The following is a 72,089-nucleotide window of genomic DNA, read 5'->3' on the forward strand; positions in this document are numbered from 1 at the left end:
TGTTCTAATTTCATAGTTAGGGTTTAGATGAAACCACTAATCTATTGCTCAGTTTAATTCAAGTTTTGATATTGTTCTTGTTGTGTTATATTGTTTTGGATAAATATAATCTTAATGCTTCAACATTTTTCTCTCACAGTGTATGCCACGTATCCATTGTAGTTAGAATACCACTGTATTGATTATGCTGCAACTCATGCTTAACAGATTATTGTTCGATCCCTTGACTAGTTGTGCCTTAATCTGACAGTTAGTGCTTCGGAGGGACACCTTAGTTGCGATTAGAATATCCATATCAAGTTTGTTTAATTATCTAAGTGATTAATCTGCGGTTAGTTGTTTTGTGAGAGGGCAGCTAATACTAGGATTAGGAATCATCTTAGTGACACTTAACCATCCTCCTAAAACCACCCTAGATAGGCGGAAGACCACAGGTGTCCATTACAAGGGACAAGAATAGTGTTGAGACTAATTTGACTTAGTGTGGTTAAGAGGTGGATTCAACTGCCCTAGTATCTTTGTTATCTGCTTGTTTAGACTCCTCATTATTCGCATCTTTATTTTATTGTTGTAATCTCTACCAACATCTAGTCGTATCAGCAACAAAACCTCCTTTTTGTTACTTCTTGTTTAGAATCAGTTTAGTAAGACCATCGCTTCAGCTTACACCCATAAAGTCTCTGTGGGATCGACCTGTATTTTCTATGTCACAATAGACGTTGTGACTTGCAGTCATTGTAGGTATTGTTTCTAAGCCTACCAAGCTTTTGGCGCCGCTGCCGGGGAATCAGTAGCGGTGTAATTGATTCTTTGATTCCGTTTTACTGATTTTCCGTTTATTTGTTATATATATGTGTTAATTTATTGTGTTAAATTAGTGTTAGTTGTGGTTTTAATTTTTGCAGCACCTGCATTTTCACATGTATCCTGCATCATTTTAAAACTTTTTTATTTATTTGTTTTCTGTAGCTTTTTGGTTAGTGTGAGTCTTAAATTTCATTAGTATTTGTGTCAGTATAGTTAAGTAACTTTGGTCCTGTTCATATAGTCTAATATTTTGTCTTAACTTAAGTTAATCTAGTGTCATCTGTAGGTTTTAATCATTTCTTTTCTTTCTGTACATAATTAGATTACGCCATGTAGATCCTTGACCTTGCTTTACATTTTTTTATAGCCTTTGTCTGTTTAGGAATTTGTTCTCTTTGTAGTTTTTGTTTTCTGTGTAGCTAGTACTTTTGAATAACTAGTATAGTTTGTGTTAGTATAGATTTCAATTTCCTGTAGGGTTTTGATTTTTTTTTTTTTGCATTTCATTTAGGAATTTTGTCAGTAGATTTTATATTTTGGTTTAAGTAAACTTTGTCATGCCTATCTTATTCTTGGTTAATCTTAGTTTTAGTCCTTCACAATCTGTAGCTCTCATTTGTACTATCATTTTTTTTCCCTTCATTAATTACGTTTGTCCTTGTTTTTTCCACTAAAGCTTTGTATGTAATTATAATAGGATAGGTTAGCTATAGCTCATTATTTAAGTACAAAGTGCATAATAGTTAAGAGTCTGTGTAGATGTTAGTGAACTAGTTGTTGGTCATAAAATGTCATGGTAGTTTTTGTCCAGTAGCTAATGGTATTGCATGGTTTCTATACAGATTGCATAATTCATGGTCCCAGTTAGTTGTAATTCCTAGTTTCTGTTCATACTCGTGTGATTTATTTTCCCCGTCTTTGGCTTCCTCAATGTTAGTTCAAAAAGTATTGTATATTACTGCATATCGTTTCATTTTCTGTAGTTATCAGTAGTATTGATTGGTTCATTTATTTTATTTTATTTTGTATATACACTCTTGACCATTATCAGGTGCTCATAAAGTTGCGGCAAAAAAAGAGAGACGAGTTGTTGTTGTGCCTACTTCGGCACTGTACCGGCATAAATAAAGAAACTATTACATAAGCTATAAAGAAAATAGCAATAGTCTGCTTGTGGGCTTGGTGTAGCCTTCTCCCGGATGCGCACCGGAGGTAAGTTTCTTAACACTATAACAGCGTGACGTCTAGGACCGCCTGTAATTGCTTAGCCTGAATGTTTTGGTATTGGGTTAACAACCGAGATTCATATTTTGTTGAAAAATACGAGTTGGCCTCTCGTTAGTTAACATATTTCTATTGTTATGGTCCCATAGAAATCCAGTTTAGGATTGAAAGACGTCACAGCTCCCTGCTACTGTCACAACAACAATAATTTTTTTTTTCTTGTTAGTTTTTGTAGTCATAATCTTGTATTGTGTGTTCAGCTGTCGTGTTTAGTCTTAGTCGTTTATATATTATTCTTGTTTGCATCATTTTGTTTAGGATTTGGTAGAAGCATTTAGAATATATTTATTTTATTTTGCTTTATCTAAAATTAAAAAAAAAAAGAGAGAAGGATCATGTGAGGATTTTGGTATGCGACTGAGAACTTGCTTACGAGCATGCTTCACATTATGACCCCCCATCAATCATGAAGTTAATAATTATAGGGATTATTACAGACCTTTTCAAGGTCCTGAGCTTAAATATACATACCCCAGTAATTATTCACACATGTACCATTCTCCGCAGGGTGAAAATGAACATTTTTGTAATGTCCCACCCACACATTCGTCACTTTTGGATCAGTTAGAGGCTTGAATCACTATTTTAGAAATGCATGTATATGATTCATCTAGGAAAGTTGAACTTTCCATTTGCGTCTTCTGTGGCTGCACAAATCATTTAACTTAACATTGCCCTGAAATGCATGCTTATGGCAATCTAGAGAAGGCCATGAAAATCCAAAATATGAAATGCCCACAGATTATGATCCTAGCAGTCATAGGGACCATAATCAAACTTTCGAAGGTTGTGATCAGTATTTTATAGATCCTAATGACCATGCACACATGTAACATTCACCACAGTGGGAAGTTGAACAATTTTGTACTTCACAACCTCTTATAGGCAATCTGTGGAGGAAAATCTCATACTCATCGAACAAAATAATGCTAGGTTTGAATTGAATTCATTGCATGATAAACCATATACCAATGCTTCTGAATTTCCTTTTTGTAGTGACCCTCATGCTCAACCATGTATTGAATATCCATATGCTATGAGGATACCTACTGTTGAAGACCCTCCTTCCATTGAACAACTTAATACATTTTTAAAAATGAATCTGCTTCATTTACAAAATGAGGAGACGGAGGAATTTCAGGATGAAATGAGTGTTAGCCCTAAAATAAAATTTGAAAATAATGTTTATATTCCTACTCAGGCTACTGATATTGAACATGAACCTAATCTAAAAGTAAATGAGTGGACTACAGACACTATGATTGTGAATAGGGAATTACATTTATGTTATGATGATGATGAAGATGATGTTATGTTAGAAAAACATGTTTATACTGAAAATATTGTGGAACCTTTGGGTTCAGAGACATTAGGCTTCTCTGCCTCAACCTTCATGAATGATGTTTCTTCTAATATTACATATGCATGTACATGTGATGTTGATATTGATATGGAGCCTATGCAATTATTCTCTGAAGATGAGCATGATTTAAGAAAGGTTGAATTGCCTGTTGACACTAATAATCTTATGCATGAAAATAACTGTAACGTGTCTGATTCCTTGCCTAAGTCGCAATATGATTCTTCTTATGATACTGATTTGGGTACTTTAGATACTGATGATAATGAATTGGGGTTTGCTGAATTTCTCAATGACTATGAGCATGATAGAGCACTACTTGTTTCTGACTTGGGGAAAACTAGACCGCATAGTGATATTTTTGAGCCTAGAAATTAATGTAACTTAAATGCATCTGATTCCCTGACTAGAACACAATATGTCGCTCCCTCTAATTCTCTTATGCATGACACAAAGGTTTTGTATGACGATCATGATTCTGATTTAGGTCTTGTTGAATTGTTCTATGAATGTGAGTATGGTATACCTATTTCTGACTTAGAGAGAGTGTGTGATGGTATTAATAATCTTATACATGAAAACAACTTAAATGTGCCTACTTTCCTGCCTAAGTCACAAACTGATGCTCCTCCACCCAGCCTAGATTATGCCTGTAAAGAGACTGTAAAACCAACTTTTCCGAGAGTACCTAATCTAGGATTGGAACTGCGTACTTCTCAAGTCCTCTTTGACTATTTTTCGGCTTAATATGATACCTGTGAGGAGCCACAGTTGGAATGTGTATATCTGCCTGTTCCTAACAAAACTCATTTTGAATTAGACCTTGTGCATGATGAACCTCCAAAATTACGAGATTTTGTGTCCAAAAGTATATTTGTTGAAAAATCCAGGTTTGGGGGTAGATCATTTTGCTTTGCAGTCTCATTTACATTTCTGTCCTATTATAATTGTGTGAGGCTGTTAAAATTTCTGCACTCCGTCTTTTGGGTTGATCCTCAACTCTTTCGATTGTTGGTATATGGTGAATCATCATTGTATAATCCAGCATGTTCTAGATCTTGTTGTATATATATGTGTTAATCCAATGTGACATCAACTGAGTTACCGTTGGGTTCTAGCCGTGAATAATGAAGCCTTTATCTTGCTTTCGCCGACATCTGGTAATCTTTTCCCTTTTCCTAGTCAACATGATTCTCATGGTATGCTCCTGTTTAAATTCTTATTATCTTTTGAAACATTGAGGACAATGTTATATTTTGGTTTGGGGGAGTATTTTGCATATATTTTGCAGATAGAGTTTTTAGTCTTTTGCACTTATTAAAAAAAAAATTAAAAAGAAAAAAATTCTGTAAAAATTTGCATAAAACCTCCAACTTTTAGAGATTTTAGAGTCACTAGCATGCTTCTAGCTATCATTATAACAAAACAAAGCTAGGCTAAGTTAGCATGTGTTAGTGGTGGTCCATATTTATCCATACAAAGATAAATCAAGGGCTGTGGTTCTCCTGACCACCCCCTACAACTCGCACGCGTGGTTTTAATTCCAATATTATGAATGAAAAATGAATACTCAAGTCAAGATATGGTTTTTTAAAAATTATAACGGGGAGGTTCGAACTCATGACTTATTGTGTCATAAGAGTGGCCTCTAACCAGTGTTCCACATTGGTTGGAATTAATAGAAAAGATAAATCAACGGTGGTAGTTTGTTCAACTTAAATATCATAATTGCTTTATTAATTAGTGTTTCACTAATTGCACATAATAAATAATCTATTCATTATAAAGTGTTTTATTAATTAATGTTTCACTAATTGCTCATAATAAATGACTAATCATTTTTTAATTATAAATGTTTTATTAATTAATGATAATATTTATTTCTATTAATTAATAAGTAATTTTGATAAATAATATCAATAGACATTTTTGGCGACAATGAGTATTAGAAGAGGTGGAGGCCTAAATATTAGCGGTGGTTAAGGGCGGCGCCATGCACAATTATATTTATTTTGTTTTTTATCATAAAATGGGATACAAAGTCCATTTTTTACATGTATCCAACTTGCCAAGAGTTTTTTCTCCCTCTTTCCTCAAAATCCTGGCTCCGCCCCTGGTTTGTGGTGTAAGAAGTAGTGACGGTGAGTGCTGGTGAGTAGTGATGGACAATATTAATTTTATGACAACATTGATAACATCGTAGGTTGGAAGATGTGGTTGGTTGTTTTTAACACTTTTGATAAAGGAAGGTACCATATATTTCAGGGAAGATATCATACAAGATAATATTTTCATGATCGTAGTTGGATCACCCAAATGGTACCCATGTTATCTTGGTACTATATCGTATAAATCATGATTTTTTAATGTTAAAATAAAATTGATTGCAATACAAAAAAGAATATATACACGGAAAAAAAAGAAACTAATCAATTGACGACATTTTATTCAATTTAAGCCTCATACATGGCATTTGTGATTGAAAAGTAAAATTGCGTCCAACAACCTACATGAGGTGGGCGACAGTGATGGTGGAAGTGGTGGAGTCAAAAATTGACATTGAGGAGGCCTATTTTTTTTTTTTAAAAAAAAAGAAACATGTAAACTTTGGTGGACTAGACCATAACTATATATAGACAAAGTACTATTTATAAAATAAACTAAAAAATTTATGTAGTTATTAAAAATTTAAGGGGTTAGAGCCAGGTTAGTCAACCCTTGGCTCTGCCACTAGGTGGTGGTGGATAAAAAAAATGGATTCATATGGTTTTATGGTGGTGGCGGATATTCGTGAACAAAAACATATTTTGCTAATTTTGTAACGCCACAAAATATGTAACGTTATATTATAAAGTATAAAACGTGGTTGATCATTGTAATGTCAAAATAAACTCGATAAAACGCATCTCCATTTTAAAAAATTGGTGCAATCAATTACCATGTTATGTAATAACTAAACGAACGACACGAATCAAGATCAGAACATATGAAATTATTTATTATCGATTTGTCTATGTAAAGAGTGGTCAAGATTTGTCCTTGGTGAAGATAAATTTATCACTGGGGTTTGTTTAACTTAACCATTTTTAAATATTTTATTAATTAGTGTATCATCGATTGTTCATAATAATTAATTAAATTTCTATTATAAATGTCCTTTTAATAATCTAACATAAATACATAAATTTTATTAATAAATAATTGTACTAAAAGCTATATTAATTATAATGGTGGTAGTGCAAGTAGGGTTAGTATAAACGGTGGCGGGTGTTCGTGAATGGTGGAGGCAGTAACATTACTATTGGTGGAAGAAATAGTGGCGGTGGATGGTTTTTATGGTGGTGGGTGTAGGTAATAGTAGTGGATAATAATAGTTTTTACTTTTTAGTGAATTTTATTGACCGAGTAAAAAACAAATCTTCACAAAACATGCAACATTGTATTGTGAAAGATGTAATTGGTTGTTTTAGCACCATTGATAAGGACAAAAATCAAATATTTCGAGGATGATACCGGAACGTAATATGATCATGACTGTTGGATCACCGAAACGGTATCTGTATTATATAAAGGCAATTGGTGTACCCGCGTAAGAGAAAATTATCGCTCTCTCAAGTACTATTACATTTTTTTCCCTGAAAGACCATCAATGTCGAGTTGTTTCACGACAACTACTTACAAAGACAATAACTTTCACTCAATTCCCGATATAAAACATTATTGACCGGGAAAATGTATTTGCATTCTAAAACATTTGTTTGAAAATTATGTTTGTTCATCAAAATCATCATAAAAAAATCTAAATCATAAATCTAAATTTCGCCTCCGATGTTTATAGAATATTTTTTATATTTTACATTCTCAAATCATGCGATGTCTTGATTACAAATCAACAATATCAAATTACGGATCAATATGTATAGGTTTCATTCACTGGGTTAGAAGGTAGAGTAGATATAGATGGGTATATCTCACAAAGCAGAACATGACTGAGAATACTTCAATAATTTGATCAAGAAATAAGGTCGAAAATTTAAGATTAACTTTCTATAGGACTAATTAGATCGGCTTCGATAGGAGCCGACTAAAATATGGATCAATAATAATTTCCACGTAAGACAATTTCAAAACATAGTTTGGCTAACTCTGCCTATGTAAAGAGTGGTCAAGATTTGTCCTTCCTCAATTGCTATGTTATGTGAGAAGAAGGTGGTATCTAAGATTGAGGTACAATTCAAATCTATTAGATTCATACCATTTACAACTGGACACCTTGAAAAAAATTGACGTGTTGTTATTATTATTACGGGTAAGGGATACATTGACCACACTTGCGCAAACAGCTCACTTCGAAAATGGTTGGTGTTGCATGTACTGTCTAGAATGCAACGATGAATTTGAGGAAACAAGGCACCAGAAGCAGTGTCCGGAGTATGTTGGATATAGTAACTTAGACCCGATGTAATACTTATGTTTTTTTTTTTAGTTTTTCCACAATCTATTTATTTAATAAAAATGAACATTGCAAATACATAACATCAACAAAAATTAGACAGATTGCATTTGATAATAATGGCTACCGATGGTCCGTAAACGGCAAAAAAAGGAATTGTTGTAGAAGAATTTTTGGGATATACGACGGATTACTTGATACGAATGAAAGAGGTATAACTATTTCGATTCTGAAATCACATAAAGTTCACAGTAGAAGATGATATCAAGTTTAAAGTTAGTAACAAACATAATATGACTAACTAAAATGTTAAAAACAAACATGATATATAAACTTAGAAAGCCGTGGGACTTAACGAGGCCAATTTTGAAAACTACAATCTTAGAAAGCAACGATCCACAATACCATATTTTTTTTATATAAATATTCAACGTACAAGATGTCAACTTTTGATAAAGGATCTATTGACAACCTATAAATTTGAAATAGGATCAGGGAGTACAATATGTGTACAAGGTTCTTTATGAGGTAATGTGTCGCCAGATTGTATTCCAAGTGAAGGTAGGAACATATGGAAGTGACAAAATGTCCAAGACTTTTGAAGTTACCAAAGCCTTCGTTAAGACGAACTGCCGGGGACAATAATTTGTTAAAGATTTAATGGTAGAGGTTTGCATATATACAATCCCTTCGAGAAGGTAATTGGTACACATTTTAAACATTGTCATCTAATGGGTGTTGAAAAATTACAGGAAAATCATGTCACATTGGAGAGTTTGTATAATCCGTTCGACGCAAAAAAAATATTATTCTCTGCCTATTTGGAGGATCGACAACATGACCATGATATATGAGTCAGCTGGAGCGAAATAGGAGCATGGGAAGACTTTTATGGATGATATTGATTAGTTGATTTCACTGAGATGAGCGCTGCTGACGACATATTTCCAAAAAAAAATTTAAACTTCCATGTTCATGTAGAGCATTATCTCATTATAAGCAATGAACCTAAATAAAAAAGTGTATGGAAGTATTTCTTTCGTTTGTGCAAATCTCCGGAGGTAAAATATTAAAGGAAAAAAACAAGAAAAAAAGAGAGGAAAGTCCGGACTATTTTTATGACAAACCCATATTAAATCATAAGGAGTTGATAAGTATTCGGGACACAAATTATACGATATATTAAAAATGAACCAACATCATGGCCCGTGACGTTACGGCACGGCTTAAGGGCTAGTGTTTACATAAAGAGTCTGACCTAAATAACTGAACTTGGAAGTATTGGCGAACACAATCGGGTTTCTTAGTTGTTAGAGCGTTAAAGTTGGATTTAACCATGCCGGGCGAATTAGGTGTAGCAAAGATATTTGGTATTAGAGTTGTGATCACCCTTAGTGGAGACTACCTATTTTTACATCAAGCGAGACACCAATCTTCATTTTTGTTACTATCTAAAAAGTCCTTTTAGAGTGTGTATCACCGTACGACAATTCTGGGTAGGAATGGTGAGCTACCCAACTTCGCACCACTTTCAGCACTATTTTTGATCTCTTGAGTGCTAATTTTGTCAATCATGAGGGTGACGTCTAAAGATCAAAAATCCTTCTTGTAGTTTGATTTGCGGTTAGCACCTCTCTCTCTCTCGACAACATCAACAGATCCATAGAAACACATCATCATCAACAAGCAGAACAACGCCAAATTCGATGAAGAAAGGTTGAAATAGTTCGAGGTTTACATGCAACAATACAAGAAAAAGTAAATTCGTATTCAAAAAGAAGATATAGTACAAAGAGAAGAATTCTACACACAATTATTTGAAAACGTATTTTGCAAGAGCAAAGAAAACAGAAAAGATGAGAAATAGCGAAGTTCATGAAATCAAGACAATACAGGTTGTGAAGAATTAAGTGATAAAGTTCTTCATCCATGGCTTTAGTAGTTTCATTATTATTTTGTTATTTTCAGTTTGTGTTATTAAAAAAAATGATTACAATTTGTTTTTAGTTTTGTTTAATAAACACCATGGTAAAGAATAAATTAAGAGAAAATTTCAAGCAACAAGAAATTGAAGAGAAAAATTAGAAATTGTCAAAGTTCTACGAAGTTCAGAAGTTCATCATCAATAGTTGAAGACTGAAGATTGAAGACGTTTCTATGGATGTTATGAGAGTGGTGTTGATTGCCGATCGGATGAGAAGGTAAGTGAGTACTCCCATCCTTGCTAATGATTGACTTCTTTTCTTAGAGATCATCAGACAAAGATTCTTATTCCCACAATTTTGTGGAGACTCCAGAAATTATTTCGGAAGGTTCTCCTTCCCACCATTCAACGTGTGCGGGATTTCTCTCTTTATTCTTTCCCGCGCACATGAGAGACTAAAAAAGTGGTCTTTTTGAGTGCAATTTTCATAAAACCCTATTGGTGAGGCAGAATTCGAGGCTTAAGATCACTCTCAAACCCGAATTCTTTCATATGGTATGGTTATTTCTCGTTCAACTCTTAAGGATGAGAATACGTTCTTTTGGTATTTCTAACTTCTTATTACTAGCGTGCATAAACTCTATGTCCTCATAGCTTCTTGGATGCTTAGGACTTTGATACGCTCTGAAGTTGGAGAAGGTTTTGTGGGTACACCTCTGGTAAACCCTCACGAGACTACAACTCGTCCACTAGGGACACCCAGGGGTTTAAAGGCTTAGTGCATACGCTAAATGCATTCGAGAGACCAGCGACAATGGTATAATTAGGATTTCCTAATTTCTGTTTCACTTGAGGACAAGTAAAATTCAGGTTTGGGTGTATTTGATGAGTGCCAAATATTGCATATTTTTATACCTTTTTATTGGCAATTAACTCATCTTTTGCGCTTTAAAATCATATATTATCCCAAATTCTGTATTTTCATTGTTTTCAAGAATAAATACTTGTACCAATTAATTTTGTGTTTTTAGTTACTAAATAAAGCTTGGATGAATGGAGAACCCAAAATAGCGAAGAATTGGTGAAAGTAGAAGAGAAACAACAAAGCTCTCGCTAGAAGGCAGTGAAGATGTCGTTTGCACTTCTTCCGCAAGTGAAGAATGTTATTTGCAAGACTCAAGACTAGGTATGGTCTTGAGATATTAAATTTGAAGAAGCATCGGGCCTGAGGAAGTGAAAGAACCCTAACCCATATCCAAACTCGTTACATCAATGTTTGATGCACCTGCCCAACACCCTAACACCTACCATTTCTTCCCTTAGTCGAACAGAAGCCAAACACCACCTTCACTTCACTTTCTTCTTCCCGACAGAACCAACACCTTCACTTCACGTCTCTCCATCAATCAACTCCATCATCGACCACCTCTGAGCTCGGCCACCCTGTGTAATCAATCAAGCTTCTAATCTCTTTCTATCTCCATCTTAGCTTCTCTCTTATCAAAAACAGTAACCCTAGAAGCTAGGATTGAGAGAGATAAAGTTAGGTTTATCTTCAATAGCTAAAGCAAACATCAAATCAAGAGTTGCAGGTCTGAATTGCATAAGGGGTTTGTCAGAAAACGTGTTTTGAGTAAGTGGGTATTCTCTAATTATCAAATTCTAGTGATTGAGGTAAAATTTGTGTATAAATAGGGAGGAGATTGTAGAGACAAATTCATGCCCGAATTAGACGGTGCACCAAGCAGCAATTTATGTGGATTTTATCTTCATGATGTTTTAATTTCATAGTTAGGGTTTAGACGAAACCATTAATCCATTGCTCAGTTTAATTTAAGTTTTGATATGCTTCTTGTTGTGCTATATTGTTTTGGATAAATATAATCTTAGTGCTTAAACATTTTGCACTCACAGTGTATGCCATGTATCCATTGTAGTTAGAATACCACTGTGTTGATTATGCTGCAACTCATGCTTAACAGATTATTGTTCGATCCCTTGACTAGTTGTAACTTAATCCGACAGTTAGTGCTTCGGAGGGACACCTTAGTTGCGATTAGAATATCCATATCATGTTTGTTTAATTATCTAAGTGATTAATCTGCGGTTAGTTGTATTGTGAGAGGGAAGCTAATACTAGGATTAGGAATCATCTTAGTGACATTAAACCATCCTCCTAAAACCACCCTTGATAGGAGGAAGACCACCGGTGTCCATTACAAGGGACGAGAATAGTATTAAGACTGAATTGACTTAGTGTGGGTTAAGAGGTGGATTCAAATGCCCTAGCATCTTTGTTATCTGCTTGTTTAGAGTCCTCATTGTTTGCATCTTTATTTTACTGTTGTAATCTCTACCAACAACTAGCCATATCGGCAACAAAACCCCCTTTTTGTTACTTCTTGTTTAGAATCAGTTTAGTAAGACCATCGCTTCAGCTTACACCCACCAAGTCTCTGTGGGATCGACCTGTATTTTCTATGTCTACAATAGACGTTGTGCACTTGCAGTCATTGTAGGTATTGTTTTTAAGCATACCAATTACAAAATAAATAAACTTTGTAGCTTCTCATCCAAATGCTTGATCTCCTTGGTTCTTCAATATTACTCGAAATCTTCGTCACTTCCAAGTACTCCAATGATTCCAAATGTGTTCAATTCCGCATCATCGTTGTTGAAGATCCGTAGCAATAACAATGAGAAAACAGTTGCTCTCAATCATTGTTATACAATGTCATAGTATTATTACACAGCATCAAAGTTCAATTGTATCACAACTTTGACAACAATACTATGGTGATATGTATCACTCCCCCTTAGTCAATACTTAATCTCACATGAAAACCACTCCCGCTTACATAATAATCCGTAAACCATATGTATTTGTAGTGTGAACTACACATTAATTCACCCCTTTTTTGTCAATATAAATTGGCAAAGGTACGAAAACTAGTGGGATCCTCATGAAATTTTCATAGATATACTTCATGACCGAAAGAGAACAACATATCAACTTGTTTAGATGCAATCACATAACCGAAAATAAATGCATTCATCAAGGAGTTTATAAAGATACAAGATAATCCCTACAATACTCCACAGCTGCACTCCCCACAAAGATTTGGCAATTAAGCACAAGTTCAATTAAGAACTCTCCCCCGTAAAATGTCATTCTCGAAAGAACAATAAGAGCGACCTTACTTTTACAAGAAAATAAGGATTTCTTTGGACATTAACAAATCACATGAAACATGAATTTGTATCCAAAAATCACAATTGAATTAACCACAAGGAAAATGGTCAATTCAATTTGTCATGCTCAACATAAGAGAACTTACGGAACAACACAGTACATACACAAAGATGTGGATCAGGGAAAGACCAATACTACAGAATAATCAAAGATTCATTCTATTTTTTATCACTATTTGCACAATGACATATAATAGACTTAATCTTTGAAAACAAAATTTCATCCTTTCTTCCATCAATATTTGCAGAATGACATAAAAGGCTTAACTTTTGTTGTCAAAAGTTCATTCTATCTTTTATCAATACTTTCATACCGACATATAATAGAGTTAACTTTTGAACAAATATGGGACAATCAAGGTTCACGGACGTAAACAACATATCCCATAATACTTTGCAATATATAAAACCATAAAGATTAATACTGCAAAAATCATCTTCCAAATAAACTTTAGAATTTAAACAAATAAATCTAAAACATTGCAAGATGAAAACGTTGGAAATAGCTATGTGTACTCACAATAATGGCTATTCCAAACCCTAGTTATCCTTCTTAAAAACACAAGAATAAATTTTCATAAGAAGTTTTCTAGACAAAAATCAAGAGAACATAAACAAATCTAAAAAACAAAGCACTTGAACACACGTTTAAAATCAGAGATCATGTTCAAAATCTTCACGGGTTTCAAGACCTTCAAGCTTGTGACCGACAACATTGACAACTTCTTCGGAGAAGATATCCTCTTTGAGAAGATCCTTGACATGTGATTTCACGAGAACAAGGTCAGAATTAAACTTTTTCAACTCAGTTCTTAACATATCAAGATCCTTCATAGAGTTTCCAAGCTTCAGTTTTGCTCTCTCGAGATCATTCAGAAAACCATGAACCACTTGAGCAGAAACCATCTCGGTATTTTCTCGATCTTGATGAGAATATGCATAAAATCATGATGCACCCGGATGAAGATTGTCAGCTTTAACAATGGTTCCTTTCTTCTTTACTTCGAATTCAAAGTAAATAGCTTTATCAACAAAACTTTCCGGCAAATCCCAAGAACAAGGAGGAGAAGCCATCCTCTAATAAAAAAAAAAAAAACTAAAGTATGCGCGCTTAGGAAACCGGTTTTGGTATTTTAAATAATTTCCCAGGAAGACAAATTTTAGGGTTTCCAGAGTTAGCTCGTGACATGTAACACGGGTACCCGCACGAACACAAACTTGACCCATAGTCGGAAAATATTCAAATAGCGAAAAAACAAGAAACATGACACTATTTATACACCAATGTTTTTGCTACGTGAATAATTTCACACTTTCAGCTCAATAAATTTTACATTCTCATCAGAGAGAAATTTAGAGCATAAGAGCAGCATTTTGACTCAAAAAAAAAATTAAATCGAAAATACAATTTGACATAATACAAATACTTATGCAAACATGTTTGTGAATGATAGTTCGGCTAGAAACGATAAGAAAATAACAAGAGAATCAGAAAACACTTTGCCATCAAGTATACCTGATTATATCTCACCCAACCAGGAATTTTTGTGAGTGAGATTTCAACCTTGTGATTAATTAGCACAAGTATGAGCCTTGAGCTCATCAAATGAAAGTTTTTTTTGGTTAAACCTCTTTCTCCCGATCTTTGGAGGAAAACCGTGATGATGTGAGAAGTTATCATAAAATTTACTGTCATCAAAATACGATGCATAGTATTTGTTCTTACCTGAAGAAATTCGTCTAGAGGGAATTGACAACATGTTAATAATCTCTTTATAACCTTCAATTATCATTTTTAGGTTGTCATCCACATCTCTATTTTTGCTTCCTTCTTCTGGTACCTTTTTCACATCATGCACAACATTATCTCCCTTTTTAATAAAAGAATATCCTTGAGTTCTTCTTGGACGAAATGGTTTAGGAAGATTGTTTCACAATTGAACGTTTGAGGAATATATCAAACTGACTTTCCTAGTAGGATACACAGGGAGAGTATTAAAACCAATTGGTCTAGACATACGGGTTTCAGTTACACCTTTGAGAATTAAATCTAAGGTGTGTTGAAGACGAATTATAGAATTGTCATTCAACCTAGATTTCCTCTTTTGTTCACCATGTCCTTTTGAATCACAAAATAGACACACTTTTTGATCACCTGAGTGATTAGACTGAACAGTCTTAACACCATCATTGGGAGATGTCTTCATTCCATGCGATGTGGATATTCCTTGATTAAAGGATCACACAAGAACATCATTTTCAACAGGAAGGGATATCGATTTTTCCTCTGGACTTGAAATTTTTCCAGTTAAATCAGAAGCAGTTGGCATAGTGGACTCCTTGGAACATCATTGAATGGAGAGTTTACTCAAAGGAAATTCAAATTCCAAAGCATCCTCCTTGAGATTTTCCTCAAGCAGAGTCCATGAAGAACAGACTGAGGAATTTTCCTCTCGAAGGACTTTTAGAAGAAAGTCACGCTCATTTACCATACCAACTAGAGCATTGACTTTGTGTTTCAACCGGTTGACATCATCAGCCTGAATTCTAGTAAGTTTTAGAATCACTGCACTCTCTCTGACCGCTTCCCTTTCAACTTCAGAGTCAAACTCATCAGTAAGGTAATCCGGGTAACACTTCTCAATGCAAGTCTGTTTTATTGGAACACAGGGTTCATCTATATTTGATATTGACGAATCTTTCTCTTTAATAGATTTCATAGAAACAAAACTTTTATATCTGGTGATGCGTTTTTCAGAGATGGCCTTCTGTCCATATTAAGATCGCTACAAACACAAACTTATGAGGTCTTAACGTGTTTGCCTGCTCTGATACCAATTGAAAAAGCGGGGGTCTAACAACTACGCCCAATATTTCGTTCGACAATATGAATAGACAAACTCCAATATACTTTTTAGAGAATCAACTAGACAATCAGACTTAATCTATAGAAAAGTATATCAAAGAGTTTTGTATCTCTCTTTGTCAATTCAATCTGCAATCAACAAATAAGAATTTGCGAGCCCGATTGAATATAAGAGAATTAACTTGAACGGTACCAAAGACCAATGTTCAAGGATCAATCAATCTCAACCAACAACCAAAGGTTGTATTTCCTAGTTGATCGATACAACGCACAACATGTGATATTTCAGTTATATAACAAAATATAATGCGGAAAAGAAATAACACAGACACCAGAAGTTTTGTCAATGAGGAAACTGCAAATCCCCAGGACCTAGTACAGATTTGAACACCACACTATATAATGTTGATCTCACCCACAACCAAGAGTTCTATGACTCAGAGTCGAAGACTTGATAAACAAATCTGTCTCACAAAGAAAAGTCTATAGGAATAGATAAATCTGTCTCCCACAGAAATACCTACGAGTTTTGTTCCGTATTTTTATAAATCAAGATGCACAGGAACCAATTGATAACCCATACTTATATTCCCGGAGAACAACCTAGTATTATCAATCACCTCACAATAATCTTAATCATATGGTAGCGAAACAAGATATTGTGGAATCACAAACGATGAGACCAAGATGTTTGTAACTACTTTTAATCTTACCTATCGGAGATAAATCTCAAGCAAATATTAGCAAAGATAATACTCAATCACGATAGTAAAAGTAAGATAAGAACACACAACTACATAAAAAAATAGTTGGGTTTGGCTTCACAATCCCAATGAAGTCTTCAAGTCGTTAACTTACAGGGTTTCGTGAAAAACCTAAGGTTAAAGGAGAATCGACTCTAGCTTATACAACTAGTATCACACATGAGGTGTGCGGATTAGGTTTTCCTGTTGCTAAAGTTTTCTTTTATATAGTTTTCAAATAAGTCTAAGTTACCTTGGTAACAAAGCATTCAATATTCATCGTTAGATGAAAACCTGATTAGATTCAAGCTAATATCTTTCAACTGTCAGATCGAACTTAGCTTGTTATACACAAATGAAATGTACCCTCATTTAGGTTTATGTAACCGTACCTAAACGTGTACACCGTGTCGTCTCAACAATAGTTAACCGAGGCAAGCTATATGAACACTCTCATATCAACCTTATTCATCTTAACCATAACTAGTTCAAATGACTCAAATGGAACTAGTTAAAAAGTTGTTCAATTGCTATATTCTCATATAAGTATACAAGAACACAATTAAACCAAAATTGGTTTGATTCACTCGAATCAATTCATGAACATTATAGCCACGGTTTGCAAAGAATGCATTCCTTAATATATAAATGTACTAGTTCATGAACAATCCGATTTTGGAACTTTAGTCACTCAAGTATGCAAACGGGTATGCATACTTAAGTAGCCGGTCTGAGTTTGGGTTCGCCAGTATGCAAACTGGTACGCATACCTTAGTATACTTCCAGAACCCAGCAGAAATTCCCGGACCTATACCTTACGAAAGAATGCGTACCGGTATGTGTACTTGGTACACAGAATTTCACAACTACTAGGACGTATACGGGTATGCACACTATAGTTCCGGTCATGGATCACATACATGCAAGAATGCAAACTATGTTCATAATCCAATAGTTCTGAACTCTATTTCAATCATTGAAACTTTCTTAGAGGATGACAATAGCCGTTTTCACACACTATTAACATCAAAGCAATTTTCAAGTTATTGAAATAATCATAACGAAACACTCCAAGTCTACATCAAATAATTGTATCATACAAACCATGTAGGATGTTACTCGACAATTTTCACATGATCATCTTTTGACTTTCGTCAAGAATATAAGATAAACTTGGTTGAAGCGAAAGCTTACTAACACATATTCCAAGAAATATGTAAGCGAGTTAATCTCAGCTCGAAATCTCAAATGTGTATAAACGAAAACCATACTAATACGACTTATGTCTCAATATAGGAGATAAAGTAGAAATAAACTTTCCAAGTGATATATGAGTTTTAGTCTCCACATACCTTTTGTTGATGAAGTTCCACAAGATCGTCTTAATAGTTCTTCGTCTTCAATTGATGATAGTCATGAAGTCTAATGCTCAACTACACAATCTATCCTAGTCCGAGACATCACTATAAGTAGACTAGAAATCAAGACTTATAGTTTTGATCACTAACATTGACAAACAAGCTTGAGATAGCAACGCTTGCGAGTTCGACCGAACAGTGCTCTAACACTATGCATACGAGTATAACAAATTCAAAACACACTTTAACAGTCTTTTCAGTGCATATGAATCCGAAAACACCACTATAAATCCTGGTTATTTTGCAAACTCTGTCTCTAACTTTAGTATGGATTTAGGAAACTCAAGTACAACTGACATTGAGTATGCTGAGTTTATGATGCAAAACATTGAATTTTTGAGGTTCAAAAGTTTGAGCTGGAGAAGTACTTATAAGAACGATTGCTTAACAAAAGGTTCACCCAAAGATGAGTTTAACTTTGATATATTGAGTTGGTGGAAGCTAAATACCCTTAACTACCCAACTTTTGCAAAGATTGCAAGAGATGTGTTGGTTGTTCCAGTGACAAATGTGACATCAAAAATATATGTTCACTGATATTGGTAGGGTTCTTATAACACATATAACTTCATTAGCTGCATAGTGTTTCCAAGCATTACTTTGTGTTAGTGATCGGTTGCCAGACTTCTTTTCTACAAGTAACTTTTCTTTTCCTTTGTTTTATCTTTAATTTTAGTTAGTTTCATTTGTTCTTCTTCTGAGTTCTGACTCAGTGACTCTGATTTGAATGTTGTTGTAGTATGCAAATATGGAAATTACAAACTGAAGTTGATACAATGATGCGACATGCAAGCATCCAAGCAGGAGCATTCCGCCATTGTATTTCTTTTGCATTTTGTTTGTCCTTTATTTTCATGTGTGAGAGTGAGAGTAAAGTAATGTGGATTTTAAGACATGTTTAAATGTGTTTGAAGACATTTTAGAATTGAATTGAACACTTCAGAGGACCAGAACTGGTAGCACTTTACACCTCTATTCGTTTTTTAATTTTTTCATTTTCTTGTCAGTTAACGGATTTTATCAGAATAAAATCTGATATCCGATAACTTATCGTAACAACATCGAATTGATTTTTAGAATTTCGTCAGATTTATCAGATATCGGATTTCAGATAAAACTTATCGTAACGAAATCGGATGTCAAAATCCGTCGGATTTTCGTCCGTTAACAGCCCTGCATGGTAACATGGACCTAAGAAAATCTCATAAAAATTGCTATAAAACATGAAATTTATTACAATACATATTGCAATTTTGACCGACCTATGTTCGCTTTTGAGTTTTGACCGACCTATGCAACCTATATATTATTACCTCAATGGTTCCAAGTTGTAACAAATCCTTATTATCTTGGAAAACGTTTTAGAAAATTCGGAGTCGGCGTTCCATTGAAATCGGACCCCAAAATAGTGAAGTCGAATTAAATAATTTTCCCCCAAATTAGAGGTTTTTATAGAGAGAGAAGAGAAGAAAGCAAAGAACACGCTCGGTTTTTACTTTTTAGTGTTCATGGATTCTACAGAAAACCTCTTATAAAACAAGAAAAAGATTACAAATTCAGATCCGTTTTCTAGTTACATCTCCAAATTCACGATAGCATTTCTTAACTATCTAATCAAAATCCCCCTTTTTTTAGTTTTGCCCTATCATTTTTTTCCATGTATACTTATATATCTCATGGCTAAGAATTTTATTTATGCTAAAGAAACCCTAAATTAACCGTGTTATTTTATTGGGGCATGACGAAGAGGAAGGAACGAATCCTATCAGAACTTTATGATGTGACAGAAAAGATTATGGAACCAGAGGCATGTAAATTTATTGCATTTTCTTCTACTAATTAGGGTTTTTGTTTGTTTGATTGATTGATTGTGCTGTTATCGTGGATAGAAGGTTTAATTGTGACTGGGAAATTTGGTGTTAGGTTATCTTGTTTGTGTGTAATAACAGATCAGATTTCGTACTAGATTTTTTTTTTTTTTTTGACACTGCACTCATTTTGTGTTACTTTTAAATTGTGTCTTGCATATTAGGTTTTCTTAAGTTCACCCCTTTAAATTATAATCGATTATATATGGTTAATTTAATCATCATTTGAGTACTTATTCATGCTGTACGAGCAGAAGTTGTAGCTAGGTAATTTATTTATGTATTGGATAGGTTATTGTGAAGCTATACACGAGATCATGACTTAGTCAGTTACTTATAATAAGTGAATTAGGGTTAGTTTTATGTGTGTTTAGTTTTGCCTATCTACCTTAGTTTGGCTTTACCACTGAAAGTTGTAATTCTACTATAGCCATTTGGTGATTGTGTTACTATTATATTGGCGTGTCTAATTTGTTTTTGCTGAATCTGCATTTTAGATCACGCCAGTTTTAAAAGGGAGTTGTCGCATACAAGGACCTGTGGAAGAGACAGATCAGGACGTTCAGAAGAATACGGTGAGACATTAGCAGGGTAAATTCATGTTATGCTACTCTACGAATCTATTGTATTATGGTACATTTTGAGACGATTTTTTTAAAACTTGGAATCTAGACTGAAATAGAGTTGCCGTGCATGCTGTTACTATTACCTTTAGTGAGTTCTGGAAGCATTGGTTCTTTACTCTTTGAGACCTCTATTTGAGATAGACACATTCAGGGTTTTTGGAAACATGGTGCTTGCTATATCTATTATCTTCCAACTGCTATGTCTCATTGTCATAAGACTCCGAAACATGAATTTTGAAGAATTCTATATCATTTATACTTTTATTTTTATAGGTGCCATTTTAAATCGGCAGGCTCTTATACTTTTACTTCGATAATAACAGAGATCACGTCGAGGTGAAAAGAGATTTGGCGGGGTTTCTCTAAGTGAAAAGTTTTGTATGAGAGAAGAATCTGGAACATGCAACGTGTGTGCTGCGCCTTGCTCTTCTTGTATGCATTTTGATCGAGTAGCGTCACGCATGGATGTAAAATCTGAGGATGAGTGTTCAGATGGAACCTCAAGAGGAAAGGAAGCCAGTCGCTGTTCTTTTAGTGTTACTGGTGTGTTGCCCATTTCGAAGAATATAACGTTGCAGAAACGTCAGTGTGCTGCGGCTAGTGAAACAAGTAACGTCTTCAGCGCATGCTCAAGTCATGATTCGTTTTCAGAAAATGCTGAAAGCAAGGCAACCGAAGATATAGAGATGCTTCCAGTAGTTTCATCAGGTGGAACTTTAGAGTGTCATGGTGATAACATTTCATGTGTCAGTGGGGTTAATGATGCAGTCCCGCCAGTTGCAGATCATCCTAATTCCAACATGAAATGGAAGAATGTATCATCTAGTTCAGCATCTGTTAGTAGCCTCCATCCAGAAATATCTGAGAAAAACAATCTTGTTCAGTTGGTTACGGGTTCTGTGAATGGTATTAAATGTGAAGTGGAAGAGAACTGTGGGACGTTTAGAAAGCCAAGCGTGTATACAAAAGAAGTCATACGTCCAACATCAGCCAAACAAGAAGTTCATTTAGAAGAAATAAGGATCCCGTCTTCACGCTCTAGAAGTGGTAAATTGGCACCTTGTACTGCAGATAACAAAGATTTAAAAGAAAGCTCTTCTTCACAGCGCCAAGTTGATCCTTTTGAATTATTAATGCCAAATGCTTCAACAGCCAATAGTGCCAGTACAAATAAACAAACTTCCGAAAACCGTGATGAAAATCTTGCTAAATTCGAGCACAATAAAACTAGATGTATGGAAAATGGTTCCTCTGGCCAGGAAGCTGGAATCGATGTGGAAATTGGGGGTTCACCATCTGAATCTGTGAAATGTTTGGACCTCAATGAAATAGCTGAGAAGCCCGTTGTGTTGCCTGAATCTTCTGGTGTCCGGGACAGTTCTTTGCAGGTGCAGTCTCAGCCTGTTGATGAGAGTGATGGCTCTGAAGTTGAGGAGGATGTGGGTGTTTCTTTCTCTGCTTATATTATTAATTTCATGAGAAAGATTTGTAAGATGTTTTATTTGCTTAAGAATTCAATAGAGCCCTAGTAAATTTTACATATATCTCACCTGCAACAGGTTAAGGTTTGTGATATCTGTGGGGATGCTGGTCGAGAAGACCTGCTTGCTGTATGCAGTCGTTGTGGTGATGGGGCAGAGCATACGTAAGTACTGTTGCTGTTGTATTATATCTCACTTATTTTTAAGTTACGCCCTCTAAGGGTTAGATGGTTTTTTTTTTTTTTTTATATAAGTTATTGCATGCGAGAAATGGTGGATAAAGTTCCAGAAGGTGATTGGCTTTGTGAAGAATGCAAATTTAAGGATGATGCTGAAAAGCAAAAGCGAGATAAGCCAGAAGCAGCAGTTGAACCTACAAAACAGTCGTGCATAGATGAGAAAGAAAGTACGACAAATGCTAAAGTCTTAAATAAGTCGGATGTAAAAGCATTAGACGCAGAGTCCAAATTATCTCCCAAGATAGGTTCAAATGTAAACATCTCGTCAAAAAGGAATTTAGATAATGTTGAAGGGGTTTCTGCTGTAAAACGACAGGCTTTTGAATCCAGTTCTGGATTGTCAAAGCCATCAAGTTCAAACAAAGAAGCTGCGCTTTCAAAGGTGGGTTCCTTTAAGAGCACATCGTCAAAGATGGTGCAACGAATAGAGTCTCCCACTTCAAGTACCAACCCATCACAAAACCATTCTCGGCAACATTTTTCTGGTAAGTTTTGGTTACTGGTTTATAGATACGCTAGTATTGTACACCGTGTAGCTTAAAGCTAGTGTTCTGCTATATACAAGAAGGAGGCTTGAATTCTTCCTTCAACTCTAAATCCTGTTGTTTCCTACAGGTACAGGTACAAGTACCCTTCAAAAGTCAAATTCTTTCACTGAACCAAAGGGCAAATCTGCACAAGAAGATTCCACTCTTAAGTTCAAATTGGCTGAGACAAAAAAAACTAGCAGATCCTCATCATTCGACCATCGGTCATACTCTACCGTAAAACAGAGAGAGGATACTCCTCGTCTCGCTAGTAAGGACGACCTAAGAGGGTCGAAAGTAAAGGATTGTAGCCCCTTTGAGAGGAAAAATTCCTCCAGACCAGATCGGTTTGTGGTTCCTTCACCGAAACCTGGATCTGGTGGAGGGGCTACTCCAAAGGCTGATAAAAGTGCTCATCAGGGTGAGAGTGCTTCAGGATCATTCTCAGCCACCTCAGCCACCAACGGACGTAGTATCAAGGGTAATCCGGCAGTTCCCAAATTATCAAAGCCGCCTCCACTTTTGAATATTAGAGACGGTAGAAAATCTCTAGGTAGAATCTCCCCCTCCCTCCCTCCCTCCCTCCTTCCCTCCCCTCTCTTCTCCTCTAAAATTTTACCAGTTTTTAGTATAAAATTCGTATGTGGTGCAGTCTTGCTACTTGTTTGTATTTCTCGCACCATGATGTATTCGTTCTTGGCATGCAGGTGGCAGCGGTGATCTTAAGAGACAGTCTTCAGTATTACCCCGTGGCGTTACTGCATCACCAAAGAGCGCTATGAACCTTTCAGATCGAAAGCCAAGTAAAGTTAGTCTTAAGGATGAACCAGCTGTAGATGGTAGTACTCGTTATCACAAATGTAAAGAAATAGGTCATAATGCTCAATTTTGCTCACTTAATTACCGTGTTTCTATTGTTGAAGATCCTGGTGCAAGATTTTTAAGTGATGCATTGATCAAAAGAACTAAGTTGAAAGCTGTAGATGAAGTTTTATTGTCAAAAAGATTTGGAGAGCACAAAAAGAGTGGAACTCCTGATCAGTCGGATGATTTGACAATGTCCTGTGATAATGTTAGCCGGGAAGTTGTGTCTAGTGATCAGACCTCAATCTTATCAAGTTGCTTGAAGGGATTGACTTCCAACAATATAGTTCATGACGGGCAGGAGAATTTCAAGGGTGTACCATCCTCCGTAGTTTCCCTGTCAGGCATTTTGTCAATTCCGCAGTACGATTACATATGGCAGTACGATTCCTTCTATCTCTTGTCTTTCAGTGCATGAGTGCGACATCTCACACTTGCATATCAGCTTTGGTTTTGCATCTGTGTGAAATGCTAATGAGTTGATTTCTTGTTTACTGGTAGAGGTGGATTTGAGGTGCAAAAAAGTGAGAGAGTTGTTGAGTTATTTGATGGGATTCAAGCACATTTATCCACGGGTTCATCGCCCAAAGTTCCTGAGGTGGTAAGCAGGTTCCCTTACAAAGTGTTATTGGAGGAAGTACCCCGGTCGACCGCATGGCCAGCACAGATTCAGCATCAGGCTACGGAAGAAAACATAGGTGTCTATTTCTTTGCGAAGGATATCGAAAGGTTTGTCTTTTGTCACTTTACATAGTCGAGTATTTGAATTCATTTGGGTGACACTTAATATATTGGTTTTGCCTTGCGTGTATCATGGAACAGCTATGAAAGGAACTATAAAAGGTTATTGGAAAACATGATTAAGGAGGACTTAGCTCTGAAAGGGAACTTTAATGGAATTGAACTTCTGATTTTCCCGTCGAACCAGCTGCACGAGAGATCTCAACGTGAGTGCTAGTAAACAAGTTGCAGCAATTTTCTAAGCACCTAGCTTTATTACTCCCTATTCTTTCATCATATTACCATTTTCAAAGTTTATGAGGTATGGCCGTATTCTTGTATCGATGAACTTAGGTTGTCTTATGAACAGGTTGGAACACATTATTTTATATGTGGGGTGTATTTAAGGGAAGAAGGGTAGATGAGAGTGTTCGTTCTCAAAAGGAGACTCGTGGAAACTCGTATGAGATACACTTGGCTGGAGGGTTACCTTACCCTGCTGTGGTTGATTCGCAGAGGGAAGGTCTTTCAGGTAATGTAAAAGGGTTATCTGCATCCATCCCTTCGATGAGCTCACAAGAAGCAATCACATATCCCCTGTCATCCAGAAAGTTAGATAAGAGTTACCACAAAGAAGGGCCATATCTCGGGAATGAGGTTTCAAAGAGTCACGTGCAGGCACCCGAGGAAAGGAAAGGACGCAACACGTTAATGGTAATATTTTTATTGTGTTTGTGCAGCACATAGTTCAATGTACAAACATTATTTTATAGCCTGCTTGTTAGTTGCTATTTCTACTCTTTAAGTTCAACCTGGTCTGTGGTCTAAATTTTTAACTGTTTTAGCTTTGTAAAGTGCATTCTTGTTTTCATTTATCTGCATTTGAGTTGCATTGACTTTTTAACTTGGACTGCGCTATAGGGTGGGACAGCAATCTGTTTTGAACTGTATTTTTATATAGAATAGGTGCTAGTTGGAAATACAAGTTGGCATATGCCAAAAGAACCCCCCTAATCACACAATTATTAGTTATACTAATGCTGTCATTGTTAAGCTTTTCACTTCCTAATTTTTGGACATGTATATATTGGACAATCAAGCATGATTTTTGCATGAGAAAAGAACTACTGGTAAAGATTGATCAGGATGATGTTGTTCCTTAGCCTATACCTCCTTGATTGTGTACTTATTCATTTGTATGTTGCACAGGATGATGATAGAGATAATGTAGAGATTAGTAAAATGGAGCTTGATTCATGCTCTGTTCTAGCTGGCCAGAACAGTGTCCTTCAATCTGGTAATAATAGAATGCTGGTAGACTTGAATACGTTCGATTGCTCTGAGGCAAATATTCCATCAACTTCATCAGACTGGAAGGAGATGTCATCCGGCCCATACCCGGTTACTTCTACTTCTCCTGCCCAGGATTCAAACCGTATTCACAGTGCAGTTGAAAAGAAAATTAAGGACATAAGTAACGTTGATGAAGTGATACCCATTGGAAATATCAAAGATGAGGATGTTATGTTAGTAGACACAATAGCTGCTTTCACAGGTAATCTGTTGAAGCAGGAAGATGGAAACAGCTCCGTGTTGCCATCCAGCAGGAAACGCCCATGTCCGGCTGCCTCGGACATTCTCTGTCAAGGTTCTGCTGGAATCCCTAGTAGTACAAGTCATTCAATTCCGCTGGATGATAAGTCAGATCACACTTTAGTTGATGAGAAGAATGAACACAAGAAATTGAAAACTAGTTATGGCTGCAATGATGGAAGTAGTAGCTCTACAGGAAAGATATATTTGGGTGGGAGTTTTCCTATGAAAGATCGTGGACATGATGCTGAGGAAAATATGGCTACTGGTGAGACAAAGAAGTCTGAAAGGTTCATTTTTCCTGTTGATTTGAACTGTTCGAGTGACTGGCCAGAAGAAAAAGACACTATGCCTTTGCAGGTTATTTCGTCTGATGATGAAGATCAGCCAGAACATCACTTCCCTAATTTAGAACTTGGTTTGGGGGGTGAGAAGAAACCAACACTAAAACAGGGAGGTTTGCCGTTTTTTGCAAGATTAGACGGGGAGAAAGACCCAAGTAAGCATCCAGAAGATGCAGTCAAGAAGTCAGGTAGCTTGGATGTTGCATTGGGTTCTCTTTCTCTATCTCTAGCATTTCCCTTGTCATCAGTCAAGAAGGAGCAAACCACTGCAAACTCCTCTCTGAACCATCTTTCAATACCGGGGCAACTTTTGCCTGAGAGGCGGTCACCACCCAACATCGACACATCAGTACTGGACTTGGCTTTGTGACTGCCAGCATATTGTTGTAAATTGTGCCTCTTCAGTTATTAGTTGTATACCAGGATCATCAAGGATGATGGGTCTGGAAAGTTCTCTCACGAGAACTTATTAGTCGATTTCTTCCCATCTGTCTATAATCATAATCATAAAATGTCACTCTACAAGGTTCCTTTGTTTCTTTTTTTTTTTGTTCTTTTTTGTGGGTGGGGAAGTTGTTTACTTAGTCAAACTCGAAACGGCTGTTTGTATAAAAAGAGAACTAAACGGCCGGACTCCTTACAGAAAAAAAAAAAAAAAAAAGACAGATGCCTTCCATATCTGCAGGTCTCTCTGAAAAGGATTTTGTACTGTTTGTTTGTCTTCTTTTATTTGACCTGTGCATGTTGAGGCCTAACAGCATGTTTGGTTGAGAGAATCAAAGGTAGGGGTGTCAATGGATGAATATCCGTCGTAGGTTAAGCGCTATCGGATATTTGATATCCGATAATATCCTATAGGATATCAAAAATCAGATATCGATATTCTAAGCTATAGGATATCGAATATTTATCTGATAGTATCCGGTTCTGACAAAAAATGTTAAAAATCCTTTAAAACATGTAGTTCAATTTCTCAAACATTTCATATCGGATATTAGTGATAAATCACAAATATGGTTAGGATAAATCATAAATAAATCCATGTTCTATCGGATATTAACAATTCAAATGGAGCCTAATTCGATTCTGATATATTAAGGATGAAATATCTGATAAATATTCGATCCGATATCCGATAAAACGGATAAAATCCTATAGGATCTTGAATACTCGGAAAGGGATTCCGGATATTGGACATATATTGACAGGCCTAATCAAAGGCCTGAATTTAGCTGTGGTAAACAAATTTTAAGAATTTACTTCCATATAAGAATTTAGTTGCAATTCGATCCTGTAAAATGACTTTAGAGCCCTAGATTTGATAATTCAAATACTTGCCAAAATTCTCGTGTAAAATAGAAAAAATCACATTCAAAATTTCAAAACAGAACGATAACTTTGGTAATTTGCATGAGATAAGAAGTAACAAACAGTTGGTAATTTCGGAGATAGGAGTTGAAATGCGCAACTTTAGTCATGAGTTGCCATATTCCCAAATTTCCATCTCATATATGGTCTTTTTTTTTTTTTTTTTTTTTTTTTTGCAAGTTGGTTTGCGGCGCAGTGTAGGATAATTCCTATACTTCAAGGCAGTTTAAATCAGCGTTTGAGCAGAAACGTTATCAATAAATCTGTTTGATTTAAACGGGTTTTATAAAAGCGTGTGGTATTAAACGTAATTATAAATTACGTATCGTTTACGACGCGGTTATTATCATTCTCAACTTCTCATAATAACTTACCATGTTAAGCAGTAATTCACCACAAATAACATATAATAATCAATATCATTTTCACAAGTATGAAATTCTTTGTTGTAAATACCTAAAATTAGATGAAGGGGTACAACTGAGATTTAGGGTTTTTAGTGTGAGTTGCGAGAGGTTGAGAACGAAAAATCTTCGCTTAAACCAACAAAAACAGACGTTCGGAGACTGCTTCAGTCACAAGAGAGAAGTGTTAGAGCAATGCTCGGTTTAACCCACAAATTTGCTATCTCAATCTTGTTGTTAATGTCACACGAACAAAACTATTTCTTGATTTCTTGTCTATTAAATTCAAGTCTCGGACTAGGATTAGAAGTGTGTAGTTGAGTATCCCCGAAGATTGAAGACTGGAAATCAAAAGAAGACATCAATGAGGACTTCATCAAAAAAGGTATGGGGTGACTGATTTCGTTTGGACTCTTGTTCAATTCTACCTTTCCAATTTATCCAAACAAGTGCTCACTTTATGGAAAAATTCCTATGACAGTAAACATGCATTTATGTATGGGCACGAGGATATTTGAGCCATGATTTTAGTGATAATGACCTTTATCCCTTAGAAAGGTTCTCATGTTATAGGGGATGAACTTATGGAGTCATGTTGATTTATTAAAGCAACACTTATTAAGTGTTGCAGTTCGTGAATAGGAAACACTCCACGAACTGTTTGTAATGGTTCACGGGCTTGAGCGTGAAAAACATGACTAAGTGCCTTTTTTAGTCAAGTTTTTGATGTTTCCTTATCTAGGAAAGAGGGCTATTCCTACACACACAATCGATTACCATATTAAAGTGTGTGTGATGATTTAAACTCCTTCCTAACTTAAATTGTAATTTATTTTACAATTACAAAAATACAATTTATGTTAAAGTAATTATTTATGCAAGAGTTGTAACTTAGGAAAGACTCTCAAAATAAGGAGAGTCTTGAAAAAGGAAAATAACTCAGGAACTTGTTCGGGTTTCAAGCAACCGTTCACTATAAATAATGGGTTCATGTAAGCTATACGATTCATCCTTTGGAAAATTGGTGTAAGCTTCATAAGGTTATTTTTCACTACTTCCGTTCTTCATGAACAAGTGTGAGACAATAAGACTTTGTTTTGGGGATCACAAGGCACGAGTTAGTAATAATCTTCTTGATAGTTACACAACTTGTAATCTAGGTTAATTCAATAATTCTTGTCTATTCTAAGGTCATTCTCTCTTTGAAATCGCGGGGGTACCAAAATACACCACCACTTTTTTCTTTGGCAATCTGTGTGGACAAACTCAATACAACTCCGAGAATTATACTTAATCAAGGAATAATATCTAGAGTTATATCTCTGTCTCTTGCGGTTAGCATGTTTACATAAACAAATCCGTGAACCTAATCACAAAGAGATAACTTGGATGGTACCAAAGACCAATGTCCAAGAATCTATCAAGTCGTATAAAAACAAACTAGGTCGGATGTATCTACTATATATGACTGATCAACGTACAACCTGTGATATTTAAATTACAAAGATAGACAATATAATGCGGAAAAAGAAATAACATAGACACCAGAAGTTTTGTTAATGAGGGAACCGCAAACGCAGAAAACCCACAGGATCTAGTCCAGATTGAACACCAAACTATTAAGCATCTATAAACACTAGCCTATTACCAATTAACTTTGGACTGGAAGCAACCGTTCACTATAAATAAAGGAGGGATTTTGTGTTTCTCCCTCAAAAAAGATATCTAATTTGCATTACCCCTTTATAAATTACTGATAGGTGAAACCCCCTTTAACCTGGATGTGACGTTACTGCTCAGCTATGTTAGTACGTGCAATACACAAGTGTGCACTAAAAAAAGAATTAAATACAGAGAACCCGTGATACTCTCATCCCGACTTATAATCTGGACACATGCGGTAATCTGATCGATTAGATCTTATGTTCAAAAGTTGAACGGTTGATGTGAGTATAGATCTTTAACACGCACAAGCTTATGGATCTATTTCGAGGTCTCTGCCATTGATATAGTTGGTGAACAGAGGAGATTAAAGTGTATTTCTGTGATTGCATAATCTTAAGAACAATGGGTTCGTATCTATTTCGAATTTTGTAGCAAAGTGATCGAGTTTGTAAAGGATTTGGATGAGGTTTTTTATTAATACTTGAAACCAAGAAATTAGGGAAGAACATAGGACGATGTTGTTGTATGATTGAAAACAATGACTGCATTTTGGCTGTTTCATATCATTTCCGTCGCCATTGCTCTTTTTTTTTTTTTAAATTGTCTTTTCTGATTGGTTCTGTGATTAAGGTTAGAAAATTTCAAAAGTTGATCATTCAATCAATGGTTTGAAAATATTAATATTCGGAGCTTGTGGTATTTTCGTTATGCCGCCGGAGCTTGTGGTGCTTGATCCGCTCAACCTTTTACCATGGGTGTGAGACGATGCTGCCATTAATGGCGTATATGGTAAGAGTTTTGCAACACACAGAAGAGAGGAATCAGGGACCGTAAGATTAAATCTCCCATCTTCGAATTATTTTTTAATTATTTTTTAATAACACACGCGTGCTTTGCACGTGTTAACATAACTGAGCAGTCACGACACATCCAGGTTAATGAGGGTTTCACCTATTAGTAATTTATAAAGGGGTAATGCAAATTAGATATCTTTTTTGAGGGGGAAACACAAAATCCCCCTAAATAAAGGGTTCATGTAATCTATACAATCCATCCTTTGGAAAATTGGTGTAAGCTTCATAAGGTTGTTTTCCACTATTTTTGTTCTTCGTGAACAAGAGTGAGAATAAGATTTTATTTTGGGGATCACAAAGCACGAGTTGGTAATAATCTTCTTGATAGTTACACAACTTGTAATCTTAGATAATTCAATAATTCTTGTATATTCTAGGGTCATTCTCTTCTAATATAAGGCTATTCAAGAATTGTTGATCATAAACCCTAGGTTTGATATATTTCAGTTCACGATCGTATACCGACACTAGTTGGTCAAAATCTGGACTAGAAAGAAAACGTCAATAAATGTGTCTCATAAATTCTTTAAGAAGTTTTAACAAGATATCCTTTAGATTTACTCTAGTTGTTCTTGTTGCAAAATAATTAGGTTTCTCTTCCACTTTTGAAGAGTATAATAATCTCTCATCGACAAGTTTGTTTTGATATTACTTTTTTAGTAATTGTTCATAACAAACACAAAGATTTCCAAAACCTTGATTCACGTATAAAGGGAAATCAACCGGTGTTTTGTGAAAGAAAAATATCAAAAAGTATCAATGGTTTTATTGCATCTTCTAAAGAGAATTAACACACTGCCAGAGGATTTTTTATAGTAGCTTCTAAAGAGAACTTGTGTTTTGATAGAACATTTTCGAGAGTAGCTTCTAAAGAGAATTGGTGTTTTGCGAGAACATTTTCGAGAGTAGCTTCTAGAAGATTTACAAGAGGAGTTCCTAAAGGGAATTGGTGTTCTACTAGGAGTTTGGTGTAACAGCTTGTGTTCAAATCTGGACGAGTTCCCGGGGTTTTCTTCTTTTGCGGTTTCCTCGTTAACAAAATTTTGATGTGTCCTGCTTTACTTTTTACTTCCGCATTATATTTATGTTGATATAATTAAATAAAAAAAGTGAATAGATATTCAACTTAGACATACTGAGATGTTCTTGGATATTGATTTTTGAGATCGTCCAAGAATTATTCTATACAATCAGGTTCACAAATATTTGATCTAAATATTGATTGTACAAGAAGGATAAAATGTATATACATATTGTTCAAGGATCATTAAGTTGGTCCACTTGTTATTATATTAGGTTTTGTCTTATAGGTCCAAACGAAAAAGTTAGTGGTATGCTTGGTACCCACTGTGTTTTCAAGAAGAATCAAACTTGGTTTTAGGGAGGAAAGATGATAGAAAAGAGATATCGTAGTAACATGGGTTGTAAAATAATGTTGTGAGAGATTTTGTTTAGAATGACCGACTGTTAGTTTATTCATATATACAAAACTCTAATCTCAATTTGGTGAGATAAGGATGGAGTATTGTGAGGAACACTCCTTTCGTGGTTAAATAAAAAACCAAGGATGAGATGATCTTATTCCTTGATTCACGTAACCTGCTCGACCTACTGTTATCTTTAACAATGAGAAAAACAACTGATTTCTCACATAAGCATGTAGATGGGAAAAAATGATTTGCTGGTTTTTAGGGAAGTGAAGAGACGAGCTTGCGGACGAGACTCCTCAACCGAGCAAACTGCTTAACCTCACACAGATGCGATGCAAAGGGAGTGCTTGAATTCGAAAGATCAATCTTGTAGGACTCCGGGCTAAACCAAGTCAATGGCCGTTCCAGATTCAATTCGGTCACAAAGAGGGAGATGGGTTGATATGTAGAAGGGAAGCTGAGGATTGTGTGGGATCAATGATGATCAAGGATTGTGGATGTGTTGTGGGTTTCTTCAAGATTGATGAACTGCTGAGTGTTGAGTTCTGTGAATAAGTTTCAATCGAGTTGTTTCATAGACGAATGTTATCTTTTGTCCTCGATTTAGGACTTATTTATATTACCAGAATAATGAACACATTGATTCCTGTAAGTGTGACGGTTTCTTGAGTGAAAGAGTGGGAAAATGGGAGATCGTGGTGAAACCAGTTCCAGGTCGTGCGGAGACTTGGTTAATCGTCCACCCACTACTTTTCTAACTCCTTCAACCGTTTGCACGACTTACTCATATTTCTCACCGTGGATGAATCCACGTGCCGTAGGCCGCCAAACCAAAACCCTAATTAATATCCCCCATGTGACGTGATTGATGTCTCACGAATCGTGAAGTCTGCATGACAGACGTGTGTTTTAATTAGTCAGTTGTTGACTGTTTAGACAATGAGTCTAGGTTTTGATGAATTGAGCATGAGTGACGAATGATCAGTGATTCATGGATCGAACATGTCTGTTGAGACGTATAGTTCTTTGAATGGTGTTGACATTGCGCGTATTAGCAAAGATTGTAAATTCGACGACTGAGCATCGATTCAATGAATTAATGAATATTGATAGTTGGATCAATATTCAAGCAACTGAGCAAGTATTGCTCAATTCGAAAAATCACTGAATATTGATAGTTGGATCAATATTCGAGTAACTGAGCAAGTATTTCTCAATTCGACGAATTACTGAATATTGATAGTTGGATAGTTATTCGAGCAACTGAGCAAGTATTACTCAATTGGACGAATTATTGATAAATTACTGAGTATGATAGTTGGATCAATATTCGAGCAACTGAGCAAGTATTGCTCAATTCGACGAATTGCTGAATATGGATCAATATTCGAGCAACTGAGCAAGTATTGCTCAATTCGACGAATTATTTATTGGTGACGTGACCCAATAAAATATTAATTAAAATATTGGTAGACTACCGAATATTATATAATTAATTCCGTATGTTGATTGCTGGATCAACATAAATTTATTAGTGTTTGAACTTGCTCAGAATGATGATTTGTGGAGCGTTTGTTCGAAACCCTAATTTTTGATCAATTGTTCGTCAATTGATGAATTGCTGAAAATAGGTCATGAGTGAGGGAGGGACCGACCACATGGGATAATGGACGACCAGTGATACCCAATTTCTAGAGTGAGCGTGTACCAGGGTTCTGAGTTGACCAGTTGGTGAAAGAATAATGATTAAATGCCGGTTTCATCATTTATTAAAATAGTGCTCGTCTGAGCATTAGGTAAAGAAACCTAATTTATGGAGAAGTGAGGGACCGAACAAGAGGGCATGAAACCGTCCCTTGATGGTCGTGGGACCATCTGATGGTCGTTTGAGCAAATTCCAAGTTGGTTGGAAAGAGTTTGGACCCAATATGAGCAATCGAGAAAATTAGGTTAAAATTATAAGAATGTGTGGGACCGGCTCCTTGCAAGCCTTAGGGACGGCCTTGGTCGGTCAAGGAAGCATGCCCGTGTCACCATAACTCCCATGTCTCAGTCATGAGAGTTTCAGTATTTTCTGATGTGCGTTTGAGCAATATTTTGAATTTTCACAAGAGTTCGATCTTTGTCTGAAATTCTTGATTTTGCTCGAATGAGCAAGTAGAACTTTGATCGTTTGATCAATATTTGGAAAATATTAAAATAATGATATTTTAATATTTGGCATGAGTATCCTAGTCGGTCATGTGACCATTTTGACTTTTTTGCCTTTTCATGGTTTGAGCAATATTTGAGAAAATATGAAGAAACCATGATTTTTGCTCAAACGGAGGATTTTCATGAGATGAGGGTGTTAGAGCATTGCTCGGTCGAACTCGCATGCGTTGCTATCTCAACCATGTTTTTCAATGTTAGTGATCAAAACTATAAGTCTTGATTTATAGTCTACTATAGCTAAGTCTCGGACTAGGATAGAAAGTGTAGTTGAGCTCAAGGACTTCATGGCGATTCATCATACAAGAAGAAGAACTACTCAAGGAATCGGTGGAACTTCTCGACAAAAAGGTATGTGAAGACTTGAACTTATCTGTAACTCAAAAGTCTATCTACCCTATCTCCTACTTATTGAGACAAAAAGTCGTATGATATATATAGACTTAGATTATACACATTTGGTATTTCGAGCCGAGTATACCTCGCCTATCTATATCTCGAAATATGTGTTGGTAAGCGTTTCGCTTCGACCATGTTTATCTTTACCTAGTGACGTAAGTCATGATATGTTTCAATCACTTTGAAAATTGCTTTGACGAGAAATGGTGTACCAACTACATAACGCCCTTTAAGAATGTTTCAATGGTTGGAATGAGAGTTTAGATTACATAACCAATGATGGACATAAGTATTGTTGTGGAAACACGTACGTGCATAAGTCCTATCTCTTGAACCAAAGTTTGCGAACTTTGTTGATCAAGAGAAACCGGAAGAATGTCTTGTTGCCAAGTGCGAACTCAGTCCGCGAACTGCCGAACTTCTCATCCCGAGAAATTCTACTGGAGTTGACAAACTAGCTGCGTCCGCGAACCCAGTCTGCGAACCGGTGGAAAGTCTTTGCCGAGATTTTCTGCTGGAGTTTGTAAACTTTGCCCGGTTGTTTAAGTCCGCGAACCTAGTGTGCGAACTTAAGAAGGTTATATATCTGAAGATGATTTTTGAACTTAAACTTATAAATACTAAGGAATGCAATTTTCAAACCGTGGCGATAAAGTTCATGAACCGATTCGAGTGAATCAAATCATCTTTGCTTCAATTGTGTCTTGTGTAGTACATAAGATTTCCTTGCAATTGAACAACTCTCTAACTAGTTCATTTGAGTCATTTGAACTAGTTATGGTGAAGAATAATATGGTTGGTATGAAATGCTTATATGGCTAAACTTTTGGTTAACTATTGTTGAACCAACAATGTACACGTTTCGGTACGGTTAACAAACCTAGAAGTGTGCATTTCATTTGTGTATAACAAGCTAAGTTTTCGATCTAACGGTTGAGAAATATTAGCTTGAATCTAAATCAAGTTTTCATCTAATGGTGGATATTGTTTGCTTTGCGACCAAGGAGAAACCCTGATTTGAAAGACTATATAAGGGGACATCTAGCAACTCTGCAAAACTAATCCCCACACTTCACGTGTGATACTAGTTTGCGTGCTAGAGTCGTGTCTCTTTTAACCTTTGGTTTTCTCCTTCTAAAACCAGGTTAACGACTTAAAGACTTCATTGAGATTGTGAAGCCAGACCGATACTACTTTTATCATAGTTGTGTGATATGATCTTGCATCTTCTATCATACGAGTACAATGAGATTGATTGGCTTGAGATTAATATCTCCGATAGGCAAGATATAAAAAGTCGTCACAAACATCTTCCTCTTATTGTTTGTGATTCCGCAACATCTTGTGTCGCTACCATACGATTAAGATTGCTGTGAGGTGATTGATTTATCTAGGATGTTCTTCGGGAATATAAGACCGGATTATCAATTGGTTCATGTTCACCTTGATTATTATCAAAAGACGGAAAAAAACTTTAGGTTTTTTCTATGGGAGACAGATTGATCCTTTGATAGACTTGTCTATGTGAGACATATTTGTTTATTGTCAAAGCCTGCGATTTTGGGTCGTAGCAACTCTTAGTTGTGGGTGAGATCAGCTAAGGGAATCAAGTGCGCAGTATCCTGCTGGGATCAGAGGCGTAGGGAGTACAACTATAGTCCAGTCCGAAGTTAGCTTGGAGTAGGCTAGTATCTGTAGCGGCTTAATACAATGTGTGTTCAATCTGGACTAGGTCCCGGGGTTTTTCTGCATTTGCGGTTTCCTCGTTAAATTTTTTTCTTCTGGTGTCTGTGTTATTTCAGTTTCTGCATTATATTGTTTTATCTTTATAATTGAAATAATACAGGTTGTGCGTTAGATCATCAATTAGAGTAATCCAACCTTTGGTTGTAGATTGTCATTGATTGATCCTTGGATATTGGTCTTTGGTACCATCCAAGTTATTCCTTGTATTTGATTAGTATTCGTAGTTTCTGTTTGAGAAAATCAAATCAAGAGAGAGAGATATAAACTCGTTGATGAACTTTTAATTGATTGAGTCTTGTTGATTCTATTAAAAGTATATTCGAGTTTGTCCATACAGATTGTTAAGCGAAATATTGGGTGGTGTTGTTAGACCCCATCTTTTTCAGAGGGAAATAATAATTATGAAAACAAGGGATTGCAAGGTGTGGGACCTGCCACGGCTAGGACATGGCCGGCCGGCTAGGTAGCCCGGTCCGGCAACACCTTTCCCTATTTTATTATTTTTCATGAAACCGTGAAAATATGGAGAAACCGTGAATTTTGCTCAAACAAGGAAAGTTGCTTGAATGAAGGAGTTTCCATGAGTTCATGAAAATAAGAAAATAATAATAAAAAATAAAAGGAAGAGGTGTGGGGGACCAGCCATGGTGGCATGACCGGCCGGCCGGTGGGCCCGGTCCTTATGTGCCTTTTTATTATTTTTATATTATTTTCTCTCTTCTATTTTGTGTAGGATTCCTCATTTGTCCATAGTTTCGAATGCTCGTTCGTGCATCATTGTTGAGTACACTTGCACCATTTTATGAGGCTTACTCAGTAATAGTCCAGATGCCCGGTTGTTGAGTATTTATTACTAATTCATGAAATTCAGTAGAGAATGATTCATGAAACTGAGTAATAAAGGTGAGTAGTTATTTCAATCCATAAGATCATCCGTGGATTCGACCATGGATTCGGAATAATAAAATGAGCATTACCATCCCATAGGATCGTGGATTCGACTACAGAATCGGAGTAATAAAATTATCTATTACCATTCCATGAGATCAGCCGTGGATTCGATCATGAAATCAGAATAATGATATTATCTATTACCATTCCATGAGATCAGTCGTGGATTTGATCATGAAATCGGAGTAACGAGATAAAATAAATTATCTTCTAGGAATTCAGTGGTGAATGTCGCGGTAGAATTAATCCATTGCAGAAGGGATATTAGCCAGTTAAAGCGTCATACCCCTTCTGAAAGGTGCATAGTCAGGGAGAAGTGAGTGTTGCCGACAACCTGAAGGCATTTAGCCCTCTCAACAATTATTTATGGAGAGCCGCCTGAATCTATACACGGTCTCTCTACATAGTCAGGGAACAGTGAGTGTCACCGACGTCCTGAAGGCGTTAAGCTCTCAATCATACGAAGAACCACCCAATCGTTCTTCAATGTAGAGGGGGGTCTCTCTATGTAGTCAGGGAACAGTGAGTATAATCGCCCAATTATGTTATTCTACATAAAGGTCATGATGAAATGAGCAGCATCGAACGCTCCGAGGAGGCCTTTCGAGTGACATATGCATCATGGCTCGTAAAATATGAATCGTCACATGCGTTCCTGAAGCCGTGTCAGAAACATGCAGTATCATGATTTTACGATTTTGACCTTTGTCGAAAATCCACCATCAACATTAAGGCCCTTGCTTAGTGAGGGACAGTCATGTTCCGCAGTAAGCATTAGATGGTGATTTTTAGTCGACGAGATCAGTGGTTGAACTCGGTTGTACAAAGGTATTTCTAGAATCCCCGATTTGCTCCAATTGTGTCATGTACGAGCAAATGCACAGATAAGGACCCTGATAATATGATAGAGTGTGATTTCGTGAGTGCCGAGAGATGAAGCACTGCTGATTTGGTCGGTCGAAAGTCCAGTTTTGGTCGGTTTAGCGTTTGCGGGCCCAAGCCCAAAAAAGGAAATCCATGTTTTATCAGGTTTTGGAAATAAACTTAATATAAAAGGGAAGAAACCATAAAAAAGAGATTATTATTATTTACTTGAGCTACCGATCACCTTTTCCTTGATTTCTTCACGTCCGAGTAGCCAGAGGAGTAGGAGAAAGTTTTCGCCGGAAAAGCTGCCACCGGCGTTCCCGATCACCGGACGATCAACTTCCGGCCGATACCGACCAGGTGCGATTTTTTTTTTGTTCGTTCATGAGTTGTTCAAAATAAAATTCCATGTATGCATGTATGCGTAGGTTTTATGGAAATTTGTTGTTTTTGAAAATATATGTATGCCCGTTTGTTCGTTAGTTTAGGAAACGAGCAATAATCCCTAATATGAAAGAGATACATATATTATTGAATAGAATGATATAGTTGCAGTAGAGAAAATTTTGTTTATGAGGTTTCATAAAAAAAATCCAAATTTGTTTTCAAAGCATGAACTTTCACACAAATATCTTTAGGAAACGTATACTCGTTCGTAGTTAAAGCAATAAACAATAATCCTAAGATATTTTTGAAATTGACCTGCACTTCATGATAAAATTTTATTTGTGAACTTCTAAAATTTTATTTGGAATATGTGGACCTTCATAAAAATAGAAAAGACCTTTGTTTCATAGACGAATGCTCGCTTGAGAAAAAATAAGTTTTTTTTTGTTAACTTACGTAAAAAAAGTTTTTTTTTTTTTGATAAAAAATCAAATAGAAAATTGTTAGAGATAAACAATTGTATTTTATGAATTTATAACGTGTGTTTGTGATATAAAATCATGGAACGTTCACATTAAGAGTTTATGTGAATTGTTCATAGTTTCGTGAAAAGTCAAGTGTCGACTTTAAATAATGAGTGTTGCTCATCTCTGCAAGTTTTAAAAGAGTGAGCAAGATTTTCGAAGTTTTATGTTGTTATCACTAAGCTCGTGAAACCGTAAATAGGTAAGAATTAAGGATTACCATTTTTATTGTGAATTCGATATTAGCATATCTGTAATTGTGTGCTTCTGGTTCCAGATAATGGTGACTTCCAGCAGCAGTGATTATGATTATGATTCTTCTTCTAGCTCTTCTGAAGAGGATTCCAAGATTTATGTGTCCAAAGCACGTGCCAAGACAGATCATGCTAAGGAGATAGTGAATAGCATGCCTCTCAACGATCTAAAAGTTGCTCGTGATGAGTTCTTGAAGAGGAAATCCAGGGAGGAGATAATAGTTGATTATTGGGAGAAAAGGCGTAGAATTCAGCGAAAAATACTAGAAGATGAGGAGAAACTGCGATCTCGTCCTGATGGTATAGCGTCAGACTCATATGTTGAAGAAGAGGAACCCGTGTGGGAGCCGATGGAACGCAGAAGTAAGCCATATCCACCGCACAGGGAGATTGAGAGACTGGTTAAGGCTGATCTCCAAGATGAACGTGATGAAGAAGACTACTGGGACGCAATATATGGCGATCTCAAGGAGGAAGAATTCCCTAGTTCGGACAGTGATTCCGAGAAAGAGTCTGAAGAGGATTACATGGACGATGATGACAATGAATCCGACGATTCTGATGATTAGTATTGCTTGCAAATATTTCTGAGATCATTTATTTTCTATTGAAATAGATATTATCCCATTATTTGAGCGGTTTGGCTGTAGAGATATTCAAAGATTATTATTTATATTTTTTGAACAATCCTTTATCGCATCCTCTACCCCATTCTTTGCATGCCTTCAATTGGATGAACCCATATCCACTTGTGTGAAAGTTAGTCGTGATCTTCGAAAGTATGACTGCACGAGCAAACCGAGGAATCACAATTCACACAAATAATAAATTTATGTTAAAATATTGACTGCACTTGGTTAGACCATCAGTCCCCAGTATTGTCGTTCTTGTTCCATATCACCAACGGAATCCAGTTTGAGATCCAGAGTCTCAGTAGAAATCGCAACTAATTTGACCATTCGTAGAAGATAAGTATCCGCCGTCTTCTGTTTTGACTTTCAAAACTTAGGGTTTTTCTATTTATACGACACATCTTATTCTCCTCCTGTATATTTATCAGAAGAAATTTTGATCACGATCATACCTCTCATCATCACCATGTCTGGTAGCAGTGCTTCTTCTCAAAACAGGTCTCTGGTAAACCGTGAGGTTGGGACGTCCATCTTGGTAAGTTGCACACTTTCTTTTATTTTCATGTAGTCATAATTGCTGACTGAAGAAAATAATTTGTTGCAGGGCAATCAGGGGAATCGACTTCCTTCTTCCTCTTACAGTTTAAGGCCTAAGCGGACTGTTAAAGCTCCTGCTCGTTATAGGCCTAATCGTGCTACTACTGGAACATCTTTGAGTCTCTGACTGAAAATTTCTTTCGATCAAGCGTTTTTCCAATTTCACTGAAATTGAACGTTTCTGCAGGTTGATGTTCATGTCGTCGTCGATGCTAGAAAGAGAAGAAATGGAAAGTCCGTTGTTACGGATGATGATGATGTTGATAACCATGCTGAAAAAAACTCAAACAACTCTGTAGATGCTGATTCCAGGGTTTCTGTTCGTGAGTACCCAGCGGCTGGACTCTCATTCGATACTCCCATGGTCAACGTTTGTCCGAACAATCAACTCGTTGGCGGTTTCATCGTTCCTAAGTGTCACGCATCCCTTTACACAAGAATTTGGAGGAACTATGGACACATTTCTACCACTAAAGTGTGGAGAGGTTTTTTGCCAACTTTATTGACTACAGTTGCTGGATTATTGCCCATTATTGACGAGATGAACAAAATAAACCTGCAGATGTCAAAAACGAAGAGCTGCACAGATGGGATGATATGATCTCGAAATGTGAGGTCTTGCAGTTCAATATAAGCTGGTTTCATCGTCGACTCGATATCATCAAGGTTGATAGAGCAGTTGCTGCTGCAAATATAATTTCTGCTACGTCTGCCATCATAAAAGAGGAGAATGCACTTTCTCTGGATTCGGCAAGGGTTGAGAAATCTGTCCAGGATTTGAGAGTGAGGAATGAAAAATTTCAAACGAGGCTCGACATGGCTTTCAGTAAGAATTATTTTTTGTTGGATGGTTTGCTCTGAGTGAGCATTCGAGAGAGATTTTTCTTGTTAGATTGAGACTTGTTTAATAAAGTAGATGATTGGAAGAATTTTGTGAGATTCATGAAATTTTTTAATTTTGAACGACTGAGCATATTGCATATTCTTTTAAGGAATATAAATTACATTTTAAAATTCAACATATAATTGTTTGCTGATCGTTTAAGCATAATTTTTCTTGAGCCACTTTCCACTGATGATGTTCCCCTCCACTCCTCCATTAACAACTAAGATTTTGTAATATCCACTGGATACTGCTTTGATGATTACATAAGGCCCTTCCCATTTCGGAGAGAACTTGGGAGCGGACATGTCCTGTTGAATATGCTTTGTTGTTTTCAAAACCAAATATCCTACTTGAAATGTTCAAGGTCTTACCTTTTTGTTGTATGCTTTGGAAACCCTTTGTTTGTAGGTTTCCACGTGTCTTTCTACCTTGGCCCTTCTTGAATCGAGCATGTCCAATTCAACAATTCTTGAATTAGACACTTTAGCTTCATCCCACTGCACTCAACTAGCCGCCGCGATTCTTGCAGAGGGAATTTTGATCTCAGCTGGGAGAATAACATCAGTTCCATAGACGAGAGAATACAGTGAAGTCCCGATTGAACTTCTTGGTGCAGTGAGGTAGGCCCATAAAGCCAAGGGAAATTACTCATGCCGCGTTCGTGGATTGTCATGAACTGTTCTACTACGAATCCGGATCAAGTTTTTGTTGGTGCTCTCCGCTGGTCCGTTTCCTTGGGGATAGTAAGGTGTGGAGAAAATCTGTTTGATTCTATATCCCTCGAGTAATTCTGCAACATGTTTGTTGGCAAAAGAAGTTCCATTATTCGTGATGATATGTTTAGGAACGCCGAACCTACATATAATGCATTCTTTGATGAAAGATGCAATTGTGACTCCAGTGGTGCTCGAAGAGGAATAACTTCGACCCATTTGGAGAAATACTCCGTTGTTGTGATGATGTATTCATGCTGCTTCGAAAATGCTGGATTGATTTTTCCAATGATATCCAGTCCCCAGATGTAGAAGGGCCATGGACTGCTCACATAATGTAATGGAAGACAAGGAGTGTGAATGAGGTTACCATGAACTTGGCATTGATGACATCTCCGAACATAGGCAGCTGCATCGTCTTCCACAGTTGGCCAATAATATTTCTCATGAATTTGGAGAAATAATTTCTCTTTCCTTGGCGTTCACCTTCGTGCATCTCTTTCAAGATTGTAGGAATTTCATGTTCGTCCAAGCATCTTAGAAGGTTCCCGCCAAAGCTTTTGCGATAAAAATACCTTCCAAGTACACAAAACGTTTGGCCCTCTGGGTGAGTTTGATCGCTCCTTTCTTCTCTGATGGAAGATCGTTGTCACGAAGATACTTTATGTAAGGTTCTCTTCAGTCCCCCAGTGTGTTGGATCGTTAGAACCTCCAAATGATGAGGTGGTGTCTGGCAATTAGCACGGGACCCTTGTAACATTCTCGACTGAGCCTCCATGGAGGGCCAATAGTACTCGAGTCTTTTAAGCCTTCTGTAAAGTGTGACTACCAGGGTTTGTCCGCATATTTCCTCATGTATGTGTTTGAGTTTCTCTCTCGCTTCATCATATCCAAGGCATCGTGACAAGGATCCATCAGGATTGCGATAATATAATGCTCCATGTAGCAGAAAAAAGTTCTTCAACTCCTTGAGGATGTTTTTCCCTTCCGTAAGAGAGCTGCTCACTTCATGAATGATGGGTGCCCGCCAGTTACTCGACTGAGCATCTTCGACTTGAGTAAGCTAGGTGGATGATACAGAACGTCTTTTCACAGTGATGGACTTCTCTGACCCTTCAAACTGCAACTTGGACGCAAGAGTCGCTAGAAAATCACCGTGTCTGTTGTTAGTGCGGACAGTATGCACAATGGTTGCATCGGCAAAGTGAGCCAATAGTCGTTATGCTTCGGCCCTAAATGGAGAAAGTGTTACTTCTTTGAGAGAATACACGCCATTCATTTAATTGACCAACAATTTTGAGTATCCTCTTATCTCCACTTGCTTGGCCAAAGATAATCCCAGAAGGAAAGCTTCGTATTCTGCCGAATTTTTGGTGCAGTGGAAATCCAGCTTGAACGAATGTGAGAAAACCTCACCTGATAGAGATACTAGTACACCCGCACCGCCAATATCATTGCTCGGAGTGGCGGATCCATCAAAGTACAATAGCCATGTTTCTTCCTAAAATATTGAGATCTCTGGAAACTCACCGGGCACTTCTTCATGCATCATTGTGATGTCTTCTCCAGGGAAAGCGACAAGTAAGTCTGCAACTGCTTTCCCCTTGATTGCTCTAGGCGGAATACATGGTATGTCAAACTCTGACATCTGAAGTATCCATTTTGCCGGTCTCCCAATTAGTGCGGGCTTCGACAGTAAGAATTTTATGGGACCGACTTTGGCCACCAGCACAACGCTGTTTGATAGTAGATAATGCCTGAACTTATGGATCGCATGAACCAATGCAAGACACGCTCTTTCAGCTTTTGGGTATCGGAGTTGAGCATCCCTCATAGTACGACTGAAGTAGTAGATTGTGCGTTCGATGCCTTCTTCATCTTCTTGAGCGAGAAGTGCTCTGATAGCGACGTCACTGGAAGCTGTGTAAAGTATTAATGGCCGTCCTTGCACTGGAAATTTCATGACAGCAGGTGATAATAGTATTTCCTGTATTTTCTGAAATGCCTCTTGTTGAACGGTCGTCCATGTAAAACTTGCTCCTTTCTTCAGCAGAGGAGTGAACGAAGAAATGAGTTGAGCCAACCCAGGAATAAAACGCCGAATATAATTTACCTTGCCCATAAAACTATGGAGCTCTTTCACGGTGCGTGGAGGAGGCATGGTAGTGATGGATTTTGTCTTGTCTGGATCGACCTTGATTCCTTCTGCAATGACCAGGAATCCTAGGAACTTTCCGGAGGAAACACCAAAAGCACACTTCAGAGGATTCATCTTTAACTTATACTCACTGCATCTTTCAAAAACTTGCCTCAGAATTTCTAGGTGGGATGCTCGAGTTTTCGATTTCACCACCACATCGTCGACATAATCTTCCACTTGCTTGTGCATCATGTCGTGGAATATCGCGTTCATGGCTCGTTGATAAGTGGCTCTTGCATTCTTCAAGCCGAAAGGCATCACCATGTAATGAAAGTTTACGATGGGAGTTCGGAACGCAGTCTTGTTATCATCATTTTCGTATATCTTGATTTGGTTGTATCCCCTGTAACCGCCCATGAAGGAGAACATGTCGTGACCATTGGTTGCATCAACGAGCATATCAATGTTGGGTAAAGTAAAATCATCCTTCGGGCAATATTTTTTCAGGTTCCTGAAGTCCACACAACATCGTACTTGACCATTCTTCTTCTTAACTGGGATAATGTTTGCCAGCCGTGTTGGATGTTGAATGGGTCTGATGAACCCTACTGTTAGTAGCTTCTGGATTTCGATTTTGATTTGTTCCTCAACATCATGTCTGAATTTCCTTGGCGGTTCCGTGACATGTTTGGAACCGAGAGTGATGTGCAGATGATGAGTGACTAATTTGTCATCTAGGCGGGGCATCTCTTCGTACGTCCAAGTGAAGATATCTTGATACTCTTTCAACAGACCTATAAATCCTTCTCGTTCTTCAGATAAGAGATCAGAACTGATTAAAATCGGCTTTGGGTTTTCATCAGTTCCGATGTTGATAGTATCAAGGTTGTCAATTGAGGAATCTGCGCCATCTTGCAGCTGTCGTGGTGCATTTCGAATTTCTTCATCGGGTGATTGCTCACTCTGGCATGATTCTTCAGGGAGGGGAGACTTTTTATCGACCTCCCCTGTTAATTGCTAATCTTTTAGACGGAGATAAATGACTCTCCCTTCTGCATCATAATCAATAATAAAATTGGACTTTTTATGAGTCGTACCTTGACCCTGACGACGCTTGAGCGGTGTGGTAGACGGTTTGACGGATTTAGCATTTGTTGATGATGTTTTGTCAGTTTTCTCAATAGATTTCCAACTTGGGAGTGGAGTACCGCAGATCTTGCTTGGAGGTTCGGGGATGCTCTTTAGAGATTCCAGGAACTCAGCATCATAAACCGGAGCGTAAGGAGACACTGAAGCTGGGATGCGGACAATTTTGCTGTTGAACAAAGCTTTCATAAATTGATGGTACGTCGAAGGAACAACCTTATTGTCATGAAGCCACAGTCTCCCGAGTATCATGTAATAATCAAGGTCTTTCTCGACACATGAATCTTGACAGTGGATTGAATCGGCCCTACTTTCAGATCCACATAGACATACACGTATGTGTGACTCTGGCTTCCTTCAAAACCCGTCACCAATATGGAATGATGAACGATCTTTCTTTGCGGAACTTTGGCCTCTTTGAGAGTCTTCATAGTGATGAGATTTTTAGAAGCACCTGTATCGATGAGAACTATCCTGAATTCGGAATCCTTAATAGAAGCAGTTACAAACGGGGCTCGGTTATGTCCTTCCTCCGCCATTCGGTCTTCCTCAGTGAAGGTGATGTTGTTGATCGAAGGTTCAGATACCATGGACACTTGTTCGACCACCAGAGATGTTGGAACTATTCACGCGTCAAATGATATTTTGTTGAGTGCGGCAAACGTGTTCGTACGCCGATCTCTGGAGAAATGCAGGAGTTCACGTAGATTCTCAATTAAATGTGTGACCTCCTGTTCCACCGGCTTTTCATAAGTGGTGAAGTTGTTGGCTCGAGGATGATCATCGGTTGAGGGATTAACCATCAGCGTCGGAATATCTTGAGCAGGGGCACCGCTCAAATATGATGTCAGTCTGACGAGAAAATTCAATATTTTGTTCAACGTCTCTTTCGTCAGGTCCATGTTCCTTGTATGAATCTCCTATACTCGTGCCAAGTCGATCAAGGTCGGGATTTCCGCATCGACTGTTCCATTGGATAGAGTGTTCGAAGGAGGAACATTTCCAATCAAAAGATTCTGACTGGATTTCGAGGTAGTTAAGTTAGACCTAAGACCAACCATCTTGTGAAAATTTGGGATTGCTACCGAGAGATTAATCTCCCATTGTGGTCGCCAATATGTAGATGGGGAAAAACGATTTGCTGGTTTTTAGGAAAGTGAAGAGGCGAGCGTGTGGACGAGACTCCTCAACCGATCAAACTGCTTAACCTCACACAGATGCACTGCAAAGGGAGTGCTTGAATTCGAGAGATCAATCTGTAGGACTCCGGCCTAAACCAAGTCAATGGACGTTCCAGAGTCAATTCGGTCACAAAGAGGGAGATGGGTTGATCTGTAGGAAGGAAGCTGAGAATTGTGTGGGATCAATGATGATTAAGGATTGTGGATGTGTTGTGGGTTTCTGCAAGATTGAAGAACTGCTGGTGTTGAGTTCTGTGAATAAGTTTCAATCGAGTTGTTGCGCAGACGAATATTTTCGTGAAAAACGAATGTTGTCTTTTGTCCTCGATTTAGGACTTGTTTATATTGCCAGAATAATGAACACATTAATCCCTGTAAGTGTGATGATTTCTTGAGGAAAAGAGTGGGAAAATGGGAGATCGTGGTGAAACCAGTTCCAGGTCGTGCGGAGACTTGGTTAATCGTCCACCCACTACTTTTCTAACTCCTTCAACCGTTTGAACGACTTACTCACATTTCTCATCGTGGATGAATCCACGTGCCATAGGCCGTCAGACCAAAACCCTAATTGATATCACTCCATGTGACGTGATTGATGTCTCACGAATCGTGGAGTCTGCATGACAAACGTGTGTTTTAATTAGCCAGTTGTTGACTGTTTAGTCAGTGAGTCTAGGTTTTGTTGAATTAAGCATAAGTGAAGAATGCTCAGTGATTCATGGATCAAACATATCTGTTGAGACGTATAGTTCTCTGAATGATGTTGACATTACGCGTATTAGCAAAGATTGTAAATTCGACGACTGAGCATCGATTCGATGAATTACTGAATATTGATAGTTGGATCAATGTTCAAGCAACTGAGCAAGTATTGCTCAATTCGAAAAATCACTGAATATTGATAGTTGGATCAATATTCGAGCAACTGAGCAAGTATTGCTCAATTCGACGAATTACTAATAAATTACTGAATATTGATAGTTGGATCAATATTCGAGCAACTGAGCCAGTATTGCTCAATTCGATGAATTATTTATTGGTGACGTGACCCAATAAAATATTAATTAAAATATTGGTAAACTACCAAATATTATATAATTAATTCCACATGTTGATTGCTAGACCAACATAAATTTATTACTGTTTGAACTTGCTCAGAATGATGATTTGTGGAGCGTTTGTTCGAAACCCTAATTTTTGATCAATTGTTCGTCAATTGATGAATTGCTGAAAATAGGTCATGTGGGAGGGAGGGACCGACCACATGGGATAATGGAAGACCATGTGATGCCCAATTTCTAGAGTGAGCGTGTACCAGGGTTCTGAGTTGACCAGTTGGTGAAAGAATGATGATTAAATGCCGGTTTCATCATTTATTAAAATAGTGCTCGTCTGAGCATTAGGTAAAGAAACCTAATTTATGGAGAAGTGAGGGACCGAACAAGAGGGCATGAAACCGTCCCTTGATGGTCGTGGGACCATCTGATGGTCGTTTGAGCAAATTCCAAGTTGGTTGGAAAGATTTTGGACCCAATATGAGCAATCGAGCAAATTAGGTTAAAATTATAAGAATGTGTGGGACCGTCTCCTTGCAAGCCTTAGGGCCGGCCTTGGTCGGTCAAGGAAGTATTCCCGTGTCACCATAATGTCCATGTCTCAGTCCCGAGAGTTTTAGTATTTTCTGATGTGCGTTTGAGCAATATTTTAAATTTTCAGAAGAGTTCGATCTTTGACTGAAATTCTTGATTTTGCTCGAATGAGCAAGTTGAACTTTACTCGTTTGATCAAAATTTGGAAAATATTAAAATAATGATGTTTTAATATTTGGCGTGAGTAGCCTAGTCGGTCATGTGACCATTTGACTTTTTGGCCTTTTCATGGTTTGAACAATATTTGAGAAAATATGAAGAAACCATGATTTTTGCTCAAACAGAGGAGTTTCATGAGATGATGGAAATAATAATTATAAAAACAAGGGATTGCAAGGTGTGGGACCGACCACGACTAGGGCATTGCCGGCCGGCTAGGTAGCCCAGTCCCGCAGCACCTTTCCCTATTTTATTATTTTTCATGAAACCGTGAAAATATTGAGAAATCGTGAGTTTTGCTCAAATAAGGAAAGTTGTTTGAATGAAGGAGTTTTCATGAGTTCATGAAAATAAGAAAATAATAATAAAAAATAAAGAGAAGAGGCGTGGGGACCGGCCATGGTGGCATGACCTGTCGGCCGGTTGGCCCGGTCCCTAGACGCCTTTTTAATTTTTATATTATTTTCTCTCTCCTGTTTTGTGTAGGATTCCTCATTTATGCATATTTCCGAATGCTCGTTCGTGTATTTGGGTGCTTGTTCGTGCATCATTGTTGAGTACACTTGCACCATTTTATGGGGCTTACTCAGTAATAGTCCAGACGCCCGGTTGTTGAGTATTTATTACCAATTCATGAAATTTAGTAGAGAATGATTCATGAAACTGAGTAATAAAGGTGAGTAGTTATTTATTATCAATCCATAAGATCAGCCGTGGATTCGACCATGGATTCAGAATAATAAAATGAGCATTACCATCCCATAAGATCGTGGATTCGACTACAGAAGTGGAGTCATAAAATTATCTATTACCATTCCATGAGATCAGCCGTGGATTCGATCATGAAATCAGAGTAATGAGATTATCTATTACCATTCCATGAGATTAGCCGTGGATTCAATCATGAAATCGGAGTAATGAGATAAAATAGATTATCTTCTAGGAATTCAGTGGTGAATATCGCGGTAGAATTAATCTATTGCAGAAGGGATATTAGCCAGTTATAGCGTCATACCCGTTCTGAAAGGTGCATAGTCAGGGAGAAGCGAGTGTTGCCGACATCCCGAAGGTGTTTAGCCCTCTCAACAACTATGTACGGAGAGCCGCCTGAATCTATACGCGGTCTCTTGATAAGCATGTAAATGTTATATTTTATACCCATATTTGTATTAGCTAGACTCGAGACTAATGACACCATTTTAATGCTTTTGTAGAAAGTACAGAGAAATCCAATCTCGGAACGATAATCTCTTAAAGTTGGAAGTTTAACTGGCTTTCGCATCTGGGGACACCAGAGGCGACCCTAATTTATCACGGGCAGCAAACATTGGCATTTTATCTAGTCGCTCCACAAGGACACAAAGGTTTCTGTTTTGTATGGCAAACACCAGATAAATAAAACTGGAATCTCAAGGCTTGATACAGTGGAGTTGCCGTACAGTCGATGAAGCAATGAAGTAATGATGAATGGAGATGATGTTCACAGCAACAACAATGGTATTTGGGGGTTTGATGTTAATGGAGAATCAGATCGGGAACAGTCCACAAGGGGTTTGTTGATGGTCGTTTTGCTGGTGGCAATGGGATTTGTCTGCATGTCAAGAGAAGAATAGAAAGTTCATTCTGCTCAACAGCAACAGCGATGGCATATGGAGTTTATATGCTTCTCGAGATTGGATCTAAAGAAGAACTGTGGTGATTAATTCGTCCACGAACTGAATGGAGAAGAAGATGGGTTCTTACCCAATTTTGGTCGTGATTAAATGATGACTGTATAGGAGGCTTTGGACGTGCATGGAATTGGAGATTCTCATGGGTTTATGGATGGAATCTGTTTGAAGTGGGTTGGCTGGCTTGAGCTGTGCAGTCGATCGAGGAAAGTTTGTTTCTGTCAAAGAAAGTTAAGTCTTGAGAACGAGAGATTGGTTGAGCACTGAACTGCGGAGTTGTAGCTGAGATGGATAATAACTTTGTGTGGTGGCTGAGAGCTCAGACGTGAGTGGAGATGATTGAAGCTTCGTATAGAATAGCGATGGCTGAACACAGATGATGAAGAATCAAATGGATGGGTTTGTACCAGGGTGTTGGTTCGAATGAAGATGGTTATGACCTGAATTGATCTTGGCTGAGCAGTGGAGATGGAGACTTCGAACTGATACCGTGGAAGGTGGTTGAACTGGTAACTGTGACTCATTCATGTCGCAGTAGGGAAGACGAACAAAGGTTCTGTATGTCCGGTTGGTTTGAATGTGTAGAGGAGAATTTTGCTGTGATCGTAGCCGGCGGATGCAAAGAGATCGGACGGATAGAATGGAACTGGTGTTGTAGTCGATATTGGAAAGAAGGTAGATTTGGAGTCCACTGGAGTTTTGGGCTGGGCCTTGGCAACTGTCGCTAGGTCTCGATGGAACTTTTTGGTAGCATCAGAGGAGCCGCAACTAGTTTTGCCTCACAAATAGTTTTGCCTCGTTATTTGATAGTTCATGTTTGGGTTGAATCCTTTGATGGGTTATGCTTAGAAGAATCAGATACAATTTGTGAATCAATAATTTAGTTTCGTACAACTTTCTCGCTAACACAATTTGATGGTGCTTGATCGAATTATAGATAGTGGTAAATAGAGTTGTCGTTCACTCGGACTTGATGAGATTGATTTTAAGAATTAATAAACTAAAATAAAAGAAAAATATATACAAAATATTGTCACAAGATGAAGAGAGTTACTGGGACTAGGATTTCGTCGAATTCATAACATAGGGTTCGATTTATTTATTCTCAACAATTAAAGCTCAATAGATAAAATTAACATGGAATCTAATTTTGCCAAGGTAGATTCTCTAAAGATTAGTTGTAAATCCTAAACATGATGTATCAAAACACTTAAGCTAAGCATACTTCATCAAATTAAATGACAACCAATTAATTCAAATCATAATTCAATTAAAATTATGCAAAAGTCTTAAAAAGAATTAAATAATTTTACCCATGTATGACACTCGTCTTTCTCCGTCGTCCCAGTGTTGGGGATTAGCTCATCACGTCGAAAACACACTTAAAATATTTATTCATGGCTCAAAAAGTGGTTTACAAATGATGAAAATGTGAGAAAATTATTAAAGCAGTGATTTTCTTTTCTCTCCCAAAACTCCCCGTCCAAATGTGCTCTCTAGCTCTCTATTTATACACACAAATACACATCACTCAAATATATTCTTGCATAACTCCAAAATCTTCTTCTTTTTAATTAAAAATATCTTCAAGAATTTTTGCTTCTCTTTATTCTATATATGTCTTTACTAAACCCATATTTTCTTTAATTCGTAGAATAAAATCCAAGATAAAATCTTCTAAGGATATCTTTCTTGTTTAATACAAGATAACTTCCTTTTTCTTCAAAACTTCATGTTTGTAAGGCAAAAAGATATTCTTATCTTAAAGATAGTAAATCCTTTACCGTTGAAACTAAATTTCCCGCCAATTTTTCTTTTCAAATCAAGGAAGAAGATGGAGCCCCCTTAACCAGTAATGGGGTGCGATTAGCAGTTGGCTCCATGGGGTGCCCCTTATAAATTAGGTGCCCCTTATCCAAAACTGAGAGTCCGAATAACATGTATCCTCCGGGTGCCTATACCAACTTTTCGAGCCGAATTTTCTAAAAATGTTTATTTTCCAAAAATACCTACAAACACATAAAACACCATAATAAGTAGAAAATCGAGTACCAACAATACTGAAAATTGAGGACAATTCGGTCACAAAAATGTGTCTATCAAATACCCCTAAACTTATTATTTGCTAGTCCTCGAGCAAATCTAATATAGAAAAATAAAAATGACTACACTTAGCACGTGCAGCAAGCCGTTAAATCGCTAGGTGGCCCTAGCGGCGGAGTGTTGTCTCCGGAAGGTTTACCAGAGGTATACCCACAAAACCTTTACTCCGGACCCTAGCTATCTACGCAAAACCTTGGAAGGCACTAAAGAATCTCCTTGGTTGGCATACTCTCATTGACTACAGGAGGAAGTACCCTGATGCGAAATTCCAATTGCTGTATACGAGTTTGCACTCAATCATACTAAAATTCATATAAGTGACAGAGCTCTACTCAGATAGTTTCTGTACATCATAACCGGAGTCAACCAATCACATGGAAAGATTAAGAAGATGGATGTAGAGAAAAACATAGATGGTTTTGATGTTGTATAAGGTGAACCTATCCTAATGGACTGAGATACCGGTCTGACTAATATCAACACAGCTGGAATATACAAGGGAACCAGCGGGTGATAATCCTAACTCTAGGTCAACACAACTGGCATATACAAGGGCTCCAGTGGTCGACTTTATTGAATTTATTCCGGTTGGTCTGATGGTCTGGTCTCTCTTCTTCTTTTTTTTTTTTTTTTTTTGTATCTCAATCACTCTATTTCACCCAATCACTTATAAGAAAATAAAAACAGAAGTTGAAAAGGATTCAACGAGATATGGCGAAACTACCATGTTTTTTTTTAAATTCTAACACCTGAGCTCTGTGCTTTTATGAATAGACTCTTTAGATGTTTCCATCTAATCAGATTGGTTCCTCAACTCCTATAACCAAGATGCTTCCATCCACTTATATTGGTTAGTGCCATCCTTAATAAACATAAATTTCTAGGCTCTGGAGTTTATTTATTGCAACTAAAAAGTTTCTCCCATACCCCCAAACTTAAATCTAACATTGTCCTCAATGTTCTAAAGATAAAATTAAAACCATATGAACAAGGAGAAACTGTTACCATTTGAAGCAAAAGAATTAAGGAAAGATATTACCGTATTGCATGAGATTGGGTTACCTCCCAAGAAGTGCTAAGTTTAAAGTATTCTGCCAGACTAAGAAAGGATTAGTCACCTTATAGAATCATAAAGTAATAGCCGGAATAACTGCGGATCACCAAAACCAAATAGAGATATCACAAGTAAAAGGAATCTGCACCATGCCAAGAAAGTTAACAAATAAAGCACACCCTTGTCTAGTTTCCTGTTTAAGACAACTACATCTAGCTATGGTTCAGGTTCAGATCTATAACTGTATCTAGATAACATATTTTCCTGGGTCACGTTTCCTCAAAAGTTAGATCCGAATGTGCAGGTTCTAGAGTCTGGAAAAACTAAAATAAAAACTTAGAAGCACATAATAATAACCTAAATAATTGCGGATCCTTAAAGTCAATCAAATTTGACTTACACAACTGACCACAAAGAGAGTGGTGGTCTTCCTTAAACAAATATGTCGACCCTAATCTCCTAAAGTAATTAGGTTTAGTCTCGAAACTTAATATCTTACATATTTGAATTTCATAAGTTCCCACAATTTTAGAAAAAGTTTTTGGTGGGAAAAAAAAGTCAATCGAGGTATCGTAGCCTGGGTTAACCACATCAACCAGAGGATGGGTTTCTAACAACTGAACTTCTTTCTGGACATCATTAGGTTCAGGAAAACGTGTATGAAGATAATCTTGTAAAATGGTTGAGGCATATATGTTAAGTTCCAAGTGAGGGACCTTTGTAAGAGTTAAAGCACATGGAGAATAAAAATCACCCCCAAACTTAGAGTTTTCAGTGTCTCTATAATGACTAGTCACAACTTCCCTAGTTTCAAGGTCATCAGATTCCTGAAAATGGTCAATTGATTCTTCTAAGTCAGGTACATCCTCACTCATCTCTAAGATTTTATTTTGTTTTTCTAAGACTAATGTTTCTAAATTGCTAGACTCGAAAACAATATTCTCAGGATAAACCCGCTCTCCTCTAAACTATCATCGCCTTCGTAATCAAAAGGAAATGCTACATCATCTAAGGAAGTGTTATCTTTAGTCAAATCCTCGTCCTTTTGAATAAGTGAATAATTATTAAAATTATTTGGATTTGTACTAGAAATAATATTATCATTATAAAGCTCAACCGGAGTAACAAATTCCTGATCACTATGCCTACATATTTCAGATTCTTCATCAATACTATCCTCATCATAATCATCATTATATGAAAATGATCGAACCTCATCTAAACAAGTAGTGTTACCAATCCTAACCTCGTCATCTTGATTATGTGAATAAAAACTATCCTTATTTTCAAAGGTGGTATTGGGGAACACTATATTGGAATTTAAGATTATCTTGAGCAAATTTTTCCACAATCCTATTTGTACTCTCAGTAAATTTTTTGAGGGACTCTTCTAGAGACATCTTAGTTGAATGCTCTACGGATTCTTCTGGAATCGGAATATTATAAGTCTCCTTCATAAATAAGTGAAACTTCTGTGTTGACTCATTGAAACTCTTGAGAGACTCTTCTAGAGAAATAGGAGGATCGTTTTGCTCGTATAACCCGGGTGTGTGCGAATAGTAACTGGGCTCACCATGGTATGAGCAACTTTCAATAGGTTGATGTTCCCAATCACTATTCACACTATGGTCAAAGTAGTAATGTCCATTTTGTTCAGTCGGATATTCGTTGTATTGGCTATTATAATACCAGTTCGACATTCTTAACACAAAATAAAACCCACTGACAGGGGATTCGTGGGTGGATAGAGTCTTACCTCCCGTACCAGACGGGCGATGAACCGTTGAAGTCGACTCAGGCCACCGACTCCAATGTCAGTGTACGAACCTGAGGGGCCGAGACAGTATCGTAACTGTCGTCCTTCCCTGCAGCAGTTTTATTTAAATAAACCCTTCCTTAGAGTTTTAAAAATAATAATGTCCAATGTTCCAAAAATAAAGTTCAAAAGGTCCAAAAATAAAAAATTACAAAAATTAATTCTCTATTTACAGTTTCTAAAAATAAAATAAAATATATATACAAAAAATCTTCTTCTTCACTCCTTTTGGATTCCTCTTTTCTTTCCTTCTTTGGTTTCGCTTTTGTTTTCAGCACTTTCTCCCTTTTTCTTTAGCTCAGCTCCAAATCTGAAAACAAACAAGAAATACCAAAAGGCGTAAAAAAGAACAAAAATAATAAAAATAAAACCTAAAAACAAATCTATAAACCAGTCCGCGTCGGCGGCGCCAAAAATTGATGGTATTTTATATAGTGGTAAATAGGTTATCGTTCACTCGGACTTGATGAGATTGCTTTTAAGAATTAATAAACTAAACTAAAATAAAAATATATACAAAATATTGTTACAAGATGAAGAGAGTTACCGGGACTAGGATTTTGTCGAATTCATAACATAGGGTTCGATTTATTTATTCTCAACAATTAAAGCTCAATAATTAAAATTATCATGGACTCTGATTTTGCCAAGGTAGATTCTCAAAAGATTAGTTGTAAATCCTAAGCATGATGTATCAAAACATTTAAGCTAAGCATACTTCATCAAATTAAATGACAACCAATTAATTCAAATCATATTTCAATTAAAATTAATGCAAAAGTCTTAAAAAGAATTAAATAATTTTACCCATGTATGACACTCGTCTTCCTTCGTCGTCCCAGTGTTGGGGATTAGCTCATCACGTCGAAAACACACTTAAAATATTTATTCATGGCTCAAAAAGTGGTTTACAAATGATGTAAATGTGAGAAAATTATTAAAGCAGTGATTTTCTTTTCTCTCCCAAAACTCTCAGTCCCCAAATGTGCTCTCTAGCTCTCTATTTATACACACAAATACACATCACTCAAATATATTCTTCCATAACTTCAAAATCTTCTTCTTTTTAATTAAAAATATCTTCAGGAATTTTTGCTTCTCTTTATTCTATATATGTCTTTACTAAACCCATATCTTCTTTAATTCGCAGAATAAAATCCAAGATAAAATCTTCTAAGGATATCTTTCTTGTTTAATACAAGATAACTTCATTTTTCTTCAAAACTTCATGTTTGTAAGGCAAGAAGATATTTTTATCTTAAAGATAATAAATCCTTTACCGTTGAAACCAAATTTCCCGCCAATTTTTCTTTTCAAATCAAGGAAGAAGATGGAGCCCCCTTAACCAGTAATGGGGTGCGATTAGCAGTTGGCTCCATGGGGTGCCCCTTATCAGTTAGGTGCCCCTTATCCAAAACTGAGAGTCCGAATAACACGTGTCCTCCGGGTGCCTATACCAACTTTTCGAGCCGAATTTTCCAAAAAAACTACAAACACATAAAACACCATACTAAGTAGAAAATCGAGTACCAACAATACTGAAAATTGAGGACAATTCGGTCACAAAAATGTGTCTATCACTCACCATGGTATGAGCCATAATCTTCAAAAGGTTGGCATTCCCGACCACTATTCACACTATGGTCAAAGTAATGTCCATTTTGAAAATCAGTCGGATATTCGTTGTATTGGCTATTGTAATACCAGTTCGAAATTCTCAACACAAAATAAACTGACTGACAGGAGATTCGTGGGTGATAGAGCCTTACCTTCCGTACCAGACAGGCGATGAACCGTTGAAGTCGACTCAGGCCACCGACTCCAATGTCAGTGTACGAACCCGAGGGGCCGAGACGGTATCGTAACCGTCGTCCTTCCCTGCAACAGTTTTATTTAACTGAACCCTTCCTTAGGGTTTTTAAAAATAATAATGTCTAATGTCCAAAAATAAAGTCCAAAAAATGTCCAAAAATAAAAAGAAGAAAAAAAAATACAACAATAAAATCCTAATTACAATTTCTAAAAATAAAATAAAATAAAATATCTATATACAAAAATCTTCTTCTTCACTCCTTTTGGATTCCTCTTTCTTTCCTTTTTTGGCTTCGCTTTTGTTTTCAGCACTTTCTCCCTTTTTCTTTAGCTCAGCTCCAAATCTGAAAACAAACAAGAAATACCAAAAGGCGTAAAAAAGAACAAAAATAATAAAAGTAAAACCTAAAAACAAATCTATACACAAGTCCGCGTCGGCGGCGCCAAAAATTGATCGAATTTTAGATAGTGGTAAATAGAGTTGCATTCACTCGGACTTGATGAGATTGATTTTAAGAATTAATAAACTAAAATAAAAGAAAAATATATAAAAAATATTGTCACAAGATGAAGAGAGTTACTGGTACTAGGATTTCGTCGAATTCATAACATAGGGTTCGATTTATTTATTCTCAACAATTAAAGCTCAATAAATAAAATTAACATGGACTCTGATTTTGCCAAGGTAGATTCTCAAAAGATTAGTTGTAAATCCTAAGCATGATGTATCAAAACATTTAAGCTAAGCATACTTAATCAAATTAAATGACAACCAATTAATTCAAATTATATTTCAATTAAAATTAATACAAAAGTCTTAAAAAGAATTAAATAATTTTACCCATGTATGACACTCGTCTTTCTCCGTCGTCCCAGTGTTGGGGATTAGCTCATCACGTCGAAAACACACTTAAAATATTTATTCATGGCTCAAAAAGTGTTTTACAAATGATGAAAATGTGAGAAAATTATTAAAGCAGTGATTTTCTTTTCTCTCCCAAAACTCCCCGTCCAAATGTGCTCTCTAGCTCTCTATTTATACACACAAATACACATCACTCAAATATATTCTTGCATAACTCCAAAATCTTCTTCTTTTTAATTAAAAATATCTTCAAGAATTTTTGCTTCTCTTTATTCTATATATGTCTTTACTAAACCCATATCTTCTTTAATTCGCAGAATAAAATCCAAGATAAAATCTTTTAAGGATATCTTTCTTGTTTAATACAAGATAACTTCCTTTTTCTTCAAAACTTCATGTTTGTAAGGCAAGAAGGTATTCTTATCTTAAAGATAATAAATCCTTTACCGTTGAAACCAAATTTCCCGCCAATTTTTCTTTTCAAATCAAGGAAGAAGATGGAGCCCCCTTAACCAGTAATGGGGTGCAATTAGCAGTTGGCTCCCTGGGGTGCCTCTTATCAGTTAGGTGTCCCTTATCCAAAACTGAGAGTCCGAATAACATGTGTCCTCCGGGTGCCTATACCAACTTTTCTAGCCGAATTTTCCAAAAATACCTACAAACACATAAAACACCATAATAAGTAGAAAATCGAGTACCAACAATACTGAAAATTAAGGACAATTCGGTCACAAAAATGTCTCTATCAGTGCTTGCTTGGGTTTAATATTTTGATGTGCCATGCTTAGGGTGTCCCAGTGATATTTGCGACTATAATACATATAATAGGTGGTATCGATAGAACGAACAATAAACATATATTTGCAATCATGTTTCGTTTCAGTAATTAAATTGAGATAGTAGTGGATACCATAAAACCCTGGTTACCGACTTTCCCATCGGATTCTTTCTATTAATTTAGTTTGTTTTCTTTGTTTCATTTCCAATTCTTAAAATCCAAAAACATCATTGTTGGTTAATTGATTGAGAATATTGATTATTAGTATTTCCACCGCTCCCTGTGGGTTCGACCCGTACTTGTCTCTGTCTACTAGTTAGACACCGTGCGATTGCGATTATATACAAATAGGGTATTCCATTATCCTATCATCTCTCTACATAGTCAGGGAACAGTGAGTGTCACCGACATCCTGAAGGCGTTAAGCTGTCAATCATACGGGGAACCACCCAATCGTTCTTCTATGTAGAGGGGGGTCTCTCTATGTAGTCATGGAACAGTGAGTATCACCGACGTCCTGAACGTTAAGTTCTCAATCATACGGAGAACCGCCCAATTATGTTATTCTACATAGAGGTCATGATGAAATGAGCATCATCGAACGCTCTGGGGAGGCCTTTCGAGTGACATATGCATCATGGCTCGTAAAATATGAATCGTCACATGCGTTACTGAAGCCGTGTCAGAAACACGCAATATCATGATTTTACAATTTTGACCTTTGTCGAAGATCCACCATCAACAATGCCGTAGACCTCCAAACCAAAATCCTATGGATATCCCCTTCATTTGTAAAACTGAGTCAGCCTTCTATCGATGTGTTGTTTGGATAATCTGTAGCCGATGTTGTCTAAAATAAAGGATTATCCCCTTATTTTTACGTTATTCTATTCTAAGTCATGTGGAGATCACAAAGTAGCATGAAACTCGTGAGTGAGACATGAGAGGAGCTAAGGTTGATCCCCAGCCTTGTGTGGCTGTCCTTACGTGGCTTTTCAGGGTTGGGCTCTTCTGGTGAGTCACTTTTGATGAGTATGAGATAGATTTGAGGCTGATACATGAGGACGAAGCTTACGTCTGAGGCTTGTTGACATGTCTTAATCTCATGTTTGTACAAGATTAAGGTGATCTAATGGAGCTCAGAGCATATGGAGTCATCTAGGACATGCTCATGAGGCTCAGATATCATAAAGTCAGTTGAAACATGCTCATGATACTGATGAGGCTTGTACATGTGCTTGAGAGTGTCTCTTATTTATGAGACTAAGTAACACATGTTTCGGCCGTGGAATATCTTGGGGATGTTATTATGAGTTGTGAGAGAGTTCATTTGTGGAGCATACATGACCAATGTATCTCACAGGAATATAGTAGGAGTTAGTAACGAGGCTTTGGAGTAGAATGACCTGTGTATATCACGAGGATGTATAAGGAGTCAATCACGAGACTTGTAAGACTTGAATCGTGCTCCTGAGAACGAGATGCGAGTCTTTCTTACTGGATACCGTAATCTTTCTCATGCTTTTGTAGTCAATCGTGGACGCATCGTGAGAAAAATGAGTATACACGCCTAGTGTATCTAGCGGAGATGTACTAGAAGTCATGTCATAGTCCCCGAGGCCTAGAACTGAGTCCCGAGAGGCCGAGAGACGATTCTAGAACTGACTCTTTAAAGATCGAGAGATGAGTTTTGTTTGTGAGGCCAAGATATGAATCACCTTATTAAGGCCGATAACTGGGTCTCGCTCATGAGGCCAAGAGCTGAGTATCGCTCATGCATGAAGTCGATTAATAAGCATGTAAATGCTACATTTTATACCCATATTTATATTATCTATGATACAATATTTTAGTTACTAATACTATTTTAGTGATTTTGTAGAAAGTAGAAGTGAATTCAATCATCCAGTGAATAAACAGCAAAATGTGAGACTTAATGGTGTTTGCGACGAAAATGGAAAAATGTGGTTGGCCTGGTACTTCCATATATCAACAACCACAACGATGAAATGTGGTTGTCCTGGTATTTCCATGTATCAACAACCACAATGATCAATTATGTTGGCATGGTATTTCTATATATCAGCAGCACTTATTATGCTGGCCTGGTATTTCCATGTATCAGCAACCGGGTTGGCCTCGTATTTCCATGTATCAGCAACCATAATTATGAAATGGGGTTGGCCTGGTATTTGCATATATCAGCAACCACAATGATGAAATGAGGTTGTCCTGGTATGTCCATATATCAACAACCACAATGAAAAAAAATGACAAAATGTAGCTGGCCTGGTATCTCCATATATTCAGCAGCATAAAATTGTTTCATAGGCGAAGCACAAACGCAACAAAGGAATTGAAATCAAAATGGGGTTGGCACATGCAAACTAAAAATGAGAAGAATTTTATCTTTCTTACTTTATTACAAATATATTCCACCGTGAAAAATAATTTATTTGCCATGTGAAGAATTAATTGAGGAATATTTACACGTGAGATTATTTTGGAAATAAAATAATTCTTTCTTCATTTGGGAGATTTTGGAAATAAGGAGAGTTTATTATTTCATTGGAAAAACGAGGTGGCAATACTATTTGGGGAAAGATACTGATGAAGACATCAACTTGCATGTAGGATATATTCATAGAATAATTTATTTTGATTCTTTGATTAATGAAATAAAAGAAAGGGAAGGTTATAAGAAGGGGTGTCGACTATTTGAGAGGGAAGGCGGCCACAGAGCCGTCGACAGAGAGAAGAGGCGACAAGGGTTTGGTGTATTTGATTTTTCGTTTCTCATGGTTTTCTAAGTTGTTTGTTAGGGTTTAGATTGAAGCTAATTTATTTATATGAATTCTACGATGATATTTCTAATAATGATTCACTGATTAGTGATTTCTCTTCATATAGCTTGGTGTTTAATCGATTATGTGATTTTCTTGATTACTTATACTTTTCAATTGATATAGCGTGCTTGGTTAAATTCTTTGATGCAATATGGTTTAGGATTGATATGTAATACTTTAGAATCATTACCCGTGAAGCGAAGGAAATTACAGCGGAGAAACTATATTTTAGAATTTAAACATATTATCTTCCGAGACATGAGATTGATTTCGAAATTTGTCTTGAGTAATAAATAGAGATTAGTCGAGTTTATATGATTGAATTGGTGGAAATCGAAAACCTTAACAACCTGTTACCCATTTTGTTTATTGTTAGAATTATTTATTAGTTCATTTTGTCCCGAATATCTGAAAAATCGTCAAACATCACCTTATTGATTTTTTAGTTTTTGGTATTAGTTAGTAGTAGTATTTTCACACTCCTCGTGGGAACGACCTGTATTTGCCATTATCTACTAGTTAGACACTGTGCACTTGCAGTATTATTATTGTAGGTTTCCGAACCTACCAAGTTTTTGGCGCCGCTGCCGGGGAGTGGTAGCAAAATACTCACTAGTTGATATCAGCGTATATAGCTTATTTTTAATTTTTGTACATAATTTATTTTTATTTTTCTTTTAGTTCTTTTTACGCAGTTTGTTTGATTTTTTTTAGGTACTTTAGTTTGAAGTACGGGCGAAAAGAAAGTATGCACTCGCAAGACATTTGCAAGAGCCACTTGGAAGATCCATTAGAGGTTTGCTTATCTCATTTTGGGTATGATTTTGATGATGATAGTGTTATTTGTGAAGTCAATGCCTTATTAGACTCCACACCACTGCTAGACACTAATAAATGGAAGCCTAAACTAGAACCTCTAGTTCTGTCCGAATCTCGACTAGTTCAATCAGTCGAGAATGCTCCTACCTTGACCCATAAGCCATTAAGTTCTGAATTTTTTCGTCTTGATGATATTCATAATGAAACCGTTTTAGATGATAACGGGTCTAAGAGTCGTGATATTATTGTTCCATTGAGGCCTTGTTCAGCGAGTGGATTTGAAAAAATATCAGTCGTGGAAGTTATTTCCGCTGACTTAGAACCAGATTTAGGGAGTACAATAACTATTCAATTCTTTAGACAATCTTTAGTAATCATCTGCGAACCTAATTTACTTCATATTAAAGGTTCGAATTATGCTTTAAATAAGATTGAATTCAGTGTTATCTCTCTGGGTATTAATCTTTCTTACTGTAGGTTCATGTTTTCAACTAATCAGATTAGTTGGGTTGATCCCCAACTCTTCAGGCTTTATATATATAATTCACAGCTTACCTTGGGGTACCAACCCCAGATTGTTTGAGAACGTGCTACTGGAAAGTCGGGAAACAAATACAATTCGCTTCATGGGAGTCAACCCATCATATTTGTTCCCTGCACTCTATCTTTTATTTTTAGTTATTTAGTTTCTGCATATGTATTTTAGAATTTCCCAACTTAATTTATGCGTTGGATGTCTCAATTACATTGAGGACAATGTAATGTTTAAGTGTGGGGGAATGACGCTTTTTTTAGGATTTTTCTTTTAAAAAAAAAAAAGATCTATTGCATAATATCTCTGTTTTGCTCGAGGACTAGCAAAATATAAGTGTGGGGGTGTTGATAAGCATGTAAATGCTACATTTTATACCCATATTTATATTAGGTATGATACAATATTTTAGTTACTAATACTATTTTAGTGCTTTTGTAGAAAGTAGAAGTGAATTCAATCATCCAGTGAATAAACAGCAAAATGTGAGACTTAATGATGTTTGCGACGAAAATGGAAAAATGTGGTTGGCCTGGTACTTCCATATATCAACAACCGCAATGATGAAATGTGGTTGGCCTGGTATTTCCATGTATCAGCAACCACAATGATCAATTATGATGTCCTGGTATTTCTATATATTAGCAGCACTTATTATGCTGGCCTGGTATTTCCATGTATCAGCAGCCGGGTTGGCCTGGTATTTCCATATATCAGCTACCACAATTATGAAATGGGGTTGGCTTGGTATTTCCATATATCAACAACCACAATGATGAAATGAGGTTGTCCTGGTATTTCCATATATCAGCAACCACAATGAAAAAATGACAAAATGTAGCTGGCCTGGTATCTCCATATATATCAGAAACATAAAATTGTTTCATAGGCGAGGCACAAACGCAACAAAGGAATTGAAATCAAAATGGGGTTGGCACATGCAAACTGAAAATGAGAAGTATTTTATCTTTCTTACTTTATTACAAATATATTCCACCGAGAAAGATAATTTATTTTCCATGTGAAGAATTAATTGAGGAATATTTACACGTGAGATTATTTTGGAAATAAAATAATTCTTTCTTCATTTGGGAGATTTTGGAAATAAGGAGATTTTATTATTTCATTGGAAAAACGAGGTGGCAATACTATTTGGGAAAAGATACTGATGACGACATCAACTTGCATGCAAGATATTTTCATAGAATAATTTATTTTGATTCTCTGATTAATGAAATAAAAGAAAGGGAAGGTTATAAGAAGGGGTGTCGACTATTTGAGAGGGGAGGCGGCCGCAGAGCCGTTGACAGAGAGAAGAGGCGACAAGGGTTTGATGTATTTGATTTTTCTTTTCTCATGGTTTGCTAAGTTGTTTATTAGGGTTTAGATTGAAGCCAATTTATTTATATGAACTCTACTATGATATTTCTAATAATGATTCACTGACTAGTGATTTCTCTTCATATAGCTTGGTGTTTAATCGATTATGTGATTTTCTTGATTACTTATACTTTTCAATTGATATAGCGTGCTTGGTTAAATTCTTTGATGCAATATGGTTTAGGATTGATATGTAATACTTTAGAATCATTACCCGTGAAGCGAAGGAAATTACAGCGGAGAAACTATATTTTAGAATTTAAACATATTATCTTCCGAGACATGAGATTGATTTCGAAATTTGTCTTGAGTAATAAATAGAGATTAGTCGAGTTTATATGATTGAATTGGTGGAAATCGAAAACCTTAACAACCTGTTACCCATTTTGTTTATTGTTAGAATTATTTATTATTTCATTTTGTCCCGAATATCTGAAAAATCGTCAAACATCACCTTATTGATTTGTTAGTTTTTGGTATTAGTTAGTAGTAGTATTTTCACACTCCTCGTAGGAACGAATTGTATTTGCCATAATCTACTAGTTAGACACTGTTCACTTGCAATATTATTATTGTAGGTTTCCGAACCTACCATCGATGATTTGGGTTGAGCCTATGAGTCTTATTTTTGGGAAAATTTAAACTGAATTCTATAATAACTATTTAACCCTTGTTAAAAAAGAAATACCATCTACAACTACATATGTTAACTAACAACTACAAATTGATCAAATTCATGATATTTTCAGAAATAAAATAGAGAATCGAACAAATTATTGATCGAGATGGAGTGCTGAAAAGATTTTGGGAGTATAACTAAAACCTAAAAAGGAGAAGATAAAGTTAAGTTATAATTTCTTACCTCAATAATATTTATAACGTTTTGAAAGGGTTGTATTTAACATTATGTGGGTTGTATTTGGTCACCACTGATTATTTTTATCACCAAAATCAATGATTTAGAGTAGGATTATTTGTTATTGACTAGGGATTTATACTCATGAATCTAAGGTATGATTTTTAAAACCTAAATACCTAATATTTTTTTGTTTTCGTGAATTTTTGTGATTATATTTAAAATACTACACTCATGAATCTAAGTATAAAATACTGAATCTAATAAGCTAATCATAAAGGAAGTAAAGAAAGAACTTTGTTCTTATTAATAGAACAAACTTGGGATCCTTTACAAAGAAACATGAAGTCCTATATCATTAAGGACAACCCCTCAACAATCCGGTGTTACAAGGCTGAACCAATAAGTCAAACATAAGTGGTTTGACTCCGGTATTGAGGATTTGAACAGATCATGAGGATAATTTGGCATCGGATGTTCTTGCCGTCATCATTCTGAAATGTTTATAGAAATGGACTTTGGCTTGGGGCCTTTGGAGTATAAGTTATGGGTTTATTGGATACATGTATAATATGGTATCCAATCATTCATAATTCCTTTTATCCCTTTAACAAAGTGTATTGTATATATATAACTAAGAAGTAAACAAACATTATTCGTTATACTATAAGACATGTGATTATTTCCTTCGCAGGTTTCAAGTTTCAACCAGTTTCCCCCGTCCTTTGTATTCCTCTTCAGTGAAGATCAGAACCTTCATGAAAAAAACAAACAAAACCCATTTAAAAAATCAAATAAAATTCAAAAAAATTCTTAAAAAGCGGCTGCAATTAAATGAAATCCATGACCGAGATTTAGGACCCAATTGAATCAATCGAAGATGGTAACTAATATTGAAAAGTGAACCTATGTGCATTCTTAGGATTTAAACAAAATTTGTCACCCGCGGTTTAAGTTAATATGATAAGAAGCAATTGTGATGGAATAAAGATATTTCAACATGGTTGTATTTTATTATTAGTGTTGATTTTATTTAGTCACCGACAAATAATCTTCCCAGGTTGATTATGGGAAATCTTCCCATATACCTAAAAGTACAAAAGGTACAACTGTTATATCTTTTTGACCAGTTAACATGGTCAAGACATATAATGTCACATGCCCATTTAATCACCTAAAATTTTCACGGGACATGGCCGGAAATACTATGTGGTTCAGTGAATCAACTTCACACACAAGTACTCAGCCTTGCATACTTGCATCAAAGTATGCATCTGCCTTCACTCTTAAGGCTATATGTAACGGAAGTCTTCATCTTCTTTCTCTCTGAGTCTTCATGCCCCCATAAGCATAAGAGGTTTGACATGCATCAAACCAATTGAAAAACTCACAAAATTAGCAACATTATAAACACAAAGACATGACATAATTAACCCATTTTATTGCATCAAAGGAAGATCACAATACTCATCCATCACATGGACCAAAACAGACCATTCACCCTCTTGGTAAATGCCTAACACGATCTACAATCAGTGGTTCTTCTCTCAATTGAACAACACCAAACTTATTAATCTCTAGGCTATTTATACAAGCTAAATATCAGGCCAAAAATTTTATGCAACCGCTTGCACAAGCCTTGGACAACCAAGTGTCCGAGTAATTTCCATAATCGCCAACTTCAACTTCCATCTTTTGTGTTGTCACGCCAATTGGTGCCACACATGTTCTTGTTGGCTATGAACACTCTAATATGTTATAAACACACTTTATAACCGTTCTAACTTTTCTCACTTCATTGGCATGCTCGCAAAGCCAATAACCAACTTCTAACCGTCACTTGAGCTGTATTGCATAACTGTTGCGCTTTAGTGAGTTCGGCCTTGATCCACTTCTCACCATCTTGGCCCTGCATACTTCTTTCTCTAATATAATTCACGGACAACCCTTGTTCTTCAATTATCAAGGCAAACTCCTTAAGATCATTCTGGTTGTTCATGCATCATATGCTTCACTTAGCCAATTTGCTTGACAATAACAATGCCACTCTTGCATTGTTAGCTTGTTTGCACTGTACAATCTTTGGCCCTGCCTTGAACTAATGCATAGACCAACTCTTGGCTTATTATACCTTCTTGCACTATCCTTGAGTTTGGGCCAACTCAATTCCATGAATATGCCTTAATTCCAACATCGCATGTTGCATCTTGTCACTTTGGCCTTGCCTTGCCTTTCCATTAATGAAGCTTCATTGTGTCGGCCAATAGGCTTCATTACTTAGCCAATATTTTTACAGTGTAGCGTTACATTTTCGCGTCACTGGACCTGTAGGGTCTTGGTATCTTTAGAATTTTACAGTCTATGCAATATCGCACAATCATTGTCGGACACCGACTTGGCCTGCAACACTGTAACAACACAATCATATAATAGACCTCCCCCACCTAATATGTTCAACGTCCTCGTTGAATGCAACCAAGTATACTCATTATACTAGTCCCAATCTTCGCTGCATGCACTTTCAGAACCCTTTCTGAAATTCAGCAATCTTTGCTAACTTTTGTAAAACGCCCTAAGCCAACTTCTATGCTTTAGCATTAACATCACTTAGCTTTAATGCCTTTCCATTGATCCTACTGATCTTGAAATTTTTTATTGTGTAACGACCACTTTCAACTCCAATTAAAATCATATATCAACACCCAAGTACAAATTGAAATTCTTCTTGCCAATTCCCTAAATTAAGCTTGAACTTCGCATAAATCGTTTGCGCCTAAGTGTGTGCAAGTAATGATTCTTCCCAACTGATCACCAATGATCATTGCCATAGTGTTATGAATTCATTATCCGAATTTAGTTGCACCACATAACATAACATTACTTTAAACAAGACTCTCCCTCATTCTTCAATCATGTGCGCCTACGCCAAATCATGCCATGACTTAAGGTATGTACTCTATGATTCCATACCACTCTTAGTATGCGCCACAATCTATAGCCTTTTCTTCACTTTGCCAACATCAGCACTTTCACTATATTTGGCCTCCAAATCATATTGCAAACTCCACCTTCTTGGACTTACATCATTTGTATGCCAAAGAACCAACACCTTGTTGTTCTTTGCTTGCATTTACGCAACACTTTTATTGAAATGCATGACTTTAGTAGAATCATGACTTAGGATTACCCGGGACATCCCACCGTCACTTTGGACAAGGTATCTTATTCACGCACCTTTGAAACCAACATGCCTCACTGTTCTTTCAAACTGCTACACTTTGATGTAAAGGAAAAACAACATGTTCTTCCAAGCCATGAGTCAATCTTAACTCATTCTACTTGATGGGTTTACTTCTACATTCTTGCTGCGTTACTCCATGCTATCGTTTCCAAATATTATCGCACTTGCACATAACTCTCAACAACAAACTCGTCTATGCCATCAACTCCTCTATTTGCTTCTTTCACATTCAGCGTCTTCTATTGCATATTTTGGTGTAATATTCTATGTATCATCTTTCACACGAACTAGCTTTACTTTGAATGAAAGAGACAAGAAATCTTGTCTCAAATACCCTCATCCACTACTACCTTACATAGAGAGACAATTCCCAACACCAAGGTCCACTCGACCCAAACTGAAAGTATACTCAAACTTGAGCAAATACCCGCACCAACTGATTGCAACTTGTAATACCTAAGAAGCCTTGTAATAATTAATTCGTATTTTCTTCTAAGTATAAAAGGAAGCGAGACAACACCTACTGTCCCCAATGCAACAATTCAGTTTTCCACATGCACTCTTCTAACTATCAACGTTCTTATGCAACTCACATAACGAAGCATAATATAATCGACACTTAGTTGAATACTCCTTCAAACTGAGGCTATAATGTTGCTTTAGCTTTCATGAATATTTCTCCAAGAATGACCTCATACATTCTTATGCATCACCATTACTATCAGTTATACAAACCACAAACAAGCTTCTTCAACTGCTACCTTTTTACTGGCTTGCAAGCGACACTTGTTCTCGACGATTAGGACATGCCAATTAGAACCAACATTTTGACGCAAACTTGTGCACCTTTACACAATTGAATTGGACTTAGCTTGGTGTTCCTGAGCATCATCATAGAGCTCAGCAAGTCATATTACTCAATGACTTTTGCGGATAAATTCCTTGGAAAATCTCAACAATGCCATAATCCTTGCAAATGAGGCGTCACTGCCTACATTCCATGAAGCAAGAATACTGCATTCTTCTTCAAACTTGGAACTCATTTTTACTGCCCATGCACAACTGGTTACTCTTGTCTTTTCCCTTTTCCAAAATCAACTTCAGTAGAAACAATTGTTGATTTGCAGTCGACAAGAACATCCTCTTGTGGTTATGATTAAATGCAGGTCTTTGGACACCCTTGTCCAAGCATATTGATCCCACTCATAAACCAGGTGCAAGCACACTCCTTGTGCACATCTAGCATCAACGAAGAACACTACGCAAACACAAGAACGTGGTGTATCAGTTTTTCCCTAACTTGCGCTTATATCTTCAGCCTTTTCATAAGCTTTATGCTATATAAGAATTGGTCATTCAATTCTTCTTTCATGGCATTAAAATTGCCACACAAATGCTGGTTTGCAACCAGACTTTTGCATTACCACCAAGGTATATGCATCGAGAGACATAACTTTAATCTTCCATCAAACTGGCTATGATGAAAACACCTTCAACCTATCGCATAAACAGGTTCTCCATCATCTTTTCCACTGCAAAGGACAACAACATCTTTGAGTTCAGGAATTTTCGCAAAATTCCCATTACCGCATGTAATGTACTCGCTACTGATAACACCACAAATATATGCATTCCAAATACTTAATCTTTGCATACTTGTGAGAAACATGGACTTTAACACCTGACTTGCACCATAGAAGTCAGCATACTATTTAGTTTTGTCATGCAATCATTTGAAAACCTAGTTTTCAATGATTCTTGCGTGTTCGTCTGACACTTTGGGCGTGAATTTTGACACCTTTTGAAAAGGCGAGGGTACCCAAATATACCTCAAGCTAAAACTTTTCCTAACTATAAGTCCTTTCTCCGAAAGTGATTGTCTATGGACTAAGTCGAGACAATACAAATAATCGGTTCACACTTCGTGTGATCGTCTATGGATACGAGATTGAGACAATACAACAACGAAGTATGTTACTTGATAAAAAGGTTCAGACTTAACCAAACACAATAAGATTCACTTATCAACTAAATAGGAATTAACGTTTGTGTAATTTAATTTAGTTATAATAAAACAATTATAATGCGGAAATATAAAGTAAATGACACAACAAGATTTTGTTAACGAGGAAACCGCAAATGCAGAAAAACCCCGGGACCTTGTCCAGAACTGAATACTCTCAGTATTAAGCCGTTACACAAAATTACACCTAACTTCGTATAGTTGAGACCAAGAAACTAAACCTATAGTTCACCTAGTTCCGTCTGTATTCCCACGCCTCCAACTTATAAATAAGTCACGTACTTGAAACAGTTCCTTTGGTTCGTATTCCAAACAGTAAAGGAAAAAAAATCTGTTTGGTATCAAATCTATTAAACCAAGTGATATGAGTCGGACAAAGGCTCTTCTGTTTATCTTAACATAAACTCCTTCGTCAGGTCCTTAGATCTATCTTATGTTCAATTACCGAAGTAATCGTTTAAGATTAAGCCAACAACACTATTAATCCAAAGAATTGTGTTGATGCCGATCTGCTCAATTAATCAATCCAATCTATCACAAGGATAAATCGATTATTAATTGGATCCTCTTTTGCCGAAACAAGTATTGTGCACACCAAAGATTATGAACCCACAAATCAGAAATCTTCAATATCTTCTTCGTCTTCAAATTTTCTTAGATCTTTAATAAACACCTTCACACAATCACTTGAATCTCTTGTGATCAATCACGCACCAAACGGAGTCTGTTAACAATGGATTATCACAAGATTGTCTTTAGATCTAACAACAGTCTAAAGATCCCTGTTGAAACTCTGAACTAGTTTGAGTCAATCTTATTTCATAAGAGAAGATTCTCAACCATAAACAAAATAGGTGCAATCAAAGTTCAACCACCGTTAGTCAATCAAATCAATGAAAACAAAAGATAAACCGCAATTATCTAGTTTCCCACCAATGGTACAAGCTAGAGATTTTCAATCCCAAAGAAGACTTTAAACTGAGCGGCCGTAAGAGATTTCGCCTAATTAGGTTACTCTCCTCTCCGAGTAGGCGGATACATCAATAACAACACAACAAAGAGGAAGCTTGTTGTTAAGAAGGATTAGTTTGCTATAAAGGAAAACTTCAAGTATTTATAGACAAGGAAGTTTGGAAACCAAGGAATTTCCAAAACCGAAAATATTCTCAAGATATTCATTAAAATACAAATTCGGTTTCCATAATTCCTGGAAATGCTCTGTCCAAAAGTAATGATCGAAATCTCTCGGAAAATCTCTAATTAGTAAATGCACATTACTAATTCTTATTTCCCTACAAAATGAAATTAATAACCTTGATTAAAATATTATTAACTTGTTTATGTTTCGATCCTGGGATTCTCTTCCCTTAGCTATTAGGAATAACTTTGAACAGTTAAATAAATAAACATTCACAGCACGTGTTCAAAGTATGTCGACATCCTTACTTTGTAAGTTCTCTTTCCTACTTACAACCTTGAAACCGATTTGCCACACTTCCAAACAAGTTTAGAATTGGTTCATATGACTTTCAAGAACTATGTGATTGATCAAATAACATTCAATCACAATCGTGGGTTTAACGGTTCTACCAAAACAAGTTTCGGTTCTGCCTTCCATATGATTACTGTGCATAGTCACACTAGCTTTCCAAAATTTGGCTGACTAGGTACTAAGATCGGTTCCCCACATATATATGGTATCAAACTTATATGTGTTGCACATGTCCATAGGATCAGTTCCCCTTTACCTAAAAACGTGTTG

General features: G+C 36.6%; 2 protein-coding genes across 4 annotated transcripts; both read left to right on the top strand.

The window, feature by feature from the left end:
* Positions 1 to 19,485: 19,485 nt before the first annotated feature.
* On the top strand, positions 19,486 to 27,047 carry LOC113302036. 3 transcript variants are annotated; one of them, XM_026550873.1, is made up of 12 exons: positions 19,486 to 19,914; positions 20,473 to 20,550; positions 20,925 to 22,040; positions 22,161 to 22,246; positions 22,337 to 22,806; positions 22,937 to 23,401; positions 23,556 to 23,687; positions 23,772 to 24,093; positions 24,214 to 24,441; positions 24,535 to 24,659; positions 24,803 to 25,146; positions 25,642 to 27,047. In XM_026550873.1, exons 1-12 carry the CDS (start codon positions 19,846 to 19,848, stop codon positions 26,737 to 26,739), a joined length of 4,533 nt encoding a protein of 1,510 aa, XP_026406658.1. In that variant the 5' UTR covers positions 19,486 to 19,845; the 3' UTR covers positions 26,740 to 27,047. The 3 variants fall into 3 exon arrangements, with proteins under 3 accessions (XP_026406658.1, XP_026406657.1, XP_026406659.1); XM_026550872.1 differs by having other exon boundaries at positions 23,556 to 24,093; XM_026550874.1 differs by lacking the exon at positions 19,486 to 19,914 and having other exon boundaries at positions 20,471 to 20,566; positions 23,556 to 24,093.
* A 12,408-nt stretch (positions 27,048 to 39,455) lies between these two features.
* Positions 39,456 to 39,998, top strand: LOC113305774 (glutamic acid-rich protein-like). Its single transcript, XM_026554778.1, has one exon. It carries the CDS (start codon positions 39,456 to 39,458, stop codon positions 39,996 to 39,998), a length of 543 nt encoding a protein of 180 aa, XP_026410563.1.
* Positions 39,999 to 72,089: the final 32,091 nt, after the last annotated feature.

Source organism: Papaver somniferum, chromosome 8 (genome assembly GCF_003573695.1).
Source record: "Papaver somniferum cultivar HN1 chromosome 8, ASM357369v1, whole genome shotgun sequence".
Lineage (NCBI taxonomy): Eukaryota > Viridiplantae > Streptophyta > Magnoliopsida > Ranunculales > Papaveraceae > Papaver > Papaver somniferum.

Bases quoted from the DNA above. Each gene is read 5' to 3' on its own strand.
- LOC113305774 (XM_026554778.1), top strand. From the start codon at position 39,456: ATGGTGACTTCCAGCAGCAGTGATTATGATTATGATTCTTCTTCTAGC.
- LOC113302036 (XM_026550872.1), top strand. From the start codon at position 19,846: ATGACGAAGAGGAAGGAACGAATCCTATCAGAACTTTATGATGTGACA. The intron at 20,551-20,924 runs GTGAGACATTAG...CGATAATAACAG, and splicing joins AGGACGTTCAGAAGAATACG to AGATCACGTCGAGGTGAAAA. The intron at 22,247-22,336 runs GTAAGTACTGTT...TTTTTATATAAG, and splicing joins GGTGATGGGGCAGAGCATAC to TTATTGCATGCGAGAAATGG.